Here is a 72,089-nt window from a genome sequence, read left to right on the forward strand (position 1 = left end):
TTTACCTAATGATCCTCTCTTTTCCTATATATTTACCACCTAAATAAAGCCATATCTATGAGGTTTTGATGAAAGTATGCAATAATATGTCTTCTTGTTTATATTTAACTTTATACCCTATTGTTTTGTAAAAATTGCAATTGGCTACCGAATTAGTCTGTTTCTGAGCTAATCTAGGTTTCTGCAACTGTCTCCATTGTTTGCAAGGTTCCAGAGTTCCAGGTCAGTAGCGAATGGTGTAGATGGATAGAGGATGGATCCCTTGTGGATCCCCTCCTATCCCCTCGAAATTGTTTGCTAAAAGAAGCGCATGAGATCACGATCAAACTCCAAGTCAACCGCCGGATTAACATAGAATAGAACCCGAGATTGGTAGAAACCCTATTTTTTTTCTTTTAGAATAGCAAAACGAAGGTTTAGCGATATAAGTTTACATAGGATAGAGATATTAGGGTTGAATTATTCATACAATTATCCCAAGAGACCTGCTATAAAACTAATGGTCGTAATATGATTTGGGTGCGTGCCGAATGATATAGCTTTGAACAATTTGTGAATTCTGTGCGAATAGAACTGGTTTTTGTGTGTAAAGTGTTGTGTTGATTGGAAGCTATGAACTGCTATGTGTAGTGCCCCTACAAACAGTGACAAGTTTTGATCAATTGTGATATTATTTCCTTTAATTGTTCAATTGCTCTGTTTGTTTGAAAATGTAGCGTAATGATTTTTCCATTGAGTTGTTATTTGCATGAGAACTTTCATTTACTTTATACCTAGCTTAGTATGTTATTTAATTTTCTTTATACCTAGTACATCATGTTCATTTCATTTGCTTATTATCCAACTTAACTGAAGTGTGTTCAATTCATAATATAGATGTTGCTTGGGTTATTTTGTTTGAGCGAAAATTGGATAAGTAAAAGAGCGAGAAGCTCTCTCCTAAACAATTGAGTTTAGACAGTATTTCTTCATAGCTGATACAATAAGTTTTTTTTTCACTTAGACAATTAGAAGCTGCAGCATAAAGATTCATGATCAAAAATCCCATAACGACGTAATGAATAATTTGTAAGTACATATTGTGCATCTATACTTCATCAGTCTACGCATCCGTTTACACACCCAGGTTGACAATTTATGGTTGACAATTCAATGACATTGAATTAACCAAACACCTTCATTGCAAATTTACTGCACAAATCTTTCTTCAACCTATTGATCATATTCTTATCATACCCAACAATCAACATGTTATCCACATATAAAATAATATGATATACTTTCCTTGATTATACCTCTTGATATAAATAGAATGACACTTTAAGTACCACAATATAGCACATACTTAACCTGCTTAATTGAAATGGCAAAAAAAACATCATTTTTTTTATAAATATTTTTTAATTTCTTAAAATTATCAAACCTATAATAATGAAACTATAAATAAATTTTTAATTTAAAATATAAGGCTTTCTTTCCAATTTGATGTTAACCACAAACCATTTTTAATAAAAACAAACAATAAGATAGCCTGATGCCAGAGACACACACATATATAGATTGCAGCATGACATGTTACACACTGTTCTCGCACAAGAGGCAGCCATGGAGTATATCATCTAGGCCATTGGAGTTGAAAGCCTTCGTTCATTGGAGCTCCTTAATATCCGAAATTGCTTCAAATTTTAATGCAAATCGGCAGCGATTCGAAATAAAAATTCGAAGATGTTGCAAACCTTTAGATTTATCAATTTAAAAAGTTTAAACAAAGCATACTATTTACATTTATAAACTGCGTCAGTCGAATATTAAATAGACATTTCCCTAATAAAGTGTGCATAATCGATCATAGCGGGTCAATTACGATGGAAATTTGTACAAGATATATTTTGTTGGAAGAAAGAAACTAGTTTCCAACTGATAGTTAAATTCTTCAAAGGGAGAGCCAAATAACAAACACTTTAACTCGCTCGCCGTTTGATTAGATACGGGATATAGAAATGGACGCATAATCTGCGTATGCGACAGCACTCTCAGAGGGTCTCGTTTCCAATTCCAAGTTGCACACTTAGACGGTTGCAGCGATTCTCTACTCTCAGTCGCCATGACTTGTCCGCACCGTGGACCGCGTAGACCCAATCAGAAACAAATTTCGAGGACCGAGTTATATTACGGTTTAATGTTATTTTATCTTTTCAATATTTACTAGCTAAGATAAATTGATCTTTTCAATATTTAGTGGTTAGAAAAATTATATTTTTAATATGAAAATGAGTTAAATCTTTAATTAGGTTTGAACTAATATACTTTGGCCAACAAATTTTGAACTAGCAAATGTGATTCATTACAAGACAAAAAAAATTGTTTTTTTATTAAACAACATTTTGTTTTTGTAGGAATTTACAGGGTAAGTTCCTCAGAAAGAACACCAAAAGGACACCGCTCACAACCAGATCACAGATCAATACACCAGTATTTTTGACGCGGTTAAAACCCTCAAAGAGGGAAACAGTGCACGGCCTGAGCCAACGTGGCCACTTCAGGCAATTTATTAATTAAAGAATGAAAATTTACATAAGCTTCTCTCATGCACGGATTACCCTACAAATGACCCTCCATGCGCTTTAAATAGAATTCATGGACCAATCGGGTGTCAAGCCACGGATCAAGTGTCGGTAATACCGAGGAGAGAATGAACCGTCGGATCACTACATATCGTGACCGTCGGATTGTAAGTTACAAAATGTACAACGGTAAAGAAACACACTTTACCTAACTCTATACCTAACTCTACACTAGACCAAGTTGTACTTAACTATTTCCTATGTGTCGAAATATCCTAACATCCCCCCTTAAAAACAACTAGGGATAGGATTGAAGGATTTACAAATATGACACAATAGGAGAAGGAAGGAGGCACTAGAGGCTATCCCCCCTTATTGACAACTTCCTGAACTCCAACCATAAATCGAAGTTTAGTGAACTTTGCCTCTGTGAAAGGCTTTGTGAAGATGTCTGCAACTTGATCATCTGTTGAATAATATTGCACTTCAAGAACATGGTCGTGAATGAGCTTTCTGATGAAGTGCATGTGCAGTTCAATGTGTTTGCTGCGCTGATGTTGAACTGGACCTTTGCATAGCTGAACGGCACTTTGATTATCACACCAAAGTGTAGTCGGATGCTGCTGCTGAGAGCGAAATTCTGACAAGATCTGACGAAGCCACAAGGCTTCCTTACTAGCTTCTACGACACCATGATACTCTGCTTCTGCTGACGAAAGAGAAATGGCACCCTGTTTCTTACAAGCCCATGTAATAGGTCCTAAACCAAGAGTGAAGACATAACCGGCAGTAGACTTCCGATCATCAGGGTCACCAGCCCAATCAGAATCAGTGAAACCAACCAATAGAGGAGCTGCTTCGGCACTGTAATGAATCCCAAACTGAACTATACCTCGAACATAACGAAGTATTCTTTTAGCTGCTTTCCAATGACTTTCACGGGGGTTTTGCATAAACCGAGCAACAAGGCCAACAACAAAGGAAAGGTCAGGACAAGTATGGGTTAAATACAAGAGTTTTCCTACAAGTTGACGGTATAATGTAGCATCAACTTCAGGAGAAGTACAAGTGACTGAAAGTTTGACTCCAGACTGAAAGGGAGAAGGGGCTGGCTTACAGTCTTCCATGTGAAAATGACGTAGAATATCACAAGCATACTTGGACTGGGAAAGGGAAATACCCTCCTTGGATTGCAAGACTTGAAGACCGAGAAAATAGTGTAAGTGTCCTAAGTCTGTCATTTGAAATTTCCTTTTGAGGCTAGACTTCACATGGTTTATAAGGTTGGGATCACTACCAGTAAGGATAAGATCATCAACATAAAGAGCAAGGATGATAAGAGAGTTGCCCACTTTCTTGGTGTAGACAGTATTGTCAGAATGACACCTAGAAAAGCCAGATTCTAAAAGAAAGCTATCCATTTTGGCATACCAAGCCCGAGGAGCTTGCTTGAGACCATAAAGGGATTTCTTAAGTCGACAAACAAGGCTGGAGTCTGTTTGTATGAAGCCAATGAGTTGTTCCATATAGATTTCTTCATGCAAGTCCCCATGCAAGAAGGCAGATTTAACATCCATCTGATGGACTTCTCATTTGAAAGAGGCAGCAAGGGAAAGAACAAGGCGGATAGAGTTCATTTTGGCAACAGGGGAGAAGGTTTCAGTGTAGTCAATGCCTTCAACCTGTGAAAATCCCTTAGCAACAAGACGAGCTTTATGTTTATCAACTTTCCCATCTGGTCCATACTTGGTTCTGTAAACCCATTTTCATCTAACAAGTTTTCGTCCCTTTGGTAAAGGAACAAGATCCCATGTATCATTTGCCAATAATGAATGATATTCTTCATTCATAGCTGCTTCCCAATCTGGATGGCCTGAAGCTTCTGCAAAGGTGTCAGGATCATAATTTACTGGAGCTTGAGCTAGTAAAGAAGAGGCTCTCTCGAACTGAGAACGTGTGCGTCGCTGATCTGTAGGATCACCGGCAAGATCACCTGCTGCATCTCGAGTAGCACGAACCTATTTTGGAAGCTCAGGAGCAGAAGGAGGATCCTGAGATGGTGGGGGAGGATTGTCATCCTCACTTTCATCATCTGAAGAAGAAATGTTTTCAAAAGTAAAAGAGATAGGGAGAGGTGGCACAACTGCCGGACTAGGCTCGCAGGCCGATATATTTTCATCAAATTTTACATCTCTTCTAATGATAACATTTTTGGACTTAAATGGAATAAGTCTATAGCCTTTGACATCTTCAGAATATCCAACAAAAGTACATTTTTCACTCTTAGGTTCTAAAGCTTTATGCTTTTCATCTAGAATATGGGCCCACGCTTCACTTCCAAAAACACGAAAGTGACTTACATCTGGTTTGATTGAGCTCCATGCTTCTTCTGGAGTGATATTCTTTAAAGCCTTAGTAGGAGTGCGATTTATTATGTAATTTGCACAATTAATTGCTTCTGCCCAAAAACTAAGACCAAGTCCTTTAGATTGTAGCATACAATTAGCCATTTCCTTTAAGGTGCGATTCTTCCTTTCAGCTACACCATTTTGTTGTGGAGTATATGGAACAGTATGTTGCATTTGAATTCCATTCTCAGTGCAATAGTTGATGAATGTGTTTTTAACATATTCTTCGCCATTATCAGATCTTAACTTAAGAATTTGATGTCCAGATTGTTTTTCAACAAAGGCCTTGAAGGCCAAAAAGGTGTTAAATACTTCACTCTTGAGTTTTAAGAAGTATACCCAAGTGCGTCTAGAGAATTCATCAATGAAAGTTAAGAAATACTTGCAGCCAGAGAATGACACAACTGGAAGTGGACCACATAAATCACTATGCACAAGCTGTAAAGGGGCTGAGGCGTGCCAAGAGGCATGTTTTTCAAAACTATCCCGATGATGTTTTCCGAGTACACATCCGGAACAAACACCATCTCTGCAAGATACCATAGGAAGACCTGTCACCATATTTTCTTTACATAGATGCTGAAGGGAGTGATAGTTTAAGTGACCAAATCGCTCATGCCAAAGTTTGCTCACTTCATCGTTATGAGCAACAAATACTGAGGGAAGATTTGATGACCCAAAGTTGTGAAACTTATACAACCTTGTAGAATCATCAGCAATGCCAGTAGCCAAAATCTGTTTAGGATCTTTTAAGTCCTTGATTACAACATCATGAGGTGAAAATTCAACGATTTTACCTCCACCTGAATGAGTTATCTGATATATAGATAGAAGGTTGCAGGATAAGGTTGGAACACATAATACATCATTAAACTGACCATTGTCTAGATGAATAGTTCCAGTCCCTACAACATTAAGAGATCTATCATCACCAACATATATATTTTTTGTGTTACAATCATTTAAAGAAGAAAACATGGCTTTGTTTTTGGCCATGTGATAAGAAGCTCCAGAATCAATGAGCCACTCATGAGAATCAGAAGAAGAAGATACATTTAATGCATAGCCAGACCGAGATGCTTGACAACCACATGCAGAAAGTGTCATTCCTGAAGATGAAGTTGAAGTTGAAGATTGCCCCAAATGGATGTTATGCTTCTTCATTGCTGCTTCCAAGGCTTCCATCTTTTTAAAGCATTTTGATTCTAAGTGGCCATCTCGAATACAAAAATTGCAATGTCTATCAGTCTTCTTCCATTTGTTTTTATTGGTCTTATCATTTTGCTGAAATGATCTTTCATTTTGAGGCTAAGTTTGCTTAGGACCCTTGTTTGGTTTAGGACCATTCTTTTTAGGATATGACTTCTTAGGATTCTTTGAATTTGGTTGCTGCTGGGCGGCTAACGCTTTCTTGGAAGAGTTTCCAAGATTAAGAAGACCAAGATGTAAGAGTTTTTCTTGTTCTCTTATTAAAGAATCACAAAAACAGTCAAAGGAAGGAGGCTTATAGTCTTTTCCTTGAGAAATGAATGCTTCTCTTGTAGAATGGAAGGTGGAAACAAATACAGAGTAGGCTGGTCCCAACTTAGTAAGGATGGAATAAATAAGGTTACTATCTTCTTTCTTAACCTTAACACCTTCCAAAAGATATCTAAGGGTCTTGAACTTAGACAAGAAATCTTCAATGCAAGAAAAATTATTAGAGTCCAATGTAAGCAACTCATTTTCAAGTTGATAAGCTCTAATTTCATTTTTAATCCTAAAAACTTTATTGATTTGTTTCATTGCTTCATGAGGAGTTTCAAGTTCTGCAATATGGAATCTAAGATCTGGAGAAATAGACATCCCTATCAAACCACATGCTTGATCTTATCTATTTTCCCATTTAGCAGCCTTGTCTTCATCTTTCGGTTTCTTTTCTTGGCCTGTAGCTATTCGGTAGAGACATCTACTTCTAAGTAAATCCTCCATGTAGGACAACCATTGGAAGTAGTTGGTGCTGTCAAGGGTAACTTGGTATTGACTTTCCATTTCAACAGAAACTGAAGCTGAAGATGCTGAAAGTAAGTGTTCCAATGGATAGATCTCGAAAAATTAGGCTGGTTTAAAAAAAACGGCTCTGAAAAAGGCTTCCGGATGAAGAAGTTATGGCTTTTTGAAAAAAAGTTGTTGAAGTTGCCGACGAAGTGCGGGAATGTGCGGAAATGAAAAAGTCTGCCCCCACAAAATGGAGACTTGAACCCAAGAACTCTACTCTCTTAAAATAGCTTTGAACCAATTGATCTATACAAAAATTTTGAGAGAGAGAGAGAGAGAGAGAGAGGGGGGGGTGCTTTGGGTTGTGTGCTTGCCTTGAGAAAGCTCTTTTTCCCTACAAAACACAAAACACAAAACCCAACACGGACATGCAAAGAAAACGAACCTTATGGCTCGAAGTTAGCTTTAGCCGAAAAACTAAATATTTTCAAAAATGAACCTTGCGGCCCAAAGTTAGCTTTGGCCAGAAACTAAATATTTTCCTCAATGTTTCTGATTTTCCGAGATCACGCTAAGGCGGAGGGAAAAGAGCATACGCATGAGAAAAATCCTTCCTTTCTGTTTCTGATTTGCCCAGATCGCACAGAGTCGCAGGGCAAAGAGCATACGCAGAAATGAAAGGTATAGATCTGGTAATAAAAAAGGCTAAATAAACCGAAACTGAAATAAACAGAGAGAAAATAACAGTAAACTGCAAATAAACACTGTATACCTCCAAATCTTAAAAAAGACGCAGCTAGGGCTACCGGAAACCTTTTCGCGTGAAACGAAAAGGGTTCCTCACTGGAACAGATGCTCCGAACATAACAGAGCAGTCCTCCCGACCCGAAAGCAGTCAGAAACAACAGATCTAGGAAACGGCAGGGTAAGTTCCTCAGAAAGAACACCAAAAGGACGCGGCCCTCAAATAGCTCTGATACCATGTAGGAATTTACAGGGTAAGTTCCTCAGAAAGAACACCAAAAGGACACCGCTCACAACTAGATCACAGATCAATACACCAGTATTTTTGACGTGGTTAAAACCCTTAAAGAGGGAAACAGTCCACGGCCTGAGCCAACGCGGCCACCTCAGGCAATTTATTAATCAAAGAATGAAAATTTACATAAGCTTCTCTCATGCACGGATTACCCTACAAATGACCTTCCATGCGCTTTAAATAGAATTCATGGATCAATCGGGTGTCAAGCTACAGATCAAGTGTCGGTAATACCGAGGAGAGAATGAACCGTCGGATCACTACATATCGTGACCGTCGGATTCCAAGTTACAAAATGTACAACGGTAAAGAAACACACTTTACCTAACTCTATACCTAACTCTACACTAGACCAAGTTGTACTTAAGTATTTCCTATATGTCGGAATATCCTAACAGTTTTTTTATTAAACAACATTTCAGCAGTATATATTATAAGTAGTAAGTAGTAATTAATTGATTTAATAATATTAAAATTATAGAGAAATATATATAAAGAATTAAGGAAGATCATTTAGTTTTTAGGTTATGATTCATAATTTTTAAATATAGTGAATTTATTTTACTTTAACATTAAAATACTTTTTTATAAAATACTTTATTTTTTATTAAACAACATTTGAGCAATATATACTATATGTAGTAATCAATTGATTTGATAATATTAGAATTGTAAAGAAATATATATAAAGAATTAAGGAAGATCATTTGTTTTTAGGTTATGATTCATAATTTTTAAATATAGTGAATTTATTTTACTTTAACATTAAAATACTTTTTTATAAATATCAATGTAATTTTTAATAGTAAAAAAATTAATGATTTATAATTTCAACAAAATAATAAATATAACGTATTAGAATTCGTTCCAATAATAATTATAAATATGGTGCTCGATGCAAATCTATTTTAAAAACTACAAGAATAACATTATTTATTACCATTAAAACTTAATTTTAAATTCAATAATATATATTGAATGAGAATCATTAATAATAAAGAATTGAATCTATATTAAACTAATTTTGGTCCTTGGTACACAAGGTTGTGTCTTTATCTTGAGTAGGCAGATAAAAGCATTGTAACATGCATGACTACTATATACTAAAAAATTATTATAGTTATTACGCTATTAATTACAAAGCTCACTTTTAATTAATTTGCTAAAGTACCAAGGGCATAATATATGTGTTAATATTTTAATTCTTTCCAAAGCAGAAAAACATTAGAAGCATATTATTACAAGGTTCGCGTTTTAATGATCTTTATCACATTTAAGGTGATTGACAGGACATAATTGTCACCCAATGCAATATTAATAACGAGGGTATGCCTCTCCATATATTTCTTTAGCCCTAATAGACGTTAGACTTACCATCGTAGATCTGCAAGATGTTAATCCAATGATTGAGATATGGCTAGAAGGTTTGAGGTAACCGCCTACCCCTCCCATCCGACATTCCATGACATTCAGGCTTGATATTCCTAGGGTTTCTATTTCTTATGCATTTATCCTTGGTAGCTCAGACCCAAGCCTCCATTAACGTCGCAACTTGTTTCTTGCATAAGACTGACAATGTTTCGGTGGTCTTGTAGGTTGGCTTTTGTCATTCTGATGGTGTTCCAGCTATGGCAGAGTTACTTCCACCTTGCCACAGATCCTTCAAGCCCTATCTTGTTACACGATGGTTTCAAGGAAGTCCCACTTGTAGGTAAAGTTTTCTGCTAAGCACTCGAAGGTTTTGTTTGCTTCGCAACTTAGTACCAGCTAATTAATGTTCAATCCTGTTGCAAGAGATTCCACCACAACTATGCTTCAAAGTTCCTATGTCATTACAGGTAAGGAACTACTTCCACCATTCCTATCTTTCTAAATTTAAGGGTTTGCCTTATTTTTATTTTCTAACTCACTGTAGTTGTTCTCTGTAAGGAGGAGTCCTAGCAATTCTTTTTTCTTATGGAATTTGTTTCCAAGCACTCTTAACTTATAGGTCGTGCCTTATATTGGTCGATGATGGTCTTTTCCTTACACCATTTTGAGTCCTCTGCTTCGAGTTAAGAATGTCGATGCCTAGAACTATTGGAGGTGGTTTAGGATTCCATATTTGAGGATGACTGAACCTCTATAGTCTGAGCCCTCATTCTGATTGTTAGAACAGAGGATAAAAATGAAATTTCCGTTTTCAACTAGAATGATTTTGCTAGGTGTTAGTATGTACTTTTTTTGTATTGGACTTATGTAGTCAGATTTTGAATAGATTTTTAGCTTTTCTAGTATAGTTAATAGCTTTGAACAATTGTTTTGGGCTCTTATCTAATTACAATATTTTCTCTTAATGATATACAAGTTTTATTTTCACATACTGAGCAACTAGGAACTGGTATTATGACTATGGTGTTAGTATGCAATGTGTATAATTTTCTTTTTTTGGGTTTTAAGCTCTGCTCTTGTTCTTTCTAGAGATTCATGTATTATAGTCTCATAAGGATTCTTATCAGACATTTTGGGTTCTGTTATTATAACGTTTTAGCAGTGCAAGCAAAATATTGTCTCCTATATCTTGCTATAATGCATGACATATCTTTTAATTATGGGTATTTAAGAATTTCATCATGCTTAGGTTCTAGCCATTTGTTTTTGAAATCAACAATACACATTATTCATCGTTTCTAATCACAATTTAGAAGTTTATATTTAATAACTATATTCGTTAAAAGCGCATGATTTTTATTTTCATAACTTACATATTCATACTTTTTGTATAATTAAACCACTATCTTTTGTTTACAGTTGGAGCATCCAAATAACTCTTCTATATGTATCTACAAACATGTATAATGAATTTAAATAAGTTTAACAAATTGAGTTCAGTACTTATATGTTTTCCTTTTGTCTGAATAGCCGCAACTCTGCAGAAGATCTCACCACCCAACCTCAAGTTTGGCAATGATGTCCAAACCCACCCCCAAGCTCTTCCTCTCCGGAGATTATTTATAAACTTTGTATTCAATTTTGTTATCTTAAAGTGTCAATACCAATAATTCAGCCTCAAGTCACATACCCTCATATATTCTCTCTAGATTTCCTACACGTTTATCTCACCTATATCAAGGAGTTTGTGGTTGCAACATTCTTCTTTTTGACCAAATATATTACTTTCCTCTCTCGAATTCTCCAGCCCCCTAGGCCTTCCTTAAATTCTTCTTTTGAGGGAAAAGGTGAGTAATCACCTTAACTGTCTCAGGAGGTTTAACAATTGTTTCCTATTCTTGAAAATACTTTAATTCTTATTATGTATTATTCATAAATTCTTTTGGCCAACTCAGCCATAGTTCTTTGGTGTTTCCATTGAACATATGATGATAAAAACACAACAGTACAGTAAAAGTAAAAGTAAAAGTAAAAGCAGTAGAATAAGTTAATTGTTCATGTAACGTGGGGTGTCACATCTCCCCCCTCTTATGAGGAACATCGTCCTGGTGTTCTCTTTGATTTACGAAAACAGTGCAAGATAAGCTTTCCACATGAAATCCTCTTCTTCCCAGGTGGCTTCTTCTGGACCAAAGTTCTTTCACTTCACTTTAAGATGCATGATGGCTCATTTCCACAAGTTTGTTTCTCTCCATTAGAGAATACGAAGAGGTTCTACCAAAAATTCTCCTTCTGGTTTGACCTGCCCCTCATCACAGACCACCATCAAAAATTTATCTTATAATAAAACAAGTATAGACTAATTTATTTTATTAACAAATTTACCTGCACATTTTTCCCAGTTATTATATGCTCATGATTGTACAAATCTTTTTTAAAAAGGAGACATGGAAAACGTTATGAACTCGGGTATATCTTGGTAAAGCAAGCTTATATGCTACAGGTCCAATTCATCCCAACACTTGAAAGGGACCGTAGTACTAGGGTGCTAATTTAGCACAAGCTCTCCATTGCAAGGTACTTTTCTTCGGCTTCACTAGCAAATACACGTGATCTCCTACTTGGAATTCCCTATAGGTTATCTTTTTTTTCACATAAATGTTTTTCCTATCTTGGGTGGCCTTTAAGTTCTAACGAATCCTTTTAATTGTTTGCTCCATATCGGCTAGCATATCAGGACCCAATGTTAATATATTAACTGGATTGTTCCAACCTTTGGGTACCCTACATCTTCTTTCATACAATGATTCGAAGAGACTCATTCTCAATGAATCGTGGTTTCCGTTATTATAAGAAAATTCCACTAAGTGGAGGTAATCTTCCCACTTATGTGGTTGCTGCATCACAAACATTCTTAACGTATCCTCTAAAACTTGATTAATCTATTGAGTCTGACCATTTGTCTAAGAATGATAAGTGGTATTGAATTGGATCTGTGTGCCCAATCCAAAGAAAAGGGTCTTCCAAAACGTGGAAGTAAATTTTACATCCCTATCTGAGATCACTGCTTTGGGTATCTCGTGTAGTCTAAATATCTCTCTCATAAAGATATTTGCAATTTCAACACACTTGTAAGTGGATTTTACCAGTATAAAATAAGTGGTTTTACTTAGATTATCAACAACCACCATAATTGAGTCATGTTTCTTTTTAGTCTGAGGCAAACCCATGGTATAATCCAAAGTGATCACCTCCCATTTCCACTCAATGATAAGAAATGTTTGAAGTAGTCCAGTGTGGTGTTGGTCTTCTACCTTCACGCACTGACATTCCAAACATTTATCCAAATATTCAATAATATATTTTCTTGAGCCTTGCCAGAAATAACCTTTCTTCATAACTAAATGTAGTTTCTGGTATCCTGGGTGGGAAGCATAAGGTTTGCTGTGAAATTCATCCATTAAAAATTATTTAATAGAATTCTGATTGGGGATATAAATTTGATTTCTAAAGGTTAACATTTTATCAAGATTTATACCATATTCAGATTTTTCTCCTTTATTTTGAGCATTAATTACTTGCTGCCAAAGAAAGGTATATTCCATATCCTTAAGAGATTATTCCTTAATCATATCAGGGAGATTTGACTTCACTTGGCTAAAATGTATTTCATAAATGCAATGAACATTCTTGCTTAATTCATCGGCTACTTGATTTTTCTTTCTATAAAGGTGCTTTATTTCAAAGTCAAGCTCACTTAAAAAGGTTGTCCACAAAGCTTGACAGGTATTTAAACTGGTCTAGTTAAAGAAATTTGTAAGACTACTATGATCTGTTAACAACAAAATTTTCTTCCCTGCCAGGTAGTGTCACCACATTTTTAGTGCGTGTACTACTGTTGTTAATTCAAGATCATAAGCAGAGTAACGTTGTTCATATTCCTTCAACTTGCGAGATTCATATGCTATAAATTTTATTTCTTGTGATAGTAATCCAACACCTTCCTTACTAGCATTTGCGCATACAACAAATGATTTCTCCAGATTTAAAACCTTTAATACAGGTGCAGTGGTAAGTAGGTGTTTCAATTGCTCAAAGCTTTGTTGATATTTAGCAGCCAACCAGGAATTCTTCCCTTCTTTTGTAATGAAGTCATGGAAAAGGAAATTTTTGAAAATCCTCCAATGAACCAATGATAATGGTCTTAATCTTGTCCGGGTCTACTTCTATAACTCCTGCTGATATAACATGACCAAGATATTGTATCTCACTTTTGTGAAAACTAGACTTATTGTCCTTAGCGTATAGCTGATTTTCCCGTAAGGTTTGCAACACAATTCTCAAATGCTTTTCATGCTCCTCTTGATTCTTAGAGTAAACTAATATGTCATCAATGAAAATTAGCACAAACTTATCTAATTATGTTTGAAAAATATTGTTCATGAGACACATAAAAGTAGCAGGGGCATTCGTAAGATGGAAAGGTAGCACTACGAACTCATCATGACCATAACAATCTCAAAAATAAGTTTTACAAATGTCTTCTTCCTTAATCCTTATTTGATGATACCCGGATCGTAAGTCAATCTTGGATACCATGCATGCTCCCTGAAATTGATCGAATAAATCATCAATTCGAGGTAAAGGATATGTATGTTTGATAGTCAGTTTATTCAACTGATGATAATCAATACATAATCTTCTAGTTTCATCCTTTTTTCATAAAAACAATACACGAGCTCCCCAAGGAGACACACTGGGGCGGATATATCCTTTTTCAAGTAGCTCTTGCACCTGCATTTTGAGTTCAGCTAATTCAGGTACTCATATGGTAAGGAGTTCCTGAAACAAGAGCTGCACCCAAAACTAACTCAATTGTAAAATCGATATCTCGCTCGGATGGTAGCCCGGGTATGGATTTAGGAAACACATCAACAAAGTCTTGGATGATAGGAATATCTTCCAAAGAAGTCATATTATTCTTGGAATTTGTATATCCCACTTGTAGAACATAAATTTGACAACCTTTCATGATGCATTTTCCCAACTATTTAGTAGTAATAGGGCGTAACTTAATATTTTTATTAATTCCTTGAATTTCATTTCTGTGTCCTGATTCAGTGAGGTAACTAACAAATTTTCCCTTACAATCTACCAAGGACAAGTGACTTTCCAACCAATCCATCCCTATTAGTACATCATATGATCCCAATGGAAGTATGTTTAAATTAACATAAATCTGTTGTCCTGAGATATCCACGAGACAATTTTCTATTTTTGCAACTACCCTTCGCTTCGCACTTGTAGCTAATTGAACTAGCCATGGTTTTTGAAATTGACTGCTTCGCAATTAGCATTAATATATAATCTTAGGACTAGCATACCTTAAGCTAGAACTTAGGTCAAACAAAATAGAGATAGGTTAATTAGCGACCATACCTTCACATTCAATCATGGTGGGTTGGTATTTTTCTTAATGGTCATCTACTACAGCATTAATCTTCGACATGCTCCTCGCTAGCTCCCCAACCATAGAGGTTCCTTGCATGTTCGAAAGTTTCTCCATTCTTGCTCTATGGGGATAATTTTTGTAATAAAGGGGTCCTCCACATCCCATCATTGCAGAGGTTGCTTTTGCTACTAGTTATTAGCAGGCTTATTAACTTCCTCAGTCTTCCTACCTTCAATAGGTATTGGGACCTTTGGTTGATTCTTTACCAGATATTTATTAAAAAATCTTTCTTGTGAATTCCTTCCACTGGCAATTTTTATCTGTCTATTTAGGGGAAAATTTCTTCCCCCCCCCCCCCCCAATTCAATCCTCCTTTCAAACCTTCATTCTTCTATTTCATTCGCGAATAACATATGCGAAATTTTCGCACAGCCTCATCCATTGTTTTTGGATAATCAAATTCCAGCTTTTCCTTCATGAAATTAGGTAGATTACTAATGAAACGTTGAATCTTGGCTTTTTCTTCCTGCATATATGGTACATATCGTAGTAAAGAGGTAAATTATTTTACATATTCATCCATAGTTAAGGCTCACAACCTTAAATCATGGAATTCCTTCGCTTTTTCATCATAATAATGCTCTGTCAAATATTTATCTTTGAAATCCCTGTAAATTCTTTCCATGTGACCTGTTGTTCATCAATTTTCCTTACAATTTTTATTTCTTCCCACCATAGGGTGGCCTTATTTCTTAGTTAATAAACTCCCAGCCAAGCCTTCAATTTATCATTATATTCATAGATCTGAAAATATTTATTCATATATATTAACCAAGCTTCCGTCGCTTCCTCGATTTCACCTTCAAAAGTAGTGGGTTTTATCTTTTTAAATTCCCCTTGTAATTAAGTTTTCTATCTTTTTTACTTTCGTTGATCAGAGACATTATCAGTCTGTCCTTCTTCATGATCTTATCTTTCCTCTAATTCAACATTATCTTCCCCTTGATGGACAGTCACGGTTTTCTCTCTATTACCAGCACACGGGTCTAGCCCATATTGATTTTGTCGATTAGACATGATTTTCAAAATTCTTTCTTGTTCTAGTCATAATCTCTCATTATCAATTGTCAAGTTAGTCATCTCACCGTGTAACTGCTAAATAGTTTCAAGTAGGGTAGCATTGTCTTGATGAGATTCTCCTCCCAATTGTATCCACATTTCTGCATTGGCCCCTACACACGTTGCATCTGACTGATTTAGTGGTATGGATCCCCTCTACATTCTGTCCTTGCATCTCCCTCCCTCTCTTCTCTGTGTTCAATCATTCACACGCAGTTATACTTAGTTTACTATTATTATTATTATCGTTATTATTATTATTATTATTATAGATAGATAAAGAAGCCTCAATATCATAATCTTGAGCTCTGATACCATATGTAACATGCATGAGAACTATATACTAAACAAAAAAGTCTTTATTACACCACTCATTACACAACTCACTTTTAATTCATTTGCAAAAGTACTAAGGGTTAAGGTAAGTCGAGCCATAATATATGTGTGTCAATATTTTAATTCCTTCCAATGCAAAAAAAACGAGAAACATATTATTACATGGTCCACTCTTCAATGATAATTATCACACTTAAGGTGACTGACAAGACTTAGCTGTCACCCAATTCTGTATCAATAATGAGCATACACCTCTTCAGATATTTCCTTATCCCTAACTGATGTTAGACTTACCACCGTTGATCTGTAATAATCCAATGATTGAGATATGGCAGAGGGTTTGAGGTGACCGCCTACCCCTCCCATCTGGCATTCCACGACATTCAGGTACGAATTTTCTTGAGAAGGAGGCTCTCGCATAGGTTAGGCTTGATCACCCTATGGTTTCGAACGCTGGTGCATTTATGCTTGGTAGCTCAGACCCAAGACTCCATTAACGTCAAGACTTGTTTCTTGAATAGGATTGGTAGTGTTGTGGCTATCTTGCCGATTGGCTTTTATCATTCTGATGATGTTCCGGTTATGGTAGGGTTACTTCCACCTTACCACAAATCCTTCAAGAATTATCCTATTACACGATGATTTCAAGGAAGTCCCACTCGCACGTAAAGTTTCTAGTTAAGAACTAGAAGCTTTTTCTTGGTTCGTAGCTTAATACTAGCTAATTAATGTTCAATCTTGCTGACAAAGATTCTGCCACAATTATGCTTCAAAGTTCCTTTGTCATTATAGGTAACGAACTACTTCCACCCTTCCTCTCTTTCTAAATTTGAGGTTTTGAATTATTTGTATTTTCTAGTTCTCTGCAGTTGTTTTCTGCAGGTAAGGAGGAGTCTTGGCAATTCCTTCACTTACGGACTTTGTTTCCAAGCACTCCTAACCTACAGGTCATGCCTTATATTGGTCCAGGTTGGTCTTTTCCTTACACCATTTCGAGTCCTCTGCTTCGAGTTGAGAATGTCAATGCCCAGAACTACTGGAAGTAGTTTAGGATTCCATATTTGAGGATGACTGAGCCTCTATAGTCTGAGGCCTCATTTTGGTTCTTAGAATAGAGGATAAAGATGAAATTTGTGTTTCAAACTAGAATGATTTTTCTAGGTGTTATTATCTACATTGTTTGTACTCAACTTATGCACTTGGATTCTAAATAGTTTTTTAACTTTTCTAGTATTGTTAATGGATCTAAAAAATTACGCTGGGCTCTTATCTAAGTACAATTTTTTCTCTTAATGATATACAACTTTTCTTTTTGCATACTGAGCAAGTAGTAATTGTTATTATGACTATGGTGTTAGCATGCAATGTGTATAATTTTCTTGTTTTGGGTTTTAAGCTCTACTCTCGGTCCTTCCAGGGATTCATGTATTATAGTCACATAAGGATTCTTCTCAGACATTCTGGGTTTTGTTATTATAACGTTTTAGTAGTGAAAGAAAAATATTGTCTCCTATATCCTGCTATGATGCGTGACATTTGTTTTAAATCTAGGTATTTAAGAATTTCATCATGCTTAGGTTCTAGCCATTTGTTTTCGAAATCAACAGTACACATCATTCATATTTTCTAAACACAATTTAGAAGTTTATATTTAATATCTATATTCATCAGAAGCACATGATTTTTATTTTCATAACTTACCTATTCATACTTTCTGTATAAATTAAACCACATTCTTCTATTTTTTGCTGTGGTATCCAAGTTCCTTTTCTATATTTATCTACAAACCTTTTTTTCTTTTTGTAAGCTAAGGCGAGATTCTTCATTTCTATTACTATAAAATAAAAAACAGATACATATGGGCAGGTCTCAACCCGCCCCGAAGGGAAACCGGGTTTCTTGACCACCTGAAATTTTTAACAGCCATCCAAAAATAGAATACCATCAGTCTTTCTACCCATGCTATATATCCATCTATTCGTACTATAGTCAAACTAAGTTTCATTTGATTCATCAATAACTAGTATATCTAAACCAAACTGAAAGCAAAAAACCTCCTTTTAGCTGCTCCATCTGCTACTGAGTCCTGGTCTCCAGATTGGCCTCGTTCTCAGTCTTGACACCCACACCACTTGCTTGAAGTAACTTCATGATCTCATCCATCTTCCTCTCTTGCATCATTAAGGTGACTTGAATATTTTTCAGCTCCTTCTTCATGACAGGTATACCTTGAGCCAATTCTACCATTTCCATGGCTACCTGTTCGAGTGCTTTACCTAATAATCTTTTCATGCCCCAATAGACATGAAAATATTGTTTGTATAATGTCATCCTCCCTCTTTTGTGTCCTGGATCAGGCAAATACGACTCCCAATCTTCCATTTCTGACCCTGAATGTTCCTGCATAGCTTCATCTTCCAAATGTTCAATGATCCTTCGAATATTTGGGTTGGTGTTTTGATGATAAGCCTCTTCTGCCTCCTGCAATTTCTTTTTCATATCTCTTTTACCTCTCTTCCTACCTGTGGCCTCACTAGCAGTCCCTTCCTCAAACTCAGCTCTTTCATTCCTGCCCCCTCTTCCTCCTCGCTCGCTCGGACCCCCTCTGCCTCGCTGGCTGACAAAATCCTTCTTCTGCCCGCGCATTCCCCGTCTCCTCCCTCGTCGACCACCCGCCTGTCGCTCCCCCACTTCCTCATACTCCTCATCATCTACCCGGTCCTCATCCTCATCCCTCAGCCCCTTTCCCCGACCATCTTTGCTTGCTGGTCCTAGCCGGGGTTCCTCTTCCACAAAATAATCCCTTATGTCAAAATCCGTCTCTGAATCATCTGAGATATTGAGCATAAATTTCCTCATGGTCTCCTCAACTTGGCTTTTGCCTTTAACCTCTCGACTGGCCTCCTTGCTCCTCGTCCAGTGCCCAACTTCCCTATCCTGACCCTCCGCCATTTCCGCGTCCCCCGTCAACACCAAAATCCTATCACTTCTCTTCCCCGCACTACAGTTCTCAATTAATCTCCAACTTCGATTTATTTGCATGCATGCAGAGCCGAATACCTTACCGCTCAGCCACCTTGGTTTCTTGAAGCTTCCTTGCGTCCTAGCTTCGTCATTACTCCTAAATCCATTTTTGTTTCCATAATTGGGATCGATCACCATCACCCTGACAAGATGACCTCTCGTCCTCGGTACCCAGTCCCGTTTCTGTCTTGGGATGAGCAATCGGGCCTTGGGTTGATTACTCCGACCGTTCTGAACATTAATACCATACGCGCGAGCCTGCATACACTCTACACCATCATGATCTATTGTACGTTCATCCCTCCTTGCCATGAGTCGGAGGTGGTTATGTGTTCCTCGCTTGTGCATTCGCGTCATGTAAATCCCGGTTTAATATAGTGTTTAACTCTATCCACCTCGAATCGTCTTTTACCAACCTCCAACTACCATCGATTCGCCTATCCGCGCCTCCACTTCCCCAATTCGCCAAAAGGTCCGTTGCCCTGTTTCCATCTCGTAATACATGGTTAATAATCGTATATTCAATCCCCCGCAGCAATCCTTCAATGTCTTGTATTATTCCTGCGGTCCGCCAACTTCTTGCAACATGGTCCCAACACTTGCCATCCCTTAGTTTTCTCAACATGTCTACCATAATCAGGGAATCTCCGACAATTTCCAGATTCAGATATCTATTTCTAACCGCTATGTGAAGTCCCTGGTAAACGGCCCACAGCTCCGCCTCATTATTCGTCATGTCTCCTCCAAATTTAGCATATATCCATCGTGTAGACCCACTGCTATCCCTAAATAAGCCTCCCAGACCAGCTTGTCCGGGGTTACCTTTCGATGCCCCATCGAAACGTAATTTAATCCTTCCCTCTCCAGGCAAACTAAAATGATTGGGACTCTGCACTCCGCCTAGGGGTCGTTGCTTTGTATTCGGGTAAATCATTGTTATATCCAAATTAAGTTTCGAAACTATTTGCTGCTCTTCTGGATTCAACTTCCAATCCTGTTCATCCCAAACTTCAGATAATACCGTTTCTTTGATTGATCTACATATTATCTCCCAAATGCTCGATTCCTGACTCCTTTTATCTTGGAAAATTCTTCGATTACATTCTTTCCAAGTTTCCCAAACTGTAAACCCCACTGCCAGAGTCCATATCCTTCTCACAACTTTGCTTTGGAAATTCCCTTTTCCCCATTGAAGCAAAGTGTTCCTGTGGTTCTCTGGATCCCTGTTTGTTTTACCAAATAATATCCTGATCTCCTCCCACAACCCTCGAATAAATAGACACTTGTTCAATAGATGCTCCTGAGTTTCAGTTTCCTTACTACAAAGATAGCATTTTGATGGTCCATTCATACCTCTCTTCTGAATATTATCCCACGTCAGTATCCTCCCTCTACACACCAGCCAAACAAAATAAGTTACTTTTGGCCACCACTTACTTTCCCAAATCTTTTTCCAGTCCACTGGATCCTCCTCTCTGTCCTCCCTTGTTGCCCAATAATATGCTTCTTTGACTGTAAAGAGACCCTTCATCGCTTTACCCCATCTAAGAATATCCTTACCTTCTCTAATTTTAATTTTTCTGGAGTCTAATTCCTTAGTATACACCTGGCCAACCTCTTGACTTATAGTTTCATCCAATTCCTCTGGTCTTTTCCAAACTCTCCATATGTCATTCTCTGTTCCATTCTTCCAATAATCCCTTACATACTTCAGTCCTGCTCGTTGCGCTCCTTGTTGGACTAGATGCAGATTTGGGATTCGATTCATGTGATCCCACTGTTGCCATCCTTCCTCCCAAAACCATGCTGAACTTCCATCTCGGATTTCCCAGAAGGCAAGGTTCCTAACGATCTCCCGATTACTACTAGCTAGCTCCCACATTTGTGACCCCCTTGGAACTTCGTCAATTCGTATACGCCCTTCAATTGAATCAGGCATTCCATATTTCTGATTCCATATGCTTTTCCATACATCTGTACCCCCCTGTACCCAGCGCCACCATAATTTCGCCCCTAAAACCTTATTGACAATTTCAAGATCTTGTACTCCAAGTCCCCCTTCCTCTTTCCATTTTATTACATTCTTCCAGGAGACCAGAGTCCATTTCTTCTGCTGTTTAGGACCCCCCCAGAGAAATTTGCCCATTATTGCTCTCATTTTAGAAAAGATCCCTTTTGGAGCAGTCATAAGTGATAAGGAATATATGGGAATAGATGATAAAACCGATTTCAACAGAACAATTTTTCTGGCTATATTCAATAGTCTGAACGACCAGTTTGCTGGTCGTTTACTTAACCTTTCCAATAGACTCTGCCAGTTTTTTATACGACTAGGGTTCATATCTAGTTGAATGCCCAAATACTTTGTGGGTAATTCTCCCTGTCTGAAACCTAGAACTCGAGTTAAATGGGTTTTTACAGCCTCAGGTGAATTGAAAATAAATGTACAGGACTTATCGTTATTGATCTCCATACCTGATGCGCTCCCAAAGAGTTCAAGAACTCTCTTGAAACTTCGGACCTCCCTCAACGAAGCTTCACCGAATAGCATCAAATCATCAACAAACTATTGATGTGTAATAATCAAGTTGTTCCCCCATAGCCTAATTCCTTTGATTCTCCCTTCACTGACTTCTTTTTTAAGGATTCGACTTAATCCTTCCATAGCCAAGATGAATAAAAACGGGGAAATTGGGTCCCCCTGCCGAATACCCCTGGTGGCTTTGAACAGATCTGTAGGAATACCATTCACCAAGATTGAAAAATTGGGCGTAGATATCATGCTGACAATCCAAGCTATCCATCTGCTCTCAAAACCAAAAGCACGCAGAACCTCTCTAAGATATTCCCAACTCAGCTGATCGTATGCCTTAGATAAATCCAATTTCATTAACATCCCTTTCTGTTTCCTCCTCTTCAACGAATGAATAACCTCCTGAGATACCACAATGCCATCCAATATTTGCCGGCCTTCCACAAAGCCAGTTTGTTCAGGTGCTATTAGATTGGGTAATAGAGGTTTCAGCCGCTTCACTATAAGAGTGGATATTATCTTATAAATAACATTACACAGTGCTATGGGTCGAAAACCCTGTGGTTCCTCCGAGGTATTGCTTTTAGGAATCAAAGTCAGAAAAGTCGAGTTTATCCCAGGCCATATCCGCTGTCTTAGACGTGATTCTTCCACCGCCTCCAATATCTCATTTCCCAGAAAATGCCAACTAGCCTGAAAGAATTCCACTGTATATCCATCCGGACCTGGAGCTTTATTTGTACTCATACCCATCACAACTTCACTTAATTCTTCCATGGTTACTGCCCTCATTAATGATTTATTTTGTTCCTCAGTTACTATTCGTGGTATCTCCCTACAAATCTTATTAATAGCTTCTCCTCGGTCCCTTTGGTTTTCTGTTAATATCCCTTTAAAATAATCTACCAAGGTCTTCTCTATATCCTTTTGTTCAATTACTCTTTCCCCCTCAGCATTTTTGATTGAGAAAATTCTGTTTCGCTGCCTGCGTTGAATCATAGCCTGATGAAAGAATTTAGTATTCCTTTCTCCTTCCCTTAGCCATCTTATCCGTGATTTTTGCCTCCACAATATCTCCTCCTGCTTTCTTCTCTCTTCTAACTGGCTTATAATCCTTCCTTCCTCCCTACTTTTTCCTTCATCCCTACCTTCAATGATAATTTTTTGTTGGAGGTCCTCCATCTCACCTTCTAATTTCAATTTTGCTTCAAAAATATTCCCAAAATCTTTCCTATTCCATTCTTTTATTTTCTTTTTAAGTTCTTTGAGCTTCAACTGTACAGTATGCATCTTTCCATTGCCTCTGCAATCACTCTGATTCCACTAGTCCTCTACTTTCTTTATGAATTGTGGATCTCTAAGCCAAAAAGACTCAAATCGAAAGGGCTTCCTCCCTTTCACCTGCTTAATATCAATATCCAATCTTATGGGCCAGTGATTAGACCCAAGACAGGGGAGGATTTTAGCTTCAATAAACACATCCCGGTTCAAAATTTGCTCTGACAATAAAAATCTATCAAGCCTCGAAGCAATTTGATTTTGTCCCCCTCTACGATTGTTCCAGGTATGAACCCCATTGGTTGTATGAATGTCCACCAATCTCAGGTCTCGAATCATATCATTGAAATCTTCCATATTCTGATCCTCCCTCCTTACTCCCCCTCGCTTTTCTCCTAAATTCCGTATCATGTTAAAATCCCCTCCAACTATCCATGGTATATTCGGGATAAAACTTCTCATGGTATGGATATTTCTCAAAAAATCTTTCCTCTCCCTATAATTATGGGGCCCATATACACCTGTAAATAGGATTCTTTCCCCCAACCCCACCAATCGAAATACACCCGAAAGGATTCTAGGCAAGCTAAACCAATGATCAAAAATTACCTCATCCGGGTTCCACAAAATAGCCAGACCCCCTGCTGCTGCTACTGCATCCAGGGCCATTACCTCATAACCGATTTTCAAATTATTTATCATTGCTGCCAACTGCTGGCTCTCCATTTTCGTTTCCTGAATGACCAAAATGTTTGGCTTCTCTCTCTTCACTCTTTCCTGCAGATATCTCTGTTTCCCTTTACTATTTAACCCCCTAATATTCCAACTTAACACAATCATTTATAACTTTTTAGGTGTTTGTAAGAATACCTCAGACAGAGGTATTACCCTTCCGGAATTCACAAGAGTCTCCCCCACTGCTTGAATTGATTCATTTAATGTTGTTCTCCCTTTTTTCCTTCCACCTTTGCCATGTCCTTCCCCTTCCAGGTTTTGGGCTTCCTGATTTCCTGTTTGATCCAACCTATTTTCTATTAAACCTACCTTCTTCTCCTTATAACGTTGAAAGGTCTCCTTATATAACTGCTTCTCTTTTTCAGGGATGAATCTCTCATCCAATTTGTTCCATTCGTTGAGTAATTTCTTCAATATTTTCTCTTCCTCCAACCCCACTTCTCTTGTGTTCTCCATACTTATTATTGCTTGTTCTTCAGTAGTACCTAATCTTATTTCTGCCTCCTCTTCTGGTTCTCTACTGGAACTCCTACTCTTTCGCTTACCATCCTTAATAATTTCCATTGGGGCGGTTCCAGTAATCTCCTGTTCCTTTTTCCCTCCCTCAGATTCTTCATCCTTCTCTTGAAGAATTTTAAACTTGTTTTGACACTCCGGTTTGGCATTTGTTTCCTTCAAAGTAGGCTTTGATGGGCCGGGATTGGACTTCCTCCTCCGCTGTACTTCCTGGAAATCATTGTCTTCCCCTCCCATACCTTTACCTTTATCTACTCGTATTTCTCCCGTATTGTCCTTAGCTGCTTCCACGGATCGAATTTGTGGGCAATCCTGTGCAAGATGGCCATATACATGACAGCGTCGGCATCTGAACGGTATATGTTCGTAGTCTATAGGTTGCTGCCATACCTCGTCCTGATATTCGAGCTTAATTGATTCCGGTAAGGGTTCTCATATATCCATGTATACACAGATCCTGGCATAAGAATTATATTTCCCTCTTTTCTTCGACTCCGCTACCTTCACAAAAGTACCAATCGAGTTTCCAATACCTTCCAAAATCTCAGGATCCCAAAATTCATCCGGTAACCCAAATAATCTGACCCAAATTGGAGCTGCCTTAATTTTTTCCTCATCAGGATTGTATCTATCTTCCCAGTATCGTGTGAACAAACCCGCATTATTCATAAAGTGTGGCCCCTCCTCAAAAACCCTTTCCTTATCCTCTAAATTGGCGAAGATAACTATGAAAAAGCCTTTCGCCCCCAATTTGAGATTGATATGCCCTCTTGGTCGCCATCGTTGTTGAATCCATCTCATAAGGTCCCTTTCAGATGGCCAGTATCCTATAAACTTACAGATTAATGCATGGTCTCGCATATAACATCGATAATTTTCCAGCTTGTTGTTTGGAATCACATACCGTGGCTTTTTCTGTGCCCTAGGAAGGCATCTGTTTACTAACCTGGCTTGCCATTTGTTCCCCAGCACTGGTGTTTCCCTACTAATTTGTCGCACTCCCCCTTGCCCTATTTCATTCCCTGAACTTCCTGCCATAGCTGCCTTATAGGAGGGGATCTCTCCCCTCCCCTCACTTTCCCCCATGATTTCTTTCAATCCTCCCTAATCCCTAATTCACTGTTAAACTCTCCGAGAATCTTCAAACAATACCTGATCAGAGTCTCCTGGGGCCGCTGCTGCCCCTGCTCGTTCCCAATCCACCCGCTCGTTGTAATTTCCTGCAATTTCGAAACCCTAACATCGACCATTGGTATTCATTCTATATACTAAATTTAAATAAGTTTAACAAACTCAGTTAAGTACTTATCTTTTTTCCTCTCTTTTTTTTCTTTTCTGAATAACACAACTCTGTGGAAGATGTCACCACCTAGTCTTGCAATGACGTCTAGAACCTCCCCTGAGCTCTTTCGCTCTAGACAATATTTATAAACTTTGTATTCAATTTTGGTATCTTGAAGCGACAAAACCAGTAGTCCAAAAACTCAAGTCACATACCTTCATAGATTCTCTCGAGATCTCCCAGTGGTTTATCTCACGCAGCTCAAGGAGTTTCGGGTGACAGCATTATGGTTTTTGACCAAATCTCTTACTTTCCTCTCTCAAATTCTCGAGCCCCCTAGGCCTTCCTCGAATTCTTCTTTTGGGAGAAAAAGTGAGTAACCACCTTAACTCTCTCAAGAGGTTTAACAAATCTCTCAATTATGTATTATTCATAAATCAACCATAGTTCTTTGGTGTTTCTATTGACCATTGATGATAAAAACACATCAGTATAGTAAAAGTAAAAATAAAAGTAAAAGAAGTAGAATATATTAATTGTTCATATAACGTGGGGTGTCACAAGCATATATGTAAATGAACAGTGAAAGTAAAAGACTTAGAATAAGTTATTTTTTCATGTAAAATGGGATGTCGGTTGTGTCGACATATTGAATAGGTAAATAGAAAACATGAATGTACTATTCACAAAGCGAAACAAGTGGAGCTACCAATAAAAATAAACAAATAGAGTATAAAGTAAAAGTTAAAAAATTGACTTAGATGATTGCAAAATCACTGGATATTATTAATAAATTAAATATAAAATTATTTTATTAGTAAATTGAATAAAAATTTATTTTAAATTAGAAGTAATAAAAGTATTCTTCACAACCAAATCATATAATTTTCAATACTAACTATTAAAAAATAATTTCAACAAATATGAAACATATATGATTGTTTAAAATAGAAATAATTTTATTTCATTTTCATTTTCATTTGAAATATAATTATTTATTTTAAATTTTCATTAATCTTTTATTTTTATTTTGATTTCTTCAATGTTGAAGGGGCTGGCCCGGGTGCAATGCTAGTAGAGTGATTCTTTCGGCTCTTTCTCTAACCTACAGTACAAAATAACAAATATCGTTGTCCTGACAACTGGTCCTTCTGTCCCCTGCAGCAAATCGCACGACCCCATTTCATTTACGGACGTCATTGATTCCACTTGAAACCTCATGGATCATCCTGGGGGAACCCTCATCTTAGCCGTAGAATATAAATCACAATCCATTAGCGGCCAACTCCTCCAGTTGTAGACTTGAAAGAGTGTCCATCGAATGGATTGGCATCCAAAGTTGTACCGTTTCTTTTATCCTTTTTCGTTTGCATCGATGAACTCGCTATATATAACTTACATACTTCTGGCCTTTCGGTGTAATCCTCATGCTTTTCCCCAAAAACTGAAGGTAATAGCCCGAGAATTTCAAATCGTTTTCAATCCTACAGCTGATCACGTACCTTCAATATGAACCCACTACTACAAATTGTACAACGCACAGGTATTTTTGGGAAATGAGCAATAACAAGCGAACCAACAGACACATGATTGCGAGGTAGAAAGTCGGTCGACGAGGACGACGGTCACCAAAATCAAATCAAATCAGCGAAAGCCAAACGGATCATAGTCATATAGATGGAACGTGATCATACTGAACACTGGGGACACCCATAAAGATGAAGTGGGACACCCTAACAAAACAGTGGAGATTAAACACCCAGAAAGATTCGAAGGTGAAAGGACTTACGGCATGATTATGATGATAATATATGGGTTTTAGTTTTATGGCTAATGTTTTTAGTTGACTTTAGAGGTTTATTTTACAATTTAGTATATAATTTAGTATGATGTCAAAATTGAATTGCCATTTGTATTTAAGATGGATCTATGCTGGTATTAAGTAACATCCTGTGGATAATGGAAATGATTTAATTCAGTATTGATATTAGCTTTAATTTATAGTGCGGGGAAAATATATAAATTGAAAGGCAAGGAAATACTAATTTCAATTTACTTTATTATTATTATTATTATTTTGAACTCTATAACTCAATACAAACAATATAGATAATCTTTAAAAATTAATGTAGATCATAAATAAGATATTTCAATTGCCAACTTAATTTTATATTTTTATATAGAATGATAAACTAATTTAAAAAATCAATTTATTTTTAATATGAGATGAACAAATAATATTAATTAATATGGAGTTGAGAGATAACATGTAAACAAAATATTAATGAATTAGATTTGTAATTCATTCTATATTAACTCGACATGCAATATTTAAAAAAATGTTAACAAAATTGTTGTTTAGTGTCAAAAAAATATATTTTAATGTCTATATTGAATAAGATAATTTCCTATTAATTTTGTAGAGAAAAATAAAATAATTTAAATTAAACATTTCCTTTTTTTCAATTCTTAATATGGAGTTGATATATAATATTTAAAAAATATTAACAACAAGAATATTTTAAATTATATACATAGAGAGATTATGTTTCCAAATACAAAGGAGAATGTATTAATATTTTAATGTACAAATAAACTATTTTAATGGCAACTATGTATATATTATATAAAGCAAGTGAAAAAAAATGTTATAGTTAAAATATTTTAGTAGTGTTTTGTTGAGAACCAATATAGATGCATCTTAGCTTTAAATTTACTAAGTGTAAGTAAGTTAATCTCTCCACATGCAAATGTTTACTCCACTTTTACACTTAAATACAAACCTTACATATGAAAAAAGTAACACTTAATAATTCAAAATTAAAATAAATAAGTAATAAAAAAATATATATATATAATTAAACATATACATTTATTTATATATATATATAAAATAACATATTGTGGAATTTAAATTTTTACTATCTCTTAATAATTAAATTAAAATTCATGAATCTATGAATCTATTACAAAATTTGGATTGTGAATGCATCATCGTGTCCTTTTGGTCCGAGGAAATTGTATGTTAACAAAATCGATTCAACGTTTTCAATAATCGAGTTCAAATCTCAAATAATTTTGATATTGGAGTTTTACGGCGACAACGGGCACAGGACATAACGGAGGAAATAATGGCACTGTTCTACGTTGCTGGCGACTCCCGGACACGAATCACGTTCTGCGTACGTAAAATGGGTAAGACACAGACGTTGTGTCATTCGATAAAGCCAGCTAGTTACTAATATCATGTTAATTCCGTCAGTTTGCCCATTTTCCCACTTTCATAAGTAAAGGAATGCGAAGTTAGGAGAAAAATGGAAAATGTCATCTATTAATTTATATCAATTTTATTTATTAATGAAGTTTTAGTTGTGGTTAGATCTTCAAGGTTGATTTGTTGGCCAGAGTTAATAATGGTTGAATACCCTCAATAACGAAGTTAATAATGGTTGAATCAAGTCAAGGAGTTTGATCATGCTTGATGAGGTTGACTGATATTGATTGTCAATTAATAATGTAACAATGTATTAATGTTATATCCATTACTATATACAAGAGAGTTTTAAGACAATATTTAAGAAATTTTTTTGGGTAAATTGTCTCACTTGAAACAACAAAAAGTTGTAAATTGTCTCAAATTATTGTATTAGAAAATTGTCCCCATAAAGACAATACAAAACACAAGTATTATTATCTCTTAAGACAATTAATTTCTATCTCTCAAGAGACTATAGCTATTATTAAAGACATATTGTCTCTCTATAGACAATAAAAAAATTTAGAAACAAAATATCAAATGTGAATCTTTATCTTTCTTTGGTGATTAATTTATGTTAGTGCACTACCAAATAGAACCACCAACCTCTTGATTGCAAGGAATGTGCTCTTCCATCCATCTAGCATCACCTAAACAAGTGTGTTATCTTAATCGAAAAAAGATAAAAATCAACAGGCCAAAAGTTCAAAAATAATAGAATAAAATAATTCCTCCAATACCGATGGGTTCCATAATTAAACATTTGTTTGTTTTAAAGTAGGTTACATCAGATCTTTATTTTTGTTTTGTAATCGGAATCCAAGATCTAGGCCTGGCATGGGATGCAATATTGAGTTGAGAAAATCCCCTTGATTCATCACCAACGTAAAATAGATTAGGATTATTTTATATTTTATGTTCTCTGGATCTAGATTACAAATATGCTAGAATAAACTATCAAATTTGTATAACATTCTGAAATTTATAATACACATAACAATGACTCATAGTAGTGATTGTTGATCGATTATAACCCACTACCTTAAAATCTTGTGAAAAAGGGAAAGCCTAAAGACCAACTAAATATATACAATTTGCAACCCTAGTACATATATATTCCATCTCCCTACCATTTTTGTTGGTCACCATATCTTAGTTTACTTATCACCTTTATTGCTTAACTGCCTTTGGCAAATGCTATGAATGACATAGAGAGGAGGATTCTACGATGTTTTTATACCTTTAAAATACTTTAAAAATGTAACAATGAAAGCCTCTCATTCTCCAAAAAATCGAGAACCGGTTGGAGCAACTAACTATGGATTGGTTGTGTCTATGTCATGTAGGCGATGGCAACATTTTCTATTCCCTCTCGCAATTTAGTCAGCATGGATTTCATCGTTTGAAATAGGATGCTTGCATGGACCCATTCCTCATGCTATGGTCATTGTGGGTAACTTCATTAATGAATTTTTCACCATTCATATTGGTTTAACTTTTTTCGTCGCTTACAAGGATGAGCTCATACACGACCCAAAGAACATTGCTTCTAAGTATGCTCCATATATATATATCCCATTTTTGGAAAAAAGGTATTGCTACAAGAAACCGTGTCTCTTATGATATATTTTTGAACTGATTAATGGGTTTGAGTTGTAGGTATCTACATACATTGTTCATTTTCGATGTGTCAACCATCGAAAAAGAAGGCTTCAAATTAAAATCTCATTATTCATGCTTTGTCTACTACATACCAGTCATCATTTTCGATGTGTCAACCATCGAAAAAGAAGGCTTCAAATTAAAATCTCATTATTCATGCTTTGTCTACTACATACTAGTCATCAAGCAACTGTACTAAAAATAAATACTTTAAAAACATATAAATCTTTCTATACACTATTGTACCATGGTCGGTCAACCACACTTATTTTGGTTAATTATATATTAATTAAAAACTATAAGATACATCTTATACTATAATAGTAAGATACAAAACTTTTATATCCAAAATCTTCCATCAAAATAATGGAAGGTTTAAATGTTTTACAACTTTCCCACAACATTAATCTCCTACAACACTTCAACATGAAAATAAATAAATAGCATCACAATTATTTTGTATTAACATTTAAATGTTGTACAACTTTTCTGCAACATCAATCGCCTACTACACTTCAACATGAAACGAAATAAATACCATCACAATTATTTTGTATTAACATATACCTAGTATAGCATATTATCATAACAGTTAGTTAGATCAAACCTAATAGACATCTAACATTTTGTCTTACACAGGTATTTACTTGAAATTGAGGATAATTAGAACAAGATCAAACAATAGCAAAGGTGGACTGTGAGTTCTCTGGAACATTGGGTAAATTTTAATGTACATTCTCTTAAAAAGGCAATAATGGACAACATTCCATGTATTCAACATTGTTGGAACATTGATTGGAACCAAACAGATCCATTGTGATAGATCAATCAAATTCATTGTGATAGATCTCGTGTGTTGCAAATAGAACATAGGAAGTGGTAAACTTCTTTGAGACTACTTGGATGTGGATTGTTGGAATATGAAGGACCAGGAAATTTATCCTACTCAAAATAAGGGAAGAAAAGTCACCGTTATTGGCATTATGATACAGGTGATATAAGTGTTGTACTTGATGGCAACTCAATCAGATAACAGATCATAGTTCAAACTCACAGAATGAAGAAAAAGAGGTATACGCAGGTTCCCCATTGACCAAGCCACATGTACATGCGGGTTCGCTGACCAAAAGGTTCATATAGCATACACACGCACTTTCATGAAAGGAAAGGTGCGTACGTGTTGGAAAACTAAGATTTGGTCCGTGGTATTTGGTCCATGGTATTTAGATCCATGTTATTGATCCAAGGTATCTGGTCTGAAGTGTTGACCCCCGATATTTGGTCCAAGTTATGGGTTCTAAGTGGTTTTGGTCCACCGTATTGAATAAGGCCTAAGACTATAAAAGAGGAGAAAATCATTAGGCAAAGGCGCTCGTGAATTGAATATCTGATGAAGAGAAAGATCTAATATACAGGCTATTGGGTTATCGTGCATAGCTAGGTCTAAACCAAGGATGAACCTTAGCACTTGATGAAGGATAATATCTAATGATGGGTCAGGATCTTAAGGCTTGAGTATCTTTATGTGGTTTTGATCGTTTATCTGTATAACTGGCGCATGTTGTAGTTTGTAAATATGATGATCTGGGTATCACTAAAGTCTGTAATTGTTGTAGTGTTTAAATCATCATTTACAGGTCTGTACGTAGTTTCACTATAGAAAAGACACGTATACACGGTGGTTCGGCATATCAAAACAACGTATACATCTTAATTTTGATTTGCAGATCTGTACACAGGTTCGCCTTGAGAAAAGTGTGTATACACGCAGGTTCGACGAAAGGAAGTAGTGTATATCTCACAAAATATATTTTAGCTACTTCTATTTGCTGTTGCAGTGTTCTGGGTTCTAGCATGGGTTCTTGTTACTGTATTTTGGTTATTGTATTCTGGTTACAGCATCCTAAAGATTTTTCAAAGTGATTGGTTGATTCAGTTTTGGTTGGTACAGAAGGAGATTGGTTGATGCAGATGATTGAATGATGCTATTGATGGATCCAGTCCGAAAATTTATGAAACGTAGTCCCTGGAAGAAAACAGAAGGTTGGAGCCTTCTATAGGCTAGCACCTACGTACTAGTACACATATTAGCTAATACAAGAGCTAGGGGGTTGTAGTTCCCTTCCAGGAGAAGCTGGAGAACGAGAGAAGGTTGTAGCCTTTTGCAAGTAGAATCTTGCGTACTAGTATAAGACTACACCAGTACAAAAATTGTAAACAAAAGTTTCTAGTTTTAAAAGGAAGATAAAGACGATTGCAGTAGGTGGTTTTCACACACATTGGGTTTCCACCTTATATCTTGTGTTCTTTTGTGTGAGTGTCTGTTCTATTTTTACTGCACTTGGTTATTTTTTATATGGTTCCAATGCACTAATTAAAGATCAACATATAATGAATTAATTGAATCATAAGTCTGCAGGATATATGCTAGTTGCCTTAAACACAGTTACGTATACACACAAGTTCCATTAATTGAAGTAGCGTATATGAACCTGATTATGGAAATGAAAAATTATTAACTTTATAATACTGATTCACCCGCCCTCTCAGTATTATTTCCAACAATTGGTATCAGAGTAGGTCCTTCAGAAAAAGCATTTTCGCTTGAAGGAAGATCTATCGTCATGAGTAACTACAAAAGTGAGGGATCTATTAGACCACCAATCTTTGATGGGAGAAACTTCATTTATTGGAAGGTAAGAACCATAGCCTATCTTCAATCTCTTGGAATAAATGTTTGGGAAATCGTGGAAGGAAGATATACATTTCCATCAACAGTTCCTAAAGATACGGTAGGTAAAAAGTAATATGAAACCAATGCCAAGGCTATCAATACATTATTGGGGAGTCTGTCACAATCAGAATTTGTCAAAGTTATGCAGCTCAAAATCACCAAAGAAATATGAGACAAGATCATTCTAAGCTATGAAGGAGACAATCAGGTAAAACATGCAAAACTGCATACTCTCAAAATTCAATATGAAACTCTCAAAATGCACAATGATGAAAGTATAGCTAGTTACTTTTTACGTATAGATGAGATTGTTAATTGCATGAAGAACTTGGGTGAAGAGATAAAAGAAGTTACTTTATTTGAAAAGGTTTTAATATCCTTGTCTACTAAGTTTGAATCAAAAGTATCTGCCATAGAAGAAAAGTAGGATCTTCAGAATATTACTATGACACAGCTACACGGAATCTTAACTGCTTTCAAAATGATAAAAGGAGGTCCATCAAATATGAGAGAAGCTGCATTGAAAGCTTCAGGAAGAGAAGAATGCAATGAATTAGGACATATTACAGAAGGAGAGGAAGAAGCAAACTTTGTCAAGAATCTTCAACGGGGTTCCGGAAGATTCAGAGGTAAACTACCCTTCAAATGTTTTGCTTGTGGAAGAGTCGGTCATTATGTTGCCAAATGTCCTCATAAAGATAAGCTTGATAAAGGTAAGGAATCAGCAAAATGGAATAGAAAACATAGTGTAAGTAAGAAGAGCTACTATACACATGAAAATAGCGATGGTTTATCAAATAGTGATGAAGATGAAAATAGTAATGACTATAGACTTCTGATGGCTTTTGAAGATGATGATTTTCTGGATGCTTTAGATGAAGATGACCTTTATGAAGAAATATCTAAACTCAAAATCTGTTTAGAAGAAAAGAATATGATTATAAATACTCTGACATTCCAACTTGCGGAAAGAGAAAAACACAATGAAAAACTAGAATGTGAAATTGTGGGTCTAAGAAACAATATTGATTAAACAAAAACTCTCAATCTCAGATTTGCTAAAGGATCGGAAACCTTAAATGAAATTATCAAAGTGCAACATTCTCCTTTGATAATGACAAGTCTTGGATATACTGAAGAAGCATCCCAAGCACAAAAGCCGTCAACCTCCACTAAAAGCTATCGTGATGCAGCAAAGAACAGTGAACAGTTTGACAATCGACAGCAAAGGCATAAAGTAGGTCACCAGGTAAATCAGGCTGAATTTACTTCAAGGATGAACAAAAGCTACAACCAACCTCAGGTAAATCATACTCAATCTATTTCAAGAATGAATATCAATAGCAACTACAATCACTAGGTCAGTAGATTCGATAATTGCACAAACTTCTTTAATGGCCAATGTTTTTCATGTCATAACTTTGGACACAAAGCTGCTCAATGTGTTTCTTACAAGACCATCATGACTAGAGAAGCACAAAATCAAAGGAATGTGATGGGGATCATAAAACAAACCTACAATAACTTTTCTCTTCTTGAAGATGAAATAGAATGCTCTATCTGCAACAACTTCGATCATGAAGAATCTGAATGCAAGAGTAAATTTCGGCAAACATCTCAGAAGGAGAAAACTTAATTAAATCCCAAAATAGGGAGAAAGAAGGAAATTCAAACAGAAATATGTGGTATAGTCTTGTATGCAGAAGGACAAGAAAATCAGTGGTACATCGACAGTGGATGCTTGAAACACACGATAGGTGATAAAGAAAAACTCCAGTCATATAATGCCTTAGAAAAAGAAAAGAAGGTCTCATTTGGAAATGACACTCTTGCTGTCATAAAAGTTAAAGGTTTTGTTCTTTTAAAAGAAAAAGTTAAAGCTGGGAATATTATGTATGTTGATGGTCTTAAGCATAACCTGTTAAGTGTCATTCAAATGTGTGATCAAGGAAATGAAGTAGTATTTCGATCAAATGGATGTGTTTTTCATGAGCTTGATACATGAGAAACAATGATCAAAGGTGTAATAACCCCAAACAACTTATACATACTCAAGGGAGGACAAAAATAGTGCTATATAAGAAAAAATGATGCACACTAGCTATGGCACAGAAGACTGGGGCATCTAAGCTTCCCTCAAATAAGAAAAGTGTGCAGATTCCAAGTTGTTTGGGATCTTCTGGATATCAGAATTCAAGAAAATATAATATGCAAATCAGGTCAATTTGGTAAGCAAACCAGAGCACATTTCCCTGAAAAGGAAGGATCAGCTAGTAAGCCTCTTGAACTTGTTCACATTGATTTATGTGGACCATCAAGGAAAAAGCCACCTCGCGGAGAAGAATATTTTATATTGTTCATTGACGATTTTTCCAGAATTTGTTGGATAGGACTTCTAAAGAATAAATATGAAGCATTTGAAAATTTCAAAGCATTCAAAGCTTTGGTTGAAAATGAATCAGATTGCAAAATTAAATGCCTCAGATCTGATCGAGGAGGGGAATTTACCTTGGATGAATTCTTCGACTTTGGTGAAGAACGTGGAATAAAAATGGAATTCTCCACCGCAAGGATACCTCAGCAAAATGGAGTGGTAGAAAAGATGAACAAAATTGTTCAACAAATGGCTCGTGTTATGCTAGATGAGTCTAGGACTCCTGCAACCTTCTAGGGTGAAGCTGCATTTGCTGTCGTCACTATTCTCAACAAAACAAATGTTCGGGTAAACAACACTCAAACTCCACATGAACTTTGGTATGGTAAGACTCCTACTGTAAAATACTTCAAAGCTTTTGGAAGCAAATGTTACATTAAAAGGACTGATGAAAAACTTAGCAAGTTTGAACCTAGAGCAGATGAAGGTGTTCTCCTTGGTTACTCTTCCTGAAGTAAAGGATATAAGTGTTATAATAAAAGTCTTGGGAAAATTATTGAAAGTATTGATTTTGTGGTTGATGAAGCATGCAAAAATCCAAAGAAGGTAACAATCGAAGATTGTGGAGAAGATGAGGATTATCCTCCCACATCAAATCAGTCTAATTCTGAAGAAGAAACCAATGAAGCACTAGAAGAACAAATAACGACAGAAGAAAAGACTCCATCCAGGTATGTTCCAAAAAATCATGATCCAGAGAATCAAATTTTGGGACAAAAAGAGGCAGATGTGTAGACAAGAAGAACTATTACAGAAGCTTTAAGCTATCTAGCATTGCTTTCCTCCATCGAACCTCAAAATGTAAATGAAGCATGCAAAGATGAATGTTGGGTCCAGGCCATGAATGAAGAACTTGAGAAAATTGAAAAGAATAATAGTTGGGAATTAGTTCCTAGACCCCATGATAAGAATATCATAGGAACTAAATGGATATTCAAAAACAAGCTAAATGAAAATGGAGAAGTTATTATAAATAAGGCTAGACTTGTTTGTAAGGATATGCTCAACAATAAGGTATAGATTTTGAAGAAACTTTTGCACCTGTTGCTAGACTTGAAGCCATAAGAATGTTCCTTGCTCTTTCTAGTTTTCAGAAATTCAAAGTATATCAAATGGACGTAAAATCTGCCTTTCTTAATGGATACTTAGAAGAAGAAGTCTATATTGAGCAACCAGATAGATTCATTCTTGGAAATGATGCAAAACTTATATGCAGACTCAGAAATGCTCTCTATGGTCTAAAACAAGCTTCAAGGGCTTGGTATTCCTGTCTTGACAAATATCTCCATCAAAAAGGTTTTTCAAAGGGATCAGCTGATAGCAGTTTATACACAAAGATTGATAATAATAAATTGCTAATACTTTTTGTGTATGTTGATGATATCATTTTTGGTAGTAATGAAGAAGCCATGAGTCGAAATTTTGCTTCAATAATGCAGCAAGAATTTGAAATGTCCCTACTGGGTGAGCTTACATACTTTCTTGGTCTACAAGTTCAACAAAACAAAGATGGTATTTTTCTATCACAAACCAAATATCTCAAACAGATCCTGAAAAATTATGGCATGGAAGATTCTAGACCAGTATGTACTCCAATGGTAACATGATGCAGTCTCAGCTGAAATGATGAATCAACAGCGATGCATCAATCAACATACAGATCCATGATTGGCAGCTTGCTTTATATAATAGGTACCCGACCAAACATCATGCATGAAGTAGGAATATTTAGAAGATTCCAAGCAAATCCAAAGGAATCACATCTTCAGGCAGTCAAAAGGATATTCAAATATCTTCAACGAAAACAGAATTTTGGTTTATGGTATCCTAGAGATACAGATCTTACACTTCATGCATGTACATATGCAGATTGGGCACGAAGCGTTGATGACAGAAAAAGCACTAGTGGTGGTGCATTCTATATGGGTTTGAGATTAGTGTCTTGGTTCAGCAAGAAGCAAAGCTCAATTGCATTATCTATAGCTGAAGCAGAATATGTGGCCGTTGCATCTTACTGCACACAACTCCTTTGGATGATGCAAACATTGCAAGACATACAGATGACATGTACTCCACCCATTCCCATTTTATGTGATAATACAAGTGCCATCAATATTTCAAAGAATCCAGTCATGCATTCCAAGACCAAGCACATACCCATCAAATATAATTTTCTACATGAACAAGTGCTTGAACAAAAGGTCAAATTGGAGTATGTTCCCTCCAACGAACAGGTTGCTAATATATTCACCAAACCACTGCTGAGAGAGACATTTGAATATCCCAGACAGAAGCTGGGAGTAGTTGATGCATCATCCTATTGTTAAAACTTATATGTTTCAGAGAAATGTGGTTATACGCGAGTTTACTGAAGCGTAGTCGCGTACATATGCCGGTTTTGTTGGAGACAGCCACGTATCTATTGGTTTGAAGAAATGGGCTAGACTTGTGATGAAAGGAGTCTGATATGGGTCTGACAATAATCATCTGGCACAGGTTCAGGGGGAGAATATACTTCTAATAATGCATTGTTGGCATTATCTTAGAAAATCTTGGTACAAATTCACAATTGTTTTTTATTCAAGTAGAACAAGCTCAGGAGAGAACATGGTTGCTGGTCTCGATGACGATTGATAGATGCTGTTGATGACTATCATGATCTTGTTTCAGATTTTTGGTCTCTATTTTATATGTCATGTATATATTTCAATGTAAAGGTCATATTTTGGTTACCCCACTATGCATGGGATGGATGATGTAATATTCTTTTTTTTACATGTATAAACAATTGGTATATCCCCACTTGGTTGGGAGATGGATGTATGTATGAGTCTTTGGTGATAGGAAGGTCTTTGGTGATATATGTATAGAGTCATGTTATCTTTTTGCAGACCTTGCTTATGCTCAGGGGGAGCATGGATTCGATCATAGGAGCTCAATCAACACTTCAGCATATCAGAGATTTCAGTTGGTACTCAGGGCGAGCATGACCCTTTGCCCTTGATGACAAAGGGGGAGAGTGATTGGTGTTGTTATTGCCATCAAGTCCAAAGGGGGAGATTGTTGGCATTATGATACAGGTGATACAGGTGTTGTACTTGATGGAAACTCACTTAGATGACAGATCACAGTTCAGACTCACAGAATGAAGAAAAAGAGGTATACGTAGGTTCCCCATTGAGCAAGCCGCGTGTACACGCTGGTTTGCTGACGAAAAGGCGTGTATAGCATACACATGCACTTTCACAGAAAGGAAAGGCATGTAGATGTTCGAAAACTAAGATTTGGTCTGTGGCATTTGGTCCATGGTATTGATCCAAGGTATCTGGTCTGAAGTGTTCACCCCAGGTATTTGGTCCAAGGTATTGGTTCTAAGTGGTTTTGGTCCATGGTATTGAGTAAGGCCTAAGACTATAAAAGTAGGAGAAAATCATTAGGCAAAGGCACTCATGAATTGAATATCTCATAGAGAGCAAGATCTAATATACAAGCTATTGGGTTATGGGGCATAGTTGGATCTGAACGAAGGATGAATGTTAGCACTTGATGAAGGATAAGATCTAATGATGGGTCAAGATCTTAAGGCTTGAGTATCTTTATGTGGTTTTGATCATTTATCGGTATAATTGGCACATGTTGTAGACTGTAAATATGATGATCTGGGTATAACTGAAGTCTGAAATTGTTGTAGAGTTTAAATCATCATTTATAGATCTATATGCAGTTCGATTGTAGAAAAGGTGTGTATACACGCTGGTTCGGCATATCAAAACAATGTATACATCTTAATTTTGATTTGCAGATTTCTACGCAGGTTCGCCTGGAGAAAAGTGTGTATACACGCAGGTTTGATGAAAGGAAGTAACATATATCTCACAAAATATATTTAGCTACTTCTATTTGCTATTGCAGCGTTCTCGGATCTCGCTTGGGTTCTGGTTACTGCATTTTGGTTACAACATTCTGAAGATTTGTCAAAGTGATTGGTTGATTCAGTTTTGGTTGGTGCGAAAGGAGATTAGTTGATGCAAATGATTGAATGATGCTATTAATGAATCCAGTCTGAAAATTTATGAAACGTAGTCCCTGGAAGAAGAGAGAAGGTTGGAGCCTTCTATAAGCCAGCACCTACGTACTAGTACACATATCAGCTAGCACAAGAGCTAGGGGGTTGTAGCTCCCTTCCAGGAGATGCTAGAAAATGAGAGAAGGTTGTAGCCTTCTGCAGGTAGAAACCTGCGCACTGGTATAACATTGCACTAGTACAAAAATTGTAAAAAGAAGTTTCTAATTTTAAAAGGAAGATGGAGACAATTGTAGCTGCTGGTTTTCAACTACATTGGGTTTCCACCTTATATCTTGTGTTCTTGTGTGTCATTGTCTGTTTTGTTTTTACTGGATCTGGTTACTGTTTATATGGTTCTGATGCACTAATTAAAGATCAACATATGATGAATTAACTGAGTCATAAGTCTGGAGGATATATGCTACTTTCCGTAAACACAGTTCCGTATACATGCAAATTCCATTAACTGAAGTAGCATATATGAATCTGATTATGGGAATGAAGAATTATTAACTTGCTAATACTGATTCACCCCCCCTCTCAGTATTATTCCAACAACTACTAGAGGATTTCTAGTACACCACACAATAATTTACATTTCTTGAAGCCTTGAAGGACCTTTGGCCTCATATTTACAGAAAACCCACCCTCATATTTCCAGAAAACCCACCTAAATATATATTCACAAGGCCTTTATATTCAAATTACCCACTTCATTACAACCCTCAATCCAACAACCCCCATAATATGAAGGAATATACAAATCCCCAAACCAAAAAATACTCTAAAGAAATAAAAATATCCAATGTACCCACAATAGGGATATGCAAAACCAATGGAAATTGCCCTTATATTCTGGCATCTAGAGTCCCTTTATAACAGACAACTCTAGTACAATCAATACCACAACTAATACATAATAGAAATAGAAAAGAAGCGAATAACATGTTGGAAAAAATTGTAACATACCTATTATCCCCAATGAAATATATACATACCACAATGTCCTCTATTTAACTTAGAATTCCTTACAAGTTTCCCTAAAATTCCTACCTATAAAATGAAATGTACCATATATAGTTAGAATTAAACACACATTTACATATCCTCCTTCAAGGCGACTAGAACTACTTACTTAATAGTTTCCTTGATCTCATCATAAGTAATTGACTTCTCAAAGTCTAACGAACAAATCAACAAATGAAATATCTGATGTGAGATCCTTACAATCACAAGGGAGAACCTACGAAAAACAAGATTAGCCATATTAACAAAATTAAATGGTAAATGTAAAAAAAAAAAATTATAAAAAAAATCAAAAATTACTATATTAAAATTAATGAGTCTCCAAAAAAAATTAATTCTATTAGATAAATAAATAAAACCTATTAACCAACCATAACACAATAAAAATTAATAAATAAAATAATAAATAGATAAATAAAACCCATTAACCCTAAAAGATGGGAAAGTAAAAAAAAAAAAAAACACTAAACCAGTACAGATCAAATGGGATTCAATGTCAAAAAAAACCTAAACTAGTAAGGCTTAAATTAGGCACGGAGTATCTCAAGCCAGCCTTTGGAGTTTAGAGCCTTCCTTCATTGGGGCTCCTTGATATCTGAATACACATCAAATTTTAATGCATATTAAAATTCGAAGATGTTCCACTAGCATGGAAACCTTTATATTTATCAATTTAAAAAGCTTTGACGAAGCCATACATATATATATATATATATTCACAGCATGAAAAAAGTTATATATGTATTAATCAAATGGACCATGTACATCATATCATCATATAGACAGGGCCAGATAATCCTGAATGAAAGTTCAACAAGTTACGTATGAAAGAACAAAACCATTCATGTACATAACGCTGTAAATAAACCAGATAAGAGCTGCACGAGGGAAAATAGCAGGCGTGTAAAAGATAATTCAGGTCAACTAACTCAATCAGAAAGCTAATGATGACGAAATCATACTAACCCATATACATAGAATTTCTTGTAAAAGTTTAAGACACCATCTGATGTAGGCATTCAAAAAATAAAACCAAAAATGTTATACAACAAAGGAGATTATAGACCATATGCAATATTCTTGTTTTCCATAATTATAACCATTTGCACTTTTCCCACACTACCTAGCGAACCTTTTTTTGAGAGCTTTCTCTGTCAGTATGACTGATGGAAGGCTTCCCTAGTTGAATCCAGAGACATTGAATTCTCTTTAACCAGCCAAGAAGTGCTGGTTGATTAATCTTAGCCTTGCCTTTTATATGATCCAGAATAATCTTTTAATCCCCGTAAATATGGATCTTCTGGATATTGAAGAATTTTATAAGGCGCAGCATACCCAAAAAACCATAAACCATAGCCTCTGCCTTGTTGTTTGATCCCATGACAGCATTCTAGAAGTATATGTCCTTGGACATTGTTATAATCCAGAAAAGAAAGTGTGGTATAGTCTTCCAGGCCGATTTCTGTTTACTCCACCCCCATACAATCTGCAATGTCATTATAATGACTTACTGCGTCAATCGAATATTAAATGGATATTTCGCTAATAGTGTGCACAGAATCGGTTATACCAGGTCAATTACGATGGAAATCAATATATATTTTGCTTGAAGAAAGAAACTAGTTTCCAACTGATTGTTATATTCTTCAAACGGACAACCAAATAACAAACACTTAACTAGCTCGCCGTTTGATTAGATACGGGATATAGAAATGGACGCATAATCAGAGTGTCGGATAATAATGTGCATACGCGATGGCACTCTCAGAGGGTCTCGTTTCTAATTCCTCTCCAATGGAAGTTTGGCGTGACAATTCTAAGTGGCACACACGGCTGCACCGATTCTCTCCTCTCCGGGGACCATGTAATGTCCGTACATGTGGACCGCGTATACCGTAAATTTTATTTGATCTTTTTCAATATTCAATAGTTAAGATAAATTATATTTTTAATATGAAAATGAATCAAACTTTTTAACCAGATTTGAACTAGTATGTACGGGTAGTAACTAATTGATTTAATAATATTAAAATTTATATAGAACACTCTTTAGCCAGATTTGAACTCGGATATACCGGTAGTAATTAATTGATTCAATAATATTAAAATTTATATAGAAATTATAGGAAGAGAAAATTAAAATAAAAAATTAAAAATTAACTAGTATATACAGGTATTAATTAAAAAATTAACTAGTATATACCAGTAGTAATTAACTGATTTAATAATATTATAATTTATATAAAAATCATAGAAAGAGAAAAAAAAAACTAAACTTGGTAATTAATTGATTTAGTATTATTAAAATTTATATTGAAATCATATACAGAGAATCAAATAAGATTATCTATTTTTTTTTAATTCTAAATCAAAATATTTAAATATAATAAATCTATTTTACTTTATTATGATATAATTGGTTTAATTGTAATTTTTTAAAAAATAATTAAAATATAATATTTTTTTTTTTCGAAGGTGGCAAAACCTATCAAACTCAGGTGTCAAACCAACAGTGAGGACAGCCATCTCTGGCTGCTATCGGCGAATGTCGGTTTGACTCATCACCGTTATCAAGGAAAACCACGCCACCTGTAATAACCGGGCTGGTGGTCCGTAAGGGAGCAGGCTTTCACTCCTGCCAGATGCCTCTGGGTCTTGGGCCGTTAACCTGTTTCCTTACGTCCGAGAAAGACGAGCTCTTAGCCAAGCAGAAACAGTTTTACGGCATACTCCAGGCCGAAAAATATAATATTTTTTTATAAATGCCATTACAATGTTTAATAAAAAAATAATGATTTAAAATTCTAACAAAATAATAATTTTTTTTTTCTAGAATTACAAACATGACGATTGATGCAAATATATTTCCAGAAAACAAAAAAATATGTGGATTTTCTTCTCTCAATCAACAATCTTAACCGTATAAATCTGAAAACGAAAATAACACTCTTTATTTTCATTCAAGCTTAATTATTTATTTAATTAAAATTAATAATAATAAAAATTGAACCCGTATTGAATCAATTTTAATACTTGGCATTTGAGTGTTATGATTTCATATGTGAGTACTTACCTAAAAGATATACATATATGTCTTCATATTGAATAGTATTTAAAAGACACACATGTGTGTCTTCATAGAGAATACGTAGATAAATAACATGCATGTACTATTGTTTTGTTTTCATATTAAGCAAGTAAATAGAAGAAATGTATGTACTATTCATGAAGTTAAACAAGTGGAGTTACTAATATATTACAGAACATAATTATAAACAAATTAGGAGAAAAGATTATATTACTGGTTAATTTTATATATATATATTTTTGAATATTTACGTGTTAATATAAATTATACTTTTAATATGAAATGAATGAAACTTTTAAGCATATTTTAACTATTATATACTCAACAGTAATTAATTGCTTTAATAATATTAGAATTTATATAATGAATCAAATTTTTAACCATACACGGGTAGTAATTAATTGTTTTAATAATATTAGAGTTTATATAGAAATTATAAGAAAGGAATTAAATAAGATCATTTTTTTCAATTCTAAATCAGACTATTTAAATATGATGAATATATTTTACTCTGTTATAATATAATTGATTTAATTATAATCATGTTTAAAAAGAATTAAAAGATAATATTTTTTTATAACTACCATTGTAATATCTAATAAAAAAATAATGATTTAAAATTCTAATAAAATAATAAATTAAACATACTAAATTTTTTTTCATAAGAATTAGAGGCATGATGATTAATGCAAATGTACTCTCAAAAAACATAAGAACAAGAATATATGGATTTTTTCTATCCATCAACAATCTTAACAAGAGAAATCTGAAAACAAAAATAACATTCTTTATTGTCACTCAAACTTAATTATTGATTTAGTTTGAATTGCTAATAATAAACATTTAAACCTATATTGAATCAGTTTTAATCCTTGGAATTGATTGTTGTGTTTTCTATTGCAATACTTATATAAAAGATATACATGTGTATTTTCATATTGAGTAATACTTAAAAACATACATGTGTGTTTTAATCCTTGGAATTCAATGTTTTTTAAGACATACATGTGTGTCTTAATTCTTGGAATTCAGTGTTGTATCTTTTATTTGAGTATTTACATAAAAGTGGTGTGTTTGTATATTGAGTAGTAGTTAAAAGATATATATGTGTGTGTGTGTTTTCTCAATGGATGATATCCAGAGTAGTTGAGAGGGTTTAATGACAACCTCCCCACCTAGATTCCAAATGCATGAAACATAATATATTGTATATTAAATAACACAACCATAATGTAAATAAATTAATATATATACCCCGCTTCTTGTAATAGATCACACCCCTTTTAATTTATATATAAATATATTTTGATAGAAAATATATTATTATTTTCTCCTATTAAATAAGTAAATAAAAAACATGCATATACTATTCATAAAATTAAACAAATGGAACCACCAATAAATACTGGAACATATACTTAAAGCTAAGACATTGACAAATGGAACCACCAATAAATACTGGAACATATAGTTAAAGTTAAGAAATTGAAGTGGTGAGAAGAAACTTTATAGTTAGAGCTAGAACAAAATATCAATACGTATTGCTAGTATTTTGAACGGAAGATTTTTTCAATTAGTCAGAGTAGTAATCACAACCAAATCTTACTTCGCATAAAATTAACGGCGTTGCTCGAATAATAAATGGATATTTCCCTAATAGTGTGAACATAATCGATCATACCTGGTAAATTACGATGGAAATTTATACAATATATATTTTTTCTTGTAGAAAGAAACTAGTTTGCAAGTGGTACCTAAATTCTTCAAAGGGACAGCCGCGTAACAGACACTTGAACTACCTGGCCGTAGATACCGGATATGGAAATGGACGCATAATCAGATTGTCGGATGCAGCGTTGAAAATTGAACTCTTCCTGGTTTTTTCTTAGGCTCCTGGGCTTTCCTAGAAGGGTTACAAACTAGCATTTGCACTTAATGTTGCAAAGGAAACGCCGTAAGGCATAGAGTGTGGAGGAATATTGAAATGTATTGTCTCTTATGTTGTTTAGGGTTGCTGGTGAATGTATTAAATATTCATTGATGGAATTTACTTTTTCAATTGCAAAGTGATTTTCGTATAGGAAAATAGGTGGAAAATAGAATGGCCCTTCCTTGAATTCTTCAAGTAGTGTATGGAAGACTTTTTTTTAGAAAATGTTGGATCTCTTCCATGTGTGGTGTCATGAGAAACATCGATGATGGAAACCATCTTCTCGAGGCTTGTTTGGAAGGATTTTATGGAGAATACAAAAAAGAGATCAATACAAATTTCATCACCAATAACCAAATCAGAGGACTTTATTTGACTTTATTTTGCAACAGTTCATTCCTATCTTGTCATATGGTAAGTCTCTATCTTTTCTTCCCATGTTTATATTGTACAGGAGTGATTAAAAGCTTGAGATTGATAGGTTCTTACAAACTTAGATCTATTCTCTAGACTTCAATCTATATTTCAGATGGGTTTTTACAGAAATTGATTGAGTCACAACAGTTGTTGCATTCATTCATGTAATCTTATAGGCATGCAGTTCATTATTATAGTAAGAAGTGTTCATTTCTTGGTCATAATGTTTGAGTTTTCACTAATATATTGAGTCACAACAGCTGTTGCATTCATTCATGTAATCTTATAGGCATGCAGTTCATTATTATAGTAACAAGTGTTCATTGCTCGGTTATAATGTTTGAGTTTTCACTAATATATGGAACTGTGATTTTAACTTTTAAATGCTTGTTGTGGTAGATGGGGAGACCCAACTTTCATTTTTGTTCATTGCTCAGTCATAATGTTTGAGTTTTCACTAATATATTGAACTGTGATTTTAACTTTTAAAGGCTTGTTGTGGTAGATGAGGAGACCCAACTTTCAATTTTGTAGAGTTGGATAAAGAGCCACCTTGAAGATGGAAGCAGGATATTGAAAAAACTAGGTCTATTAGTATGGGAAATCTTACAAAGACCGATGATTTCACACGAGTGAGAGAGACAATTTACTTGATGTGGTTTATGAACATGTATATACATCTTCTAAATGGGGAGGAGTAGGTGGAGGAGCCATGTTTTGGCAGATGATGGCAAAGGAATGAGTTCATATGGAGATGGGTATGAGATTGTTTTGTCTGAGAATCCATCCACAACAGCTCCAGCCCATCCATTGTAAGCAATCTAACAATAACAAGTTGTCTTTCAAGCTCTTTATTGAAAGTAGCATCATTTCTATAAGTTTATCAATAGAAAGGACAAGAAAATTAGTATTATGAGAACTAGTAAATTAGTATTATGAGAACTGGTTGGTTGTTATGTGCAAGTAGCTAAGCCAGAATAAATCCATCTTAGCCCAGGATATTGAGTAGTGTTGTTTAGTGTATATGTTTGAATGTTGGAATAATGTATTTTTTGACTATTTATTGTGCTTGTGTTGCCTTTGCATTTGCAAACTAACCAGTATTAGTAATTACAGTGGGATGTACAGCGTCAACAATTCCTTCGTCTATATTACGAGAAAAGGATGTACAATATTAGCTATGTCTTTGTCTGTATAGAGCATTAGCTATTCTTTCACCTGTGTTACCAGAAAATAATGTACAGTGTTAGCAATTCCCTTGTCTGTATTACCAGAAAAAAAGATGTATAATCTTAGTAATGTACTTGGTTTGTTTTACATGGAATTTTCAATGATGGACAATATTAGTAAAAGTTGCATATCCTCTGAGGATCTTTTTTTTTTACCTTAACATTACTGATATGAGTTTCCATGATCGATGTATGCAAAGGAAGGTTGATATAAATAAAACAAGCTGCAGCAGTGGAGGATCTGCATTTTGTTTGCAGCCTGTTCAACTTTATAGTATATGGCAAATACGTGTTGTGTTTTTGTCTAAATGTTGATATAGAGAAAGCATATGCTAAGTAATGGTGCAGGAGGATTCTGTACACAATATGTAGTGACCATGGATGCTGGATGTTGTTAAATTTGCGATATAGCCCTATTAACTTCCATATTTATATGGATTGGATATGACTTATTTCAAGAACTTTAACTCTTTTATGGAAGAAGCTTAATATGTGGTGGTTAAGTTATCTATTTTCAATATAATATGTTGTTATTATTTTAGATTGATCAGTGTACAGATGATGATGGTATTTAAGATTTATCATTTACTATGTTATGTTTCGTTAATAGAAATATTGTTCTACCTTGATAAAGAAAACATAATTATATTGGTTAGGGTTTGTTCTATGATTAAAAAACATGCAAATGAGATCACAAAGGGTTAGGGTTTGTTCTATTCTGTTTGGTTTATTCTTTTATATATATTGAAATTGCTATCTCCTCAAACTGTTTCTAGTTTTTGGATTTTGTGGATTTCCTGCCTCAAATTTCCCCTTAATCACAAGTCATTTTAGTGTAATTTTGGAGTGAACTTCACTTGTGTTTGCGGTGTTGGTTTGTTTGTTTGCACAAGTGAGCTCCTGCAACCCTCTACTTGACAATGTGGGGTCTGAGAGGCCTAGTGCAAGGGATTCAAGTTTGCAAGGGAAGCACAAAATCATTATTTCCCCATCCAACTCTATAACTACAAAGTTGCTATATAAATTTAGAATGGAGAATTACAATCCTGGTCACAAGGTAATGCAGGCTGAACTAAGATACATTAGCCATCATGTAATATAAATTATTATACTCTATTCATGTTATATCATGTCATGGACATTATCAGACACTGAGACATCACGTAATATGTATTATTTTATTGATGTCATATAGGGTTAGATCCGAAAACTAGAACAATTGTTATAATGCCTAAATATTAACACACTAAAGAAGACAAAGGAAAAGCAGAGATTTTTCGATTTTAATTTGCATTACTTTGGCCTAATAAATTGACAAAAATTCAATGATCTTTCACCATTCACACACTTTTCCCTAGGTCATTGAGACCTCAATGACTGAAATCGTAAACCCTGATGCACAAAACCATTGGTAGGTCTGCCCACCTAATATGGGGTCCAAAAGAAATTCCTGAGCCGCTGCCCTAGATCCCATACAGGGGGTCGATACCCCAAAGGGGGGCTGCCACCCCACCTACTGCGCTCCTTGCAACAAAAGGGGGGGCCCAATAACACACACAAGGAAACCCACATGGAGTTGTTTTTGAGTTTGATAGAACCATGAACCCTCAAAACAAAACTTAGTTACATGCTTAATACAACGTAGAGAAGAGAAACCATAGTCAAATGGAATTTGTAGATCTTGGACCACTTGAAGCACTTATGGCTGAGACAATAGAGTAGTCTTTATTTGGTTATTGATTTCTTTAACAGAGATCTGATGGAACCCACATGGAGTTGTTTGGGAGTTTAATAGAACCATGAAACCTCAAAAGAAAACTTAGCTACATGGTTAACACAACTTAGAGAAGAGAAAGCATACCCAAATGGAATTTACAGATCTTGGACCACTTGAAGCAATTACGGCTGAGGAAATAGAGTAGTGTTTATTTGGTTATTGATTTATTTAACAGAGATCCAATGGAGAGGACTTCAACATTTTCTGAGGGATTTTATCACCTCTGATCTATTAATATGTTTCATATAAGTGATCTGTACCATCTAATAATATGTTTTATATAAGCAATCTATAGCATTATTAGAAATTCAATCACAGTTAACAGTCACCATGACCCTTTGCATTCATAAGATTAGATCATCAAAATTTTCAAATAAAGCATAGTTCGCCAACAGCTTACTGATTTGCTAGGACTAGGTACTTGTTTTTTATCATAACACACCAAAATATTGAAGTTCAAACCAGTAACTACCAATTTATTCTCAAAAGATTTCATGCGCTCAAAATGTTTGAATATACACAGTAATGTACAAACAAGTTAATTGAGAAACCAGTAACTACCAATTTATTCTCAAAAGACTTCATGCGCTCAAAATGTATGAATATATACAGTAATGTACAAACAAGTTAATTGAGAAAACATGGAATATCCTCGGCTACCACAACAACCCTAAATTCTAAGAACATAATACATTTATATCAAATACAATCTTAGAAGGAATCATCTGTTCTGTTCAAATTTAGGCAATTCACCAGCATAAGTTACTGAATTAAAGGCGTTGAAGCAGCCATGATAAGGCATCATGAACTTTTTCAATCACCAAACCAATCCAAATTAAAACATTCTTCAATGACGTCAACTATGAGATTCCCCATGGTGGAGCCTTTGATAGCCAGCCACTGTCGTTCAGTGCTCTAATCACAGATTACATATCTGAGGGATCTTAGTTTGGCTAATGCTTTAGGCACCTTCTTCAGTCCAGAGCACTCCCTCATATCCAGAATCTTTAAGTTTGATAGTTGATCAAATTCCATGGGAAGGTCCTTCAAAGACCTGCATAATGAAATATCAAGAAATTTGAGTTGCTGAAGTGCAAAAATGGAAGGAGGAAGCATTGACAAACTTGGGCATATGCAGACAATCTCAGCACCCTAAGTGACCTTAAACTCCCAAAGTCATTAGGTAACTTTTGGATAAGATGACAATTAGTGACAGATAACTTCTCGAGGCAAGTTAAATTTCATATGTTTCCAAGCAGTTCCTCCAAATCACTGCAGTGGTCAAAGTTAATTTCTTGAAATTTTGGAGACTTTGGAAAGTCATGTCCCTTATCCAATAAAGTCATATTCCCCAAAGCGTCACATAGGCATACAAACAGCTTTTCCAAGCTCTCTGAGGATCTACAATACTCATAAAGAGGAGACATAATCAACCTCCCAAGTAATACAGACTTTATTTGATGAAATGCAGGGAAGCTCGGCAGCCCATGAAGTGTTGAATGCTTAGAACTGTAATTGTATATTATAGTGACCTTCAGTTTTGGCGTGGTATGTAAAAATGTTGGAAGACAGTAATGACTCGCAGCGAAAAAGAAAGTCAATACGTCCACCTCAGGAAAGTTTATTTGACACCAATTTCGCTCTTCCATTGGACCTACAGTTCCGAGAAATGTAAAATTCAGTATGCTAGGCTGATAAAAAATGTTTATCTAACATCTTAATAAATTTGGAACATTAGTAGATTGATCAAAAAATAATTCAATGTGTTGGCATTTAAAGAAAACAAGTTTCAGTAGTGACCTGTATGAATTGAAACAAATTGAGCCTTAGATGCTTGATCTTTGAGTGTTAGCCATTTTGTGGGAATATTATCCTCCTTGCTAGGCATAAAAAGCCTCCTACAATGAATGGTACTATCCTGGTTGGCCAGATGGAAGGATAAATCTCGCATCACATCATGTTGACAAAAAGAGAGCTCGGAGGCACAGCCAAATGAGATGGCCCGACACCTGACACATCAAAAACTTATATTAACTAAGAGGAGTGAACTCAGAAGCCTCTTATCTCTACTAGTTAACTCGCTGATCCTACCTTCCTAATTTCTAATAAATCATGTAAAAAAAATTAAGCCTAAAATTGCTGGTATAGTTAATTTTTCTCATATGTTTTGGCCTCAAATTTTCTACAAAGTTCATGCTCTATCAGAGGGTGTCACAAGCACAATAAATTAAGTACTAATAAAAATATGAACAAAGCAAAACAATCAAATAGGTTTATTAAAGATAGCAAATCTAAACAAGTTCCTTACCCTGGGTAGCTTGTGAGATTTAGTAGATTACGACTCTGCATAGATCCTCTGTGTGGAAGCATCATCTAGGTTTTGCAGAGGCACCTTGTTCCAAGTAACCTTAATACCCTCTTCTTGATCAAAAGCTTGGTATACCTTCTTCATAGCACCATGGCCCAACACATCTTCATAGCGACCATACGTACTAGTGGGATCCAGTTCCACAAAGGGCTCCCTGTCACAGGTGTCATATTCTACACTATGCATTTCTCCACCTCCTATAGGAAAGGAAAGCCTTACCACAGAATTCCAAATTAGGTTCCTCTTCTAATTTGAATTTAATGAACAGAAACCCTTGCAGGGCTATAGGATGACAGAGAAATAAAGATTTTTATAATCCTCCTCATATAATTCTCGAGCCATGAATTCTGGAGTACCGAGGGCAGAGTGCGCAGCATGAACATTTCTCACAATAGTGCCAAGGCCCAGATCTCTAATCTTCAGAACGCCACCATGGCCATTCACAAAAATATTGCTGCAATTCAAATGTCTATGAATTACACAAGGATCATGATAATGAAGATAATGCAACCCTCCAGTATCTGAAGTGACCAATTCTTCGAAGCCTTCGTTGAGACATGACGGTGCTTCTGGTGGTACTCTCACAGAGTCCCTGAGGTACAAACCTTAGTAATGAAATTCACATGACTTGTCATTCTATCGAGCCATGCATTGTAGAGCATAATTATGTTTTCATTCCCGAGAGATTTCAACAGACAGACTTCTGCATAGATCCTCTGTGTCAAAGCATCATCTAGGTTTTACAGAGGCACCTTGTTCTAAGCAACCTCAATACCCTCTTCTTGATCAAAAGCTCGGTATACCTTCTTCATAGCGCCACGGCCCAACACATCTTCCTAGCGAGCATACCTACCAGTGGGATCCAGTTCCACAAAGGGCTCCTTGTCTTTATCACAGGTGTCATATTCTACACTAAGCATTGCTCCACCTCCTATAGGAAAGGAAAGCCTTAGCCCAGAATTCCAAATTAGGTTCCTCTTCTAATTTGAATTTAATCAATAGAAACCCTTGCAGGGCTATAGGATGACAGAGAAATAGATATTTTTCCTAAATTCCGAAGACGAACAGACATCAAAGACAGAAGACTTTTCTTCCTGTGGGATTCAGAAATCCACCCAATAAATTTAAGTGTAAAAAATAAAATTGCCACACAATCTTAAATCAAACCAGGAAACCCAAAACCCTAACTCTATGCAGATCTTGGACCACTTGAAGCAGTTATGGCTGGAACAACAGAGTAGTCTTTATTTGGTTATTGATTTCTTTAACAGAGATCTGATGGAACCCACATGGAGTTGTTTGTGAGTTTGATAGAACCATGAACCCTCAAAAGAAAACTTAATTACATGGTTAACACAACTTAGAGAAGAAAAAGCATACCCAAATGGAATTTGCAGATCTTGGACCACTTGAAGCAGTTACGGCTGAGGCAACAGAGTAGTCTTTATTTGGTTATTGATTTATTTAACAGAGATCCGATGGAGAGGACTTCAACTTTTTCTGAGGGATTTTATCACCTCTGATCTATTAATATGTTTTATATAAGTGATCTGTAGCATCTAATAATATGTTTTATATAAGTAATTTGTAGCATTATTAGAAATTCAATCACAGTTAATAGTGGCCATGACCCTTTGGATTCATAAGATTAGGTCATCAACTTTTTCAAATAAAGCATAGTTCACCAAAACGTTACTGATTTTTTAAGACTAAGTACTTGTTTGTTATTATAAGACACCAAAATATTGAAGTTCAAACCAGTAACTACCAATTTATTCTCAAAAGACTTCATGCGCTCAAAATGTATGAATATATATAGTAATGTACAAACAAGTTAATTGAGAAAACATGGAACATCCTTGGCTACCACAAAAACCCTAAATTGAAAGAACATAATACATGTACATCAAATACAATCTTAGAAGCAATCCTCTGTTCTGTTCAAATTTAGGGAATTCACCAGCATAAGTTACTGAATTAAAGGCGTTGAAGCAGCCAAGATGAGGCATCATGAACTTTTTCAATCATCAAGCCAATCCAAATTAAAACATTCTTCGATGACCTCAACTATGAGACTAGGCATGGTAGTGGCTTTGATAGCCAGCCCCTGTCGTTCAGTGCTCTCATCACAGAATACACATCTGAGAGATCTTAGTTTGGCTAATGCTTTAGGTAGCTTCTTCAGTCTAGAGCACTCCCTCATATCTAGAATCTTTAAGTTTGATAGCTGATCAAATTCCATGGGAAGGTCCTTCAAAGACCTGCATAATGAAATATCAAGAAATTCGAGTTGCTGAAGTGCACAAATGGAAGGAGGAAGCATTGACAAACTTGGGCATATGCAGACAATCTCAGCACCCTAAGTGACCTTAACCTCCCAAAGTCATCAGGTAACTTTTGGATAAGATGACAATTAGTGACAGATAACTTCTGGAGGTAAGTTAAATTGCATATGTTTCCAGGCAGTTCCTCCAAATCACTGCAGTGGTCAAAGTTAATTTCTTGAAATTTTGGAGACTTTGGAAAGTCATGTCCCTTATCCAATAAAGTCATATTCCCCAAACCCTCACATAGGCATACAGACAACTTTTCCAAGCTCTCTGAGGATCTACAATACTCATAAAGAGGAGACACAATCAACCTCCCAAGTAGTACAGACTTTATTTGAGGAAATGCAGGGAAGCTCAATAGCCCATGAAGTGTTGAACGCTTAGAACTGTAATTGTATATTATAGCAACCTTCAGTTTTGGCATGGTATGTAAAAATGTTGGAAGACAGTAACGACTGGCAGTGAAAAACAAAGTCAATACTTCCACCTTAGGAAAGTTTATTTGACACCAATTTTTCTCTTCCATTGGACCTACAGTTCCAAAAAATGTAAAAGTCAGTATGCTATGCTGATAAAAAATTCTTATCTAACATCTTAATAAATTTGGAACATATGTAGATTGATCAAAAAATGATTCAATGTGTAGGCAGTTAAAGAAAACAAGTTTTAGTAGTGACCTGTATGAATTGAAACAAGTTGAGCCTTAGATGCCTGAGCTTTCAGTGTTAGCCATTTTGTGGGAATATTATCCTCCTTGATAGGCATAAAAAGCCTCTTACAATGAATGGTACTATCCTGTTTGGCTAGACGGAAGGCTAAATCTCACATCACATCATGTTGAGAAAAAGAGAGCTCGGAGGCATAGCCAAATGAGATGGCCCGACACCTGACACTTCAAAAACTTATATTAACTAAGAGGAGTGAACTCGAAAGCCTCTTATCTCTGTTGGTTAACACGTTGATCCTACCTTCCTAATTTCTAATAAATCATGTAAAAAAAATTAAGCCTAAGATTGCTGGTATAGTTAATTTTTCTCATATGTTTTTGCCTCAGATTAGGCATGGTAGAGGCTTTGGTAGCCAGCTACTGTCATTTAGTGATCTCATCACAAATTACACATCTGAGAGATCTTAGTTTGGCTAATGCTTTAGGTAGCTTCTTCAGTCCAGAGCACTCCCTCATATCTAGAATCTTTAGGTTTGATAGCTGATCAAATTCCATGGGAAGGTCCTTCAAAGACCTGCATAATGAAATATCAAGAAATTCAAGTTTTTGAAGTTCACAAATGGAAGGAGGAAGCATTGAAAAAATTAGGCATATGCAGACAATCTCAGCACTGTAAGTGACCTTAACCTCCCAAAGTCATTAGGTAACTTTTGGATAAGATGACAATTAGTGACAGATAACTTCTGGAGGTAAGTTAAATTTCATATGTTTCAAGGCAGGTCCTCCAAATCACTGCAGTGGGCAAAGTTAATTTCTCGAAATTTTGGAGACTTTGGAAAGTCATGTCCCTTATCCAATAAAGTCATATTCCACAAACCTTCACATAGGCATACAGACAACTTTTCCAAGCTCAGATCTAAGGATCTACAATACTCATAAAGAGGAGACACAATCAACCACCCAAGTAATACAGACTTTATTTGAGGAAATGCAGGGAAGCTTGGCAGCCCATGAAGTGTTGAACGCTTAGAACTGTAATTGTATATTATATCAAGCTTCAGTTTTGGAATGGTACGCAAAAATGTCGGAAGATAGTAATGACTGGCAGTGAAAAACAAAGTCAATACTTCCAACTCAGGAAAGTTTATTTGACACCAATTTTTCTCTTCCATTGAACCTACAGTTCCAAGAAATGTAAAATTCAGTATGCTATGTTGATAGAAAATTCTTATCTAACATCTTAATAAATTTGAAACATAAGTAGATTGATCAAAAAATGATTCAATGTGTAGGCAGTTAAAGAAAACAAGTTTCAGTAGTGACCTGTATGAATTGAAACAAATTGAGCCTTAGATGCCTGATCTTTGAGTGTTAGCCATTTTGTGGGAATATTATCCTCCTTGCTAGGCATAAAAAGCCTCTTACAATGAATGGTACTATCCTGGTTGGCCAGACGGAAGGCTAAATCTCGCATCACATCATGTTGAGAAAAAGAGAGCTCGGAGGCACAACCAAATGAGATGGCCCAACACCTAACACATCAAAAACTTATATTAACTAAGAGGACTGAACTAGGAAGACTCTTATCTCTGCTGGTTAACACACTGATCCTACCTTCCTAATTTCTAATAAATCATGTAAAAAATTAAGCCTAAAATTGCTGGTATAGTTAATTTTTCTCATATGTTTTTGCCTCAAATTTTCTGCAAAGTTCATGCTCTATCAAAGGATGCCACAAGCACAATAAATTAAGTACAGATACAAATATGAACAGAGAAAAACAATCAAACAGGTTTATGAAAGGTAGCAAATCTAAACAAGTTCCTTACCCTGGGTAGCTTGTGAGATTTAGTAGATTACGACTCTGCATAGATCCTCTGTGTGGAAGCATCATCTAGGTTTTGCAGAGGCACCTTGTTCCAAGCAACCTCAATACCCTCTTCTTGATCAAAAGCTCGGTATACCTTCTTCATAGCACCACGGCCCAACACATCTTCATAGTGACCATACCTACCAGTGGGATCCAGTTCCACAAAGGGCTCCCTGTCTTTATCACAGGTGTCATATTCTACACTAGGCATTTCTCCACCTCCTATAGGAAAGGAAAGCCTTACCACATAATTCCAAATTAGGCTCCTCTTCTAATTTGAATTTAATGAATAGAAACCCTTGCATGGATATAGGATGACACAGAAATAGAGATTTCTATAATCCTCCTCATATAATTATGGAGCCATGAACTCTGGAGTATTGAGGGTAGAATGCGTAGCATGAACATTTCTCAGGGTAATGGCAAGACCCAGATCCCTAATCTTCAAAACGCCACCATTTCCATTCACAAAAAATTACTGCAATTCAAATGTCTATGAATTACACAAGGTTCGTGATTATGAAGATAATGCAACCCTCTAGTATATGAAGTGACCAATTCTTCAAAGCCTTCGTTGAGACATGATGGTGCTTCTGGTGGTACTCTCTCAGAGTCCCCGAGGTACAGACCTCGGTAATGAAATTCACATGACTTGTTGTTCTATCCAGTCATGCATTTTAGAGCATAATTATGTTTTCATTCCTGAGAGATTTCAACAGACAGAATTCTACATAGATCCTCTGTGTGGAAGCACCATCTAGGTTTTGCAGAGGCACCTTGTTCCAAGTAACCTCAACACCCTCTTCTTAATCAAAATCTTGGTATACCTTCTTCATAGCACCACAGTCGAACACATTTCCATAGCGACCATACCTACCAGCAAGATCCAGTTCCACAAAGGGCTTCCTGTCTTTATCACAAGTGTCATATTCTACACTAGGCATTTCTCCACCTCCTACAGGAAAGGAAATCCTTACCCCATAATTCCAAATTAGGTTCCTCTTCTAATTTGAATTTAATGAAGAAAAACCCTTGCAGGGCTATAGGATGATAGAGAAATAGATATTTTCCCTAAATTCAGAAGACAAACAGACAACAAAGACAAAAGACTTTGCTTCCTGTGGGATTCATAAATCCACCCAATAAATTTAAGTGTAAAAAATAAAATTGCCACGCAATCTTAAATCAAACCAAGAAACCTAAAACCCTAACTCTACGCAGATCTTGGACCACTTGAAGCAGTTATGGCTGGAACAACAAAGTAGTCTTTATTTGGTTATTGATTTCTTTAACAAAGATCCGATGGAACCCACATGGAGTTGTTTGTGAGTTTGATAGAACCATGAACCCTCAAAAGAAAACTTAGTTACATGGTTAACACAACTTAGAGAAGAGAAATCATACCCAAATGGAATTTGCAGATCTTGGACCACTTGAAGCAGTTACGGTTGAGGCAACAAAGTAGTCTTTATTTGGTTATTGATTTATTTAACGGAGATCTGATGGAGAGGATTTCAGCTTTTTCTAAGGGATTTTATCACCTCTGATCTATTAATATGTTGTATATAAGTGATCTGTACCATCTAATAATATGTTTTATATAAGTAATCTGTAGCATTATTAGAAATTCAATCATAGTTAACATTGCCATGACCCTTTGCGTTCATAAGATTAGATCATCAGCTTTTTCAAATAAAGCATAGTTTGCCAACAAGTTACTGATTTGTTAAGACTAAGTACTTGTTTGTTATTATAAGACACCAAAATATTGAAGTTCAAATAGGTAACTACCAATTTATTCTCAAAAGACTTCATGCGCTCAAAATGTATGAATATACACAGTACTGTACAAACAAGTTCTGAAGGACATTATAGTCTCGATGGCCTCCAATGATCGGTTTTGTTGGTTCATCACGACGGACATATCCTTCAATGCACTATCAATATGGTCTTTGGCATTAATATCTTTTTTGAACAATGCAATGGCACCAACAGGATCCTTTTCCACAAGTTGTATCCTCAAAATTTCAATTAATTTGATCTTTCACACAAAAGGTATGAATAAAATAGTGTGTTCTAGGAAACATCCGACAAAATAGTTCACCTGAAGGTGGTTGGCTCTACCGTAAGAGGTGTCTCCAATCGAGACCTTGTACTGAGCATAAAAATGATTAGTTTTCTCCTGTGTTTTTAGGAAGTTGGTTGGCTTTACTTGAGAAGAAGCAGGGAACACATTGTCCTGCTCATAGCACCGGGTAACATGAGGATTTCTGGAAGAAAACGGATAAGACTCGGCTTCAATTGTCATTTCCTTTTATTTTATAGTCTATTTCACCGAAATGTGAAAAAACGTTCCTATGTCACGAGTTATATGCACAGTAAACGCCTGTTCGCCTAAACAATTTTTGCATTAGTAGTCGGCCATTAGAAATCAAACACCTTACAGATTCAGCAGTGAATTTCTAACCATTATACCAGTGTGCAAACCGTTTCAACAACTAATTTTTTGTAACCATTCTTATCTAACGGCTGAAACCTTTGCAATCGTCTAACATATAATCCTATGGCATATAAAGATGACAAGTGGGCAGGGAGGGGAGTTGATTTCAGAGGGAAACGCCTTACAACGTAAAAATTACACTAAAGAAAAAAATTAAAATATTAAAATTACTCGTTAATTACAAAGGATAGATTAAATTTTTAAATTTCAAAAAAGGAAATATTTTAGGTTAATACTTTTTTAAGTTTACGATAATTTTGAGTCTGTACTAGCGCATAATTTCGAGTTTATGATAGTTTCGTAGTAGAGAGCAGTCAAAGTCCAAATGACCTCATAAAATTTAATAGTTATGTTATGATTTGAGTATGTTTCCTTGAGGCCCCCAACTTACGCCAACATGATGCAACTTGTGAAGATAAGGCATGCAAGAGTCATGGTACTATTACAGCTAGCACAGGGCAGCAGAGAACATTGAATAACCATTCAACAACTATGCATGTGCTCTCGCTCCTTTGTGATTATCCTCGAGTGCACTTTCCCTGCATCCATTTTTTCCATTTTCATTTGAATTGGAACCCATCATCCACAGAAGGAAAGTTATCGTTCGACACTAGACTATAAGGTATTTTTCATTATCCTCCTCATATCTTCATTAACATTTGGCTTTTCATTCTATGGATTCTTTAATGCAACACTCCTTGAAGTAATGGAAGCCTTCGTGGTCACACAATGTATCCTGGGCACCATAGAATCCACACCCCAAGAAATCAACATTGTGGCTAGATACCCTGAATGCAACTGCTTGCCATCCTTCCATTCCAGGCATGGGTGGTCGAGTTGTTTTCTACGTTGTTAATGGTGCAATCTTTTATCGTCATAATTATATGAATCTACCAACTATGAAAAGAATATCTATCATATATCGAGGGTATTGGAGTCCACAACTATAACACTCTCATTCAAACTCTTGCTTATTTTGCTTTATTGCTTAAATCCATACAAATTTCTTGTCCAAGTACAATTTTTCATGAAGTGTTTGTTCTCTATCATAAACCTACAGGTTTCCTTAAATGTTACGAAACATAATTCAACAAATCAATGAATAACCTATCAAGAAATCTATAGTCAAATCCTATGGCTCCTTGCTAAGGTTGGATTTTTTCTATCTCAATCTTGCTAAGGGATTTTTAATTTATGTATTTACTTATTCTATTTTTATTTATTTATTTATTTAAGAGTATAAATCTTGAAAAATGTCTCCTATTGATCATCCTAACAAGGATAAAATGCAATTGTCAATTATTAAATCATTTGTTCTTACACAAAATTCTAATCGACCATGTAATATTCAAAATGAAGTTGATGCTCATCTACATGAATATGATAAATCAAATAGTGTAGAGCTTGTTGAAATACAAAACCCATCAAAGAAAAAAAAATAGTATTTAAATCTAAATGGAATACAAGGTTTCCATGGACTTATGTTTTAAAACATATGATTGTAATGAAATGACAACATGTTCTTGAAGTGTTAAATTTAAAAGTGAGACTCCATTATCAAAAGAGGGAACTACCACTCTTACATTTAGTGGTATAGCCATGCAAAATCAAACGTTCCATTTTTTATTTACAACTTTTGGAGGCAAAAAGTGATTGAAGCAATATTCCAATCACTAGACATGTAGAACTAATGGTAAATGATGGGAAAGAGAAAATTATATCAATGATTGAAAACATGTATTTTATTGCTATACATAATTTATCTTTAGAAATGTATAAGTCAATATGTGAATTCAATTGGTATAAATGGACTCCACACGTGCTTCTAACAGGTGAATTTTCTGCATACACAAATACCACACAAAGAAAATATTTTCTTCAAGTTGCTAAAGAGGTGTATTGGAACAATCTAAAAGAGAAGATTTTACATAGGTCATTTTACTCAATTTCAGTTGATGAAAGCACTAAGCAAATTATGGAACACCAATTGATAGTTTATATTACATATTTGATGAATGGAGGAAGATGTCAATGTTTAACAAAGTTTATATGTTTACTTCAAATAAAGGATGGAATAGCTCAAGGTATGTATGATCTAGTGAGAACTCTTTTAGCATAAATGGATTTATATTTGATTAAGTTTGTTGGTTTTGGTTCAGATGGTGCATCTTCCATGAGGGGTATTCATGAAGGTTTATCTCCTAAGCTTCGTATGGTCTTGATTTATTAGTTATCCATTGTACAGCTCACAGGGAAGCATTGAAAATCAATGAGGCTTCATCTCATTTTCTAGACTTGCAATATATTAAAAAATTTGAAACAAATTTTATTCATGGCATGGAAAATCAATTAAGGGACATGGAAAATTGAGAGAGCTAATGTATACATTTGAAATCACTAAGTTATTGATATTACAAATTCATCAAATTAGGCAGCCCTCAAGAGGAAAGGTCATGAAAATAGTAGTTAAACTCATGCATTATTTGTTAGGATTGGGAGTTAGGGGAGAAAAAAATGTATGAGTTGGCAACAATACTTAAAATGCAAATTTGCATCCATATACTTGCAAACATGCTCATTGAATTAAATAAGTTGAATCAAAAGTTCGAAGAGGATCATGTTGATATTACATATATTGATACCACTTTAGATGTAACATCTATTAGCATGCTTCGTAAAGGATTTTTGGAAAGAATTTTTGGTGTAGATGTTGGCATTATGATATAGGTGTTGTCCTTGATGGCAAATCGCTTAGATGACAGTTCACATTGCAGTAGGATAACAACAAAGGATTACAGATCACACTCCAAAGATTGAATAAAGAAAGGTATATGTTGGTTCACTTTGTCCAAGAAGCGTACACACGCAGGTTAATAGAACAAAAGAAGAGTATAACGCATACACGCACTTTGATAGGGGGGAAGTGCGTACATGTTGGAAAACTAAGTTTTTGGTCTGAGGTATTGGTCCAAGGTATTTTGATCCAAGGTATTTGGTCCAAGGTATTGACCCAAGGTATTTGGTCCAAGGTATTGGTATTAAGTGGTTTTGGTCCAAGGTGTTGAGAAAGGCGCAAGAGTATAGAAGGAGGAGAAGATCATTAGGCCAAGGAGTGCAAGTATTGAATATCTAATGAAGTGTTAGATCCAGTATGCAGGTTATGGGTTTCTGATGCTTTGCTTGATCTAAGCTAAGGATGCACCTATGTGGTTAATGATGGATAATGGATCGGGATCATAAGACTTGAAATGTATTATCATTATGCGGTTTGATCATGGATAGTCTAGATTTAAATACTGACACATGCTTTATTCTACAAATTTTATGATCTGGGTATGACTGAATTCTGAAATAGTTGTGAAGTTTTTAAGTTAGTATTTGCAGATCTATATGCTGGTTCACTTTGATAAAAGTGTGTATACACATTGGTTCATCTCATCAGAGTAGCGTATACGTTATGAAATATGATATTTGAATTTGCAGTTGCTTCTAGTGGTTGTTCTAGAGTTCTGGGTTCTACTCTATGTTCTGGTGACTATGTTTTGATGATAGTATTATGAATGCTCATATTGGTTGATTGTGATTTTCTTCAGTGATGATGGGCCTTCAGTGATTCAGTTGTGGGTGATTCAAAGATTGATGATTGAAATTCAATGATTGGTTAATGTAGATGTATTTGATGGTTGTATTGCAGGGGTGATTGATTTTGAGCTTTGATGTTGTTGATGGGTCCAATATGAAAATTGGATGAAACGTGGCCTTTAGATTATGGTGTTGTGATCTAGGAGTATCAAGTCTGAAAATTCATGAAACTTGGTCCGTGGAGGAAGAGAGAAGGTCGTAGCCTTCTATAGGTCGGCGCCTATGTACTAGTAAACATATCGGCTAGTACAAGAGCTAGGGGGTTGTACCTCCCTTCCAGTAGCAGCTGGAAAACGAGTGAAGGTTGGAGCCTTCAATAGGTCGGCACCTACGTATTGGTAAACATATCGGCTAGTACAAGAGCCAGGGGGTGGAGATCCCTTCCAGTAGCAGCTAGAAAATGAGTGAAGGATGGAGCCTTTTATAGGCCAGTGCCTACATACTAGTAAACAGATTGACTAGCACAAGATCTAGGGGGTGGTAGCTCCCTTCCAGTAGAGGCTAGGGAATGAGAGAAGGTCATAGCCTTCTGTAGGTGGGTTCCTGCGTAGTGGTATGAGTCTGCACCAACACAAGATTGTAAACATGATTTTCTTATATTAAAAGAAGACAGTAGCAGGTGGTTTTTATCTTGCATTGGGTTTCCACCTTAAATCTGGTGTTCATGTGTGTTTCTTATGTGTGATGGTTTTTTTTGTTATTACTACACATGGTTACTATTTATATGGTTAATGAAGTACTGATGCACTGATTAAATATCAACATATGATGAATTAACTGAATCATAAGTCTATTGGATATATGTTGGTTGCGTTAAATACAGTTGCATGTACACGTGGGTTACCTTCATTGAAGTAGCATATATAAATCTAATTATGGAAATGTAAAAGTTATTGATTTGACAATACTGATTCACCCCCTGCTCTCAGTATTATTTCCAACAATTAGTATCAGAGCAAGTCCTTTGGTAGAAGCTTGATCTCTTGAAGGAGATCCGTAGAAAGAATGGGAAAGAAGCTTAAGAAGAAAGTGCCTCACAAGAAGAACACAACACAAAGGAATAGTGATAGCAGGAGATACAATTGGCCATTAGGTGGAAGCAAGTATTCAAATTCCGAATCACCTGAGATTGAAGATGAACAAGCAAATGAAGCATCAGGTACAAATTTTTGGTCTTCAAGTGATACTTTTCTTTTTTCATGCAATATTGGAAATATTAGAAGTGATTGTGAAAGAAACATAGAGACAGAAGTTTAAAGACTCGCAGATAAAATCACTGATCAACAAGATCTATTTAACAAAAGGGAGTGTTCCCTCAAAGAAGAAGTTACCAAATTAAAAGCTCAGCTGAAGGAAGGAAACAAAGAAAGGAAGAAATACAAGGAAAGGGAAGATCAATGTCAAAAGCTGCTGGATGAAGTGACATCATTAAGAAATGAAATAAATTATCAGAGTATAACAATCAAGAGACATAAAGATAGATCCAATTACTATGTAAGTCTTGAAGCTAAGATCCTCTCTCTAAAAGAAGAGTTCAAAATAAGCAGAATGAAGAACTACCTCAAGTATATGAAGAACAAGAAAATGAGATTCTCAAAATAAGGCAACCAGTGGAAGAAGGAAGAAAGGCTGAAGAAATATTAAAGAAGCAATATCTGGAAAAGAAAGAGAAATATTTGGTTGAGGTAAATATCTTAAAAGGTAAATTAGAAGAAAAGGATAAAATGTTACAGTTTCAACATAGTACTAAGATATTGGATAATATTCTTAGTAGTCAAAGGTCTCCTACCATCAAAACTAGTCTTGGTTTTCATGAATCTATTGAAGGTGAATCTAGCTCACAAGGTGAGGCAACGAACTCTAATGGAAAACCTGAAATGCTCAACAAGGAGATGAGAGGTCAACCCCATCAACAACCAAAGAAGGGAAGTCTTCAAAGAAAATCATTTACTCCTAACTGTGGAAGTGATAGTCAGTTATTTCCTCCTATGAATAATGTTGAATGTTTTATATGTCATAATTTTGGACATGTTACAATGAGTTGCAGAAGTAGAATGGTTCAAGACCATCTCACAGAAAGATCATCAGCTTCCAGGTGCTTTAAGAGATATTTTTTTTCCTACAATATGTTTGGTCACAAAGCCATTGACTATTATAGAAGGAATATGAAACATGTAAGATGTTATGCTTGTAACAAGTTTGGACATATAATAAAGGAATGCATGAGAAAATTTCGGCCACCATACCAAAGGGAGAAAACATCATCACACCTGAAGATATGGAAGAAAAAGGAAGTACAGTAAAAAAAAATGTGGCATAGCAGATTATACAGACATAATAGACTCAGAGGGAGCTAAAAGTGTGAAACTTCATTATTTCAGTTCTCATACGCAGTTAGCATGAAGACAAGTTGCGTATATACGTGAGTTTGAAGCTTCATAGTAGCGTATATGGGGTTTTGAGGAAAAAGCAGTGGGACAGACCCAGAATAAAAATAGGTTTGATATGGTTCAGTGAATTATCAAATATCTATTTTGTTCTGATTGATGATGATTACAGTCTGCTAATAATATGTAGAAGTGATCTTGGCCCTCATCAGATGGTGATAATTTGATGAATAACTGGTAGATGATGATGCCTTGATGATTCTTACTGATGTTTTCAATGATCAGATCTGACAATGAATGTCTGGCACAGGTTCAGGGGGAGCATATGCTTCTAATAATGCATTGTTGGCATTATCTTAGAAGGTCTTGGTACAGATCCACATAGTTGTTTTGATTCAGGTGACTCTTTTCATGATGGAAATATATAGGCTGTTGATTCTGACGCTGCTAATGGTGCAAATCATATATGGTGCACGATAGTTGTTGATGAGTATCATGGTCTTGTTTAGATCGGTTTTCCTCGTTATAAATGTCATGTATATCATTTAATGTAAAGGTCATGAAAATACCTAATTTGTAACCCCACTATGCATGAGAAGAATGATGCAATATTTTGTGTCAGTCATGTATAAACATTTGGTATATCCCCACTTGGTTGGGTGGATGATTCAAAAATTGGCGTATCCCCACTTGGTTGAGAGATTGATGTATGTATGAGTCATTGGTGATAGGAAGGTCATACTCACTTAGTTGAGTTATAGAGTCATGTTATTCTTTTGGAAAATATTTTTGCAGACTCTGCATGTGCTCAAGGGGAGCATGGACGGTTTTAGTGCATCTTAGCATGTACAAAGGGGGATCTCAATCAGAGAATTCAACATGTACTCAGGGGGAGCATGGAAAACATAAGTTGTATCAAGGGGGGAGAATATCTTGGTCTGCCCTTTACCCTTGATGTGAAAGGGGGAGAGTGTCTTAGTGTTGTTTCTGCCATGAAGTCCAAAGAGGAGATTGTTGGCATTATGATACAGGTGTTGTCCTTGATGGCAACTCACTCAGATGACAATTCAGAGTACAACAGGTTAACAACAAAGGATTACAGATCAGACTGCAAAGATTGAAGAAAGAAAGGTATACGCTGGTTCACTTTGTCCAAGAAGCGTGTACACGCGGGTTAAAAGAACAAAAGATGTGTATAATGTATACATGCACTTTCACAGGAGGAAAAATGTGTACATGTTGGAAAACTAAGTTTTTGGTCCGAGGTATTTGGTCCAAGGTATTCGGTCCAACGTATTGAGCCTAGGTATTTGGTCCAAGGTATTGGTCCTAAGTGATTTTGGTCCAAGGTATTGAGAAAGGCCTAAGAGTATATAAGGAGGAGAATATCATTAGGCTAAGGGGTGCAAGTATTGAATATCCGATGAAGTGTGAGATCCAGTATGCAGGTTATGGATTTCTAATGCTTTGCTTGATCTGAACTAAGGATGCACCTATGTGGTTGATGATGGATGATGGATTAGGATCATAAGACCTAAAATGTATTATCATTATGTGATTTGATCATGAATAGTCTAGATCTGAATAATGACGCATGTTTTATTATGCAAATGTTATGATCTGGGTATGACTAAATTATGAAATCACTGTGAAGTTTTTAAGTTAGTATTTGCATATCTATACACTGGTTCACTTTGCTAAAAGCGCATATACACGATGGTTCAGCTCATCATAGTAGCGTATACATTATAAAAAATGATATTTTAATTTGCAGTTGCTTCTAGTGGTTGTTGCAGAGTTCTGGGTTCTGCTCTGTGTTCTAGTGACTATGTTTTGATGACAGTATTCTAAATGTTTAGATTGGTTGATTGTGATTTGCTTCTGTGATTTAGTTGTGGGTGATTCAGAGATTGATGATTTAGTTTCAATGATTAGTTAATGTAGTTGTATCTGATGGTTGTATCGCAGTGGTGATTGATTTTGAGATTCAATGCTATTGATGGGTCCAGTATGAAAATTGGATGAAACGTGGCCTTCAGATTGTGGTATTCTGATCTTGGAGTATCCAGTCTGAAAATTCATGAAACATGGTCCTTGGAGGAAGAGAGAAGGTCATAGCCTTCTATAGGTCGGCGCCTATGTACTGGTAAACATATCAGCCAGTACAAGAGCCAGGGGGTTGGAGCTCCCTTCCAGTAGCAGCTGGAAAACGAGTGAAGGTTGGAGCCTTCATTAGGTCGGCGCCTACGTACTGGTAAACATATCGGCTAGTACAAGAGCTAAGGGGTTGGATATCCCTTCTAGTAGCAACTAGAAAATGAGTGAAGGTGGGAACCTTCAGTAGGTCAGCGCCTACATATTAGTAAACAGACAGCTAGTACAAGAGCTAGGGGGTTCTAGCTCCCTTCTAGTAGAAGCTGGAGAACAAGACAAGGTTGTAGCCTTTTGTAGGTGGGTGCCTATGTACTGGTATGAGTCTACACCAGTAAAAGATTGTCCTGCATTGGGTTCCACCTTAAATCTTGGTGTTCATGTGTGTTTCTTATGTGTGATGGTTTTTTTTGTTATTACTACACATGGTTTCTATTTATATGGTTAATGTAGTATTGATGCACTACGTAAAGATCAACATATGATGAACTAATTGAATCATAAGTTTGTTGGGTATACGCTGGTTGCCTTAAATATAGTTGCGTGTACACACAAGTTACCTTCATTGACGTAGCGTAGATAAATATGATTATGGAAATGAAAAAATATTGATTTGATTATACTGATTCACCCCTCGCTCTCAATATTATTTCCAACAATTGGTATCAGAGCAGGTCCTTTTGTAGAAGCTTGATCGCTTGAAGGAGATCCATAGAAACAATGGGAAAGAAGCTAAAGAAGAAAGCACCTCAGAAGAAGAACACAGCTCAAAGGAACAGTGACAACATGAGAGATAATTGGTCATTAGGTGGAAGCAAGTATTCAGATTTCAAATCACCTTAGATTGAAGATGAACAAGAAAATGAACCATCAGGTACAAATTTGTGGTCTTCTAGTGATACTTTTCTTTTTTCATGCAATATTGGAGATATTGGAAGTGATCGTGAAAGAAACATAGAGACAGAAGTTAAAAGACTCACAGATAAAATCAGAGATCAAGAAGATCTATTTAACAAAATGGTGTGTGCCTTCAAAGAAGAATTTACCAGATTAAAAGTTCAGGTAGAGGAAGGAAACAAAGTAAGGTAGTAAAAGCAAAGGGAAGATCAATGTCAAAAGTTGCAGGATGAAATGACTTCATTAAGAAATGAAATAAATAATCCAAGTATAACAATCAAGAGACTTAAAGATAGATCCAGTTACTATGTAAGTCTTGAATCTAAGATCCTCTCTCTAAAAGAAGATCTTGAAAATAAGCAGAATGAAGAACTACCTCAAGCAGATGAAGAACAACAAAATGAGATTCTCAAATTAAGGCAACAAGTGGAAGAAGGAAGAAAGGCTGAAGAAATCTTGAAGAAGAAATATCCAGAAAAGGAAGAGCAATATCAGGTTTAGGTAAGCATGTTAAAAGGTAAATTAGAAGATAAGGATAAACTGTTATGATTTCAAGATAGTACTAAGATTTTGGATAATATTCTTAGTAGTCAAATGTCTCCTACCACCAAAACTGGTCTTAGTTTTCATGAATCTGTTGAAGGTGAATCTAGCTCACTAGGTGAGGTAAGGAACTCTAATGCAAAATTTGAAATGCTCAACAAGGAGATGAGAGGTCAAACCCATCAACAACCAAGGAAAGAAATTCTTCAAAGAAAATATTTTTCTCCCAACTGTGGAAGTGATAGTCAGTTATTTCCTCCAATGAATAATGTTGAATGTTTTATATGTCATATTTTTGGACATGTTGCAGCGAGATGTAGAAGTAGAAAGGTTCAAGACTGTCACACAGAAATATCACCAGCTTCCAGGCACTTTAAGGGATAGTGTTTTTACTGCAATATGTTTGGTCACAGAGTCCTTGACTGTTATAGAAGGAATATGAAACATGTAAAATGTTATGCTTGTAACAAGTTTGGACATATAGCAAAGGAATGCATGAGAAAATTTCGGCCACCATACCAAAGGGAGAAAACATCATCACACTCGATGATATGGAAGAAAAGGGAAGTATATTCAGAAAAATGTGGCATAGCAGAGTATACAAACATAATAGACTCAGAGGGAGCTGAAAGTGTGAAGTTTCAGAATTTCAATTCTCATACGTAGTTAGCATGAAGACAAGTTGCATATATATGTGAGTTCGAAGCTGCACAGTCACGTATATGGGGTTTATAGGAAAAAGCAATGTGACAAACTCAGAAAAAATGGGTTTGATATGGTTCAGTCAATTATCAAATATATGTTTTATTCTGATTGATGATGATTACAGTCTGCTGATAATATGTAGAAGTGCTCTCGGCCCTCACAAGATGTTGATAATTTGATTAATAACTGGTAGATGGTGATGCCTTGATGATTCTTATTGATATTTGCAATGATTAGATCTAGTAGTGAACGTCTGGCACAGGTTTAGGGGGGAGCATATGCTTCTAATAATGTATTGTTGGCATTATCTTAGAAGATCTTGGTATAGATCCACATAGATGTTTTGATTCAGGTGACTCTTTTGATGATGGAAATATATAGGTCGTTGATCCTGATGCTGCTGATGGTGCAGATCATATATGGTGTATGATAGTTGCTGATGACTATCATGGTCTTGTTTAGATCGATTGTCCTTGTTATAAATGTCATGTATATCATTTGATGTAAAGGTCATGAAAAGACCTAATTTGTAACCCCACTATGCATGAGAAGGATGATGTAATATTTTCTATGTCAGTCATGTATAAACATTTGGTATATCCCCACTTGGTTGGGTGGATGAGTCAAAATTGGTGTATCCCCACTTGGTTTGGAGATTGATGTATGTATGGGTCATTGGTGACAGGAACGTCATACTCACTTAGTTGAGTTATAGACTGATGTTATTATTTTGGAAAATATTTTCGCAGACTCTGCATGTGCTCAGGGGGAGCATAGATGGTTTTAGTGCATCTCAACATGTACAAAGGGGGAGCTCAATCAGAGAATTCAACATGTACTAAAGGGGAGCATGGACAACATAATGTATATCAAATGGGGAGAATATCTTAGTCCGCCCTTTGCCCTTGATGTCAAAGGGGGAGAGTGTCTTAGTGTTGTTGTTGCCATCAAGTCCAAAGGGGGAGATTGTTGACATTATGATACAGGTGTTGTCCTTGATGGCAACTCACTCAAATGACAGTTCACAATGCAGCAGGTTAACAGCAAAGGATTATAGATCAGACTTCAAATATTGGAGAAAGAAAGGGATAAGTTGGTTCACTTTGTCCACTAAGCGTATAAACATGGGTTAACAGAACAAAAGTAGTGTATAACATATACACACACTTTCACAGGAAGAAAAATGCGTACATGTTGGAAAACTAATTTTTTGGTCTAAGGCATTTGGTCCAAGGTATTTTGATCCAAGATATTGGTCCAAGGTATTTGGGCCAAGGTATTGACCCTAGGTATTTGTCCAAGGTATTGGTCCTAAGTGGTTTTGGTCCAAGGTATTGAGAAATGCTTAAGAGTATATAAGGAGGAGGAGATCATTAGGCCAAGGGTTGCAAGTATTGAATATCTGGTGAAGTGTGATATCCAGTATGTAGGCTATGGCTTTCTGATGCTTTGCTTGATCTGAACTAAGGATGCACATATGTGGTTTATGATGGATGATGGATCGGGATCATAAGACCTGAAATGTATTATCATTATGTGGTTTGATCATGGATAGTATAGATCTGAATACTGATGCATGTTTTATTCAGAAAATGTTATGATTTGGGTATGACTGAATTCTGAAATAGCTGTGAAGTTTTTAAGTTAGTATTTGCAGTTCTGTATGCTGGTTTGCTTTGATAAAAACACATATACACGCTGGTTTGGCTCATTAGACTAGCGTATACATTATGAAATATGATATTTTAATTTGAAGTTGATTCCAGTGGTTGTTGCAAAGTTCTGGGCTTTGCTCTATGTTTTGGTGACTGTGTTTTGATGACAGTGTTATGAGTGTTTAGATTGGTTGATTGTGATTTGATTCAGTGATGATGGGCCTTCAGTGATTCATTTGTGGGTGATTCAAAGATTGATGATTGAGTTTCAATGATTGGTTAATTCAGATGTATTTGATAGTTTTATTACTACGGTGATTGATTTTGAGCTTCAATGTTGTTGATGGATCCAATATGGAAATTGGATGAAATGTGGCCTTTAGATTGTGGTGTTGTGATCTAGGAGTATCCAGTCTGAAAATTCATGAAACGTGGTCCCTAGAGGAGGAGATAAGGTCATAGCCTTCTATAGGTCGACACCTATGTACTAGTAAACATATCTACCAGTACAAGAGCCAGGGGGTTGGAGCTCCCTTCCAGTAGCAGCTGGAAAATGAGTGAAGTTTGTAGCCTTTAGTAGGCCAATGACTATGTATTAGTAAACAGATCGGCTAGTACAAGAGCTACGGGGTTGTAGCTCCCTTCCAGTAGAAGCTGGAGAACAAGAGAAGGTTGTAGCCTTCTGCAGGTGGGTGCCTGTGTATTGGTATGAGTCTGCACCAGTACGAGTTATGTTAGAAGAAGATAGTAACAGGTAGTTTTATTCCGCGTTAGGTTTCCACCTTAAATCTTGGTGTTCATTTGTGTTTCTTATGTGTGATGGTTTGTTTTGTTATTACTACACATGGTTACTGTTTATATGGTTAATGAAGTACTGATGCACTGATTAAAGATCAACATATGATGAATTAACTGAATCATAAGTTTAGTGGATATACACTCGTTGCCTTAAATATAGTTGCGTGTACACGCAAGTTACCTCCATTGAAGTAGCGTATATAAATCTGATTATGGAAATGAAAAATTTATTGATTTGATAATACTGATTCACCCCGCCCCCCTTAGTATTATTTCCAACAGTAGTTGCAATGCATATGTATCTTTTTTAGTTAAAACGTAAA

This window comes from Pinus tabuliformis, chromosome 5_1 (genome assembly GCF_031772625.1).
Source record: "Pinus tabuliformis cultivar Carrire ecotype Pingquan chromosome 5_1, CPIR1, whole genome shotgun sequence".
Taxonomy (NCBI): domain Eukaryota; kingdom Viridiplantae; phylum Streptophyta; class Pinopsida; order Pinales; family Pinaceae; genus Pinus; species Pinus tabuliformis.